The sequence below is a fragment of the Sciurus carolinensis genome, chromosome 7 (genome assembly GCF_902686445.1).
Source record: "Sciurus carolinensis chromosome 7, mSciCar1.2, whole genome shotgun sequence".
Classification (NCBI taxonomy): domain Eukaryota; kingdom Metazoa; phylum Chordata; class Mammalia; order Rodentia; family Sciuridae; genus Sciurus; species Sciurus carolinensis.
Genome location: NC_062219.1, coordinates 83,539,280 through 83,611,368, shown reverse-complemented (window position 1 = coordinate 83,611,368; position 72,089 = coordinate 83,539,280). Strand labels below are relative to the sequence as shown.

Here is a 72,089-nt window from a genome sequence, read left to right as displayed (position 1 = left end):
AACAACCACAATATTTTACCAGTTCCTCTTCTCCAGTTCCTGCCCACTTTACAGTAACTTTTAACAATGGACTTTCTTGAGAGCTACACAAAGCTCCTAATGTTGCACTTTGCAACTGTGGATTGCAACTGTGGAAAAGTTACATAAATGTCCTAGTTTCTGTAACTTTCCTGAATACAAAGAATAATGGTTGCATATTCTTTAACCTGATAATGAGACACATATAAATTGATTGCTGGTAAAACTCTTTAGATCTGCATCTCCATCAGAGAGCAGAACTCCACCCAATCCCAGCTTAATCTTCAAAATCTGTGTTTGTGAATCTTTGTTTTCCAATCCCCCTTCACCCTTGACTGAACCCAAGAGTTTGGTTGTGCTGGTCACCGCAAAAACTCTTGTAGAGTTTTCTGTCTTTCCAAGGTAGGAGTGGAGGCAACAACATTCTGAAAGAAACTACAAAGAGCATCTGAATGAAGTTAATTATATGTATATGTAAAACACATTGCCAAGGTTAGAGACACAGTAAGTCTTTACCTATGTTTTGTGCTTTCTGTATTCTCTAAATATCCTATTAGTAGTTGGTCACGGTGGCGCACACCTGTAATCCCAGCAGCTCAGGAGGCTGAGGCAGGAGGATTGAAAGTTCAAAGCCAAGCCTCAGCAAAAGTGAGGCGCTAAGCAACTCAGTGAGACCCTGTCTCTAAATAAAATACAAAATAGGGCTCAGTGGTGAAGTGCCCCAGAGTTTAATTCCTGGTACAAAAAAAAAAAAAAAAAAAAAAAAACAGTTTCTATTTGTTTGGAAAACAATGAATAAATCCTCAAAGATACTGCAAAGGAGACTATGTGAACTATACTTGTGGTTCCTGAAAAAATATGACTGTTGCTCATTTTATAATTGAAGGTAAATTAATGGAGATAGAATCCCCCATATCCATGATTTTGACAAGAAATTTAAAACTAATTTTAAAGAAGATCATTTACCTGGAAAGAATCTGATCTGTTTTGACAATAATATTTCTGGAGTTGGATAATTTTATTCCCATAGTTCCTTGTGCTCTTATCCCTTGTTGTGATGTAGCCCTAGCCATCTCCCAAATTTTAGCCCTTGGTTTCTCTAATGCTTATAAATAAGGCATTTTATTTATACATATATACATGTATGTATAATATATATTATATATTATTTAAATTTTAATTTTTCTAAGTATTAAAATACTGTTAGGCAAATATTTATTATATATAAAATAGATATATAAACTACATATCATATAGAACATAGATATAATAGATATTTGCACAATAGTAATTTAATGCTTTGAAACATTTTTTACCTCCTAAGATAAACTAGGAACCACCATTTCTCAAATCTGGTTAGTCAGACTACTATGATGTTGCTTCTCTTAAAACCCACATTTCTTTGCAAGTATGAATATGTAACAATGAATTCCACTAATATGCATAGTTATAATGCATGAACAATTTTTGGAGAATATCTTGCTAAGTGAAATAAGCCAATCCCAAAAAACCAAAGACCAAATGTTTTCCCTGATAAATGGATGATGATATATAATGGGGGTCCAGTGTGGGTGGGGAGTGAGAGAAGAATGGAGGAACTTTAGATTATGTCGAAGGAAATGAGAGGAAGGGGGATATGAAAAATGGAGGAATGAGACAGACATCACTACCCTTTGCACATGTATGATTACACGAATGGTATGAATCTACATTGTGTACAACCATAGAAATGAAAAGTTGAAAAAAAAAAAAGAAAAGAAAAGTTGTACCCCATTTGTGTACAATGAATCAAAATGCAAAAATAAAAATAAAAAAATTTAAAAATCCACAATTTCATCACATATCCCACGGTTTAGGTGAACTTTCCATCATCACAAACCAAATTTTTAGGACTCAGTATATGTATAATTTCCTCACTTAGCATCAAGTACTTCAGCAAATTATTTGTAAAACAGTACATAGAAAATTTCTTTTTTACATTGATGACTATAAAAAGTCATTTTCAAACAATTCCTTTCTTTGAATACTTTCATCATTCAGATCTCCTGATAAATGATTTGCTGGAGTTTCTGTGTGTTTTTCCTCATGAGCCGCATAATTTCATTTTGCCCCTCTTCTCTTGCTTTCAAGTCTTACCAAATCACTTTTTGAAATATTTCAGCACTATTACTTCTTCCGAACTTCCCTTATTTCTACCTGAGTTCATTCCTGACTAATTTCCCCATAACTGCTCCTTCAAGCTCCTTCAGGTTTATTTTCTTTTCTCAAACTCCCTGTATACTTCTTTCCCTCATATGAAACTTAAACATATGGTATTTCCCACAAATGGGCTCAAAGCCACTCTACTGGAATTCACTTTTTATCTGACCTCCTTTCCCACTTCCTCTTCTTTTCATGACCAGCATTTCCCTAGTTCAGGCTCCTATTACCACTTTCCTCAGCTATCTACTAATGATTTTTTTTAAACTAGTATCCTTACCAGTGACAGAAACATCTCACACTTGTTTAAGCAAATCTTGGGAATTGACTTCCAGGATCCTGAAGTTTGTGTCTTAGACCAAATAAACAGGAACATATCTGAGTCTCCAAAAATGATTGAATCCAGGATTTAAACACTATCAGAACACCTTGACTCTCTGTCAGCCCTGTTCCCCTTTTCATGTTTGCTTGCTTAATTGTCTCTTCACACGAGAAGTCTACACTTTTCACGTCTTCATAGTATACAGTATGATTTGCACATTTCTCGAGCTTTGTTGCTTTACTATGTGACTCTCTATTAGAGATTCACTGGCTCTGCTTATTGTCTACCCTTGAATTAATTAGGAATACCCAGTGGTTAGGTTAGTTTATAACGTGACTACGACAACAAGAATAATAAGTATGATGTGTTTACTAGCAGGGGAGAAGGAATGGGGACAGGTGGTCTGAGAAGGAAGGAACATTTCCAGAGGAAAAATTATGGACAGAAAACGCAATAGATCTTCAGTACATTTGTATTTACAAGTCTTTTCTAAAATCACCAACACATAATTATTAAATGAATACTGATTTTCTTCATTTTTTGTTTAGAAGTATTTATTGGCTTCAACTTGCCTTAGTAGTTCTCCACATTCTTCTAACATTTGTGTAAGTCAACTAAAATAACAGGTTCTCTCTTCCCTACACAATACTAATACATATTATCTCCTAAGTTCTGGGGATGTAGTTCAGTAATAGAATGCACCTGGGTTCAATCTCCAGTACCAAAAAAAAAAAAAAAAAAAAAAAAAAAAAAAAAAGAAGTTCAGACATATTATCCCCTAAACCTGCCCTTCTAATTCTCATCTCTCATTGAAAATTTCTCTGAAGAGGCTGAGTGGTGGGTTGAAAGGAATTCCAAGTTCAGGTTTTATCTAAAAGCAAGTTCTACTGGATTGTAGAAATAGTTAAACCAGGTTTTCCTCCAGTACAGTAGTATCTACTATAGTTATTTAATACAGTGTCTTTCAGTTTGTGTTTGTCTGATGTTTTCTCATGAGTAGATTGAGGCTATATATTTTGTGGAAGTATACCACAGAGGAGATGGGTTGGATGACCTTAGGGTTCTGTAAACATCACAATGTCATGTAGAAAATCACTATCATCTTTCCTTCTTTTATCTGTGAAAAATACAGTCATCTCCATAGATCACTGAGAAAATTTGCTGCTGCTTTTGTTGATTATAACTTTATTGTATTTACATAGTGTTCGGTGGCTTCTAAAAATGTAAGCATAATATATGGGTTTTCTTTCTGATGTTTGTTTTAGTCAGCTTTTTCACTGCTGTGACTAAAAGACCTGACAAGGACAATTTTAAGGAGGAAAAGTTTATTTGGGGGCTCACAGTTTCAGAGGTTTTAATCCATAGACAGCCAACTCCATTCCTCAGGGCTCGAGGTGAGGCAGGACATCATGGTGGAAGAGTGTGATGGGAAAGCAGCTCACATGATGATCAGGAAGCAGAGAGAGAGAGAGAGAGAGAGAGAGAGACTCCACCAGTCAGATACAAAATATATGCCCCAAAGGCATGCCCCCAATAACACCTATAATGAGTTCAACTATAATATTTTTACTAAACTATTTACTAAGTAGAAAACAATCTACATTCATACTATATGTTGTGTATTTCCACATTGCCATTCCTTAAAAAATTCACAGACTAATATTTCTCCTTTGAAATTAAGATGCATTTCTATTTAGGAACGCATAAATAAATATTATAACATGAAAATTTAAGTTTTACAGAATTGACATAGATTAGGACTATGAATTACTGACACTGAAATTTGCTCACAGTAATAATATGTTTTCTGAGATATTTATGAAAATATACTTTCTGTAATTATCTCATTTATCAAGTAGACAAGAAAACATAGTAATTAAAATGGAAAAGTATATAGAAGCTAAAAATATTTACTTCATAGAAGTAGAAAACAGAATATTGGTCACCAGAGAATAGAAAGGTAGTGGTGGGAGGTCGATAATGGGTGCTAACATACAGTTAGGAAGGAGGAAAAAGGATTAGTGCTCAACATTCCAGTGTGGTGCTTAAGCTTTAAAACCATGTATTACATATATCATAAATAATTAGAGGAGAGGAGTTGGAAGATTCCCAGCACAAAGAAATGATAAAAGTTTAAGGAAGCAGAAATGCTAATTGCACCAATTTGATCATTACACATTGTATACATATTACCTAACTATTATACCATGCCTCATAAATATGTATAATTTCATGAGTGTATATAGTTATCCATAAGGGCGGGGTTCATTTGGATGTATGCGTGAACACATATACTTAGTTTTCTTCATTTCTATTCCCAGTAATTTCTTTTTCTCTCCCCTCCTTCTCACCCAATCCCTTTTTTTATTACTCTATTATTCTTCCTTCTATTCATTTATTTTTAATAGGTGTTTTATAGTTATATATGTAATTGGGATGAATTGTGATATATTCATTCATACGCAGAGTGTAATTTAGTCAATTACTTCATTCTATAATTCTTCCTCTTTCCCTTTCCTCCTTCCCCCACCTGGTATCCCACTTGTACTCTATTGTACTTCCTTGTATTTTTCAGGACATTCCCCTTTTTTTATTCTTTTTTTTTTTTTAATCCAGCTTCCTCATATGAGAGAAAACATTCAGCCCTTGAATTTCTGAGTCTGGCATACTTCACTCAGGATGATGTTCTCCAGTTCCATCCAGTTATCAGCAAATGCCATAATTGTCTTTTTTATGGCTCCATTTGTCTATTGATGGGCATCTAGACTGGTTACCTAACTTGATTACTGTAAATTGTGCTGCCTTACATTTTAATGTGCCTGTATCACTATAGTATGCTAAATTTAGTTCTTTGGGATAAATACCAAGGAGTGGGATAACTGGGTCATGGAGTGGTTTCATTCCCAGTCTTTTAAGGAATTTTCATATTGCTTTCAAAGTGATTGGACTAATTTGCAGTCACACCAACAATATATAAGTGCATCTTTTTTCCCACATCCTTGCCAAAAATTATTGTTATTTTTATTAGTCATAATTGCCTTCCTAACTAGAATGAGATGAAATCTTAGTAGAATTTTGATTTGCATTTCGGTGATTGCTAAGAATGTTGAACATATTTTTCACATATTTGTTGACCATTTGTATTTCTTTAGGGAGAAAATATCTCTTTAGATCATTTGGTCATTTATTGAGTATTTTTTTTGTGGGATCTTTTTGTCTTTTTTTTTAAAGTTGTTTATTTATTATGGTTTTTAACCACTATGGGAAGAGTAGTTAATTGGCAAAGATTTTCTCCCATGTTGTAGGCTCTCTCTTCTTGCTCTTGTTTCCTTTTGTAAGACTCGTAAAGTTTAAGAAATAAACAAATTTTAAAGAGATATTATAAACAAAAAATATAATCTAACAATGGGAAGAATTTTAAAAATGTCTTAAATATATAGCATCTATTAAATGATTCCAGAAAATAATTCTAATTAAAAATAAAATTTAATAATTTACAACTATATTAAATTCAACTTACATATTTGCTTTTTAAATTAAAAATTGAAATTAACTTGTATGTAAATCTTTAAAAGTATCCTTTGGTTTTTTGAAAGAAAATTAGCATCCATTAGTGCAACTTGCCCGCTGAATTTATTACCCTGGTTCCCACATAGTGATTTCTATTTCCCACATTCTCTTTTTATTTTTTCTTTTTATAATACTTGTTTCTTTGTTTTGTTAAAGAACTTTATTGAGACTTAACTTATATACAAAGAATTACACACATTTAACTTGTACCTTTTGATGAACTAGGACATAGCAAAACACTTGTGGTAACTTGGATGCAATCAAGGTAACAGACAGAGGCCATAATTCCCAGTTCCCTTCTCCTCTCATTGTATTATTTCCTTTGTCTTTGTGGTAAGGACACTAAACAAGAGATTTACCTTCTTAATATTCTCTCTACATCTATGTTTTTATTATATGGGTTTCTATATAATAACCTGGAACTGAAGAAGAATATTAGTATGCCGAAATTTTATAAGAGCTGTGTATATGTCCTGTGCTTTAGGTAATAGTATTTGACCAGGGTTGATTTTAAGTTTGGGTAAATTTTTCATGGTTATACAACATGTTAATATAAATGCAAGTTGGGCAAAGTGTATGCTTGCAACTCTTCTTAAGCCTAAAATTATCTCAGAAAAACAAATCTTTTAAATTAAAATAAAATGAATCAAACACATTTATTATCCAGTTGGTGGTATAATCACATGGACAGAAAATAATACAAGTGATTTTTAAATGCTAGTTGAAAACCCCAAAATAACTGAGTGTCATATTGTTGGTTGCAGTATTTTAGTGGCTATTCTGAAATTGTTGCATTGTTAACATAAGAAAAAAAGCAAAACTTTGGAACAGTCTATCAAGCTCAGTATTCTTGAAAGTCAGGCTTTTCAGCATAGAAAAGAGAAAAGAGGAAGAAGGTAAGTAAAGAACTCTGACTGGGCATGACGGAGCTCACCTGTCATCACAGAGACTTGGGTCTGAGGTGGGAGGACTGTAAGTTCAAAGTCAGTCAGCAAAGCAGTGAGGCCCTAAGCTACTTAGTAAGACCATATCTCAAAAGAAAAAATAAAAAGGGCTGGGAATGTGACTCAGTGGATTCCCACTGGGTTCAATACCTAGTACAAGAAAAAAAAAAAAAGAAAAAAAAACCTCCTTACTCTTGAGTGTGAATTTAAAATATCAGTATGAACTCATGAATATTTTCCCACGTATTTTCCCCTTCTTTGAGTTCAATAAATCTCCAGAAACAATGACTAAATAAAGAGCCCTCCTAATACACAGACAGGGGTCTCCAAATTCTGTGCCCCTTGGAAAGGAATTAGGTCTCCTTGGGAAAATAAATAATTCTAGGTCTATCCAGCATGGGAAATGCATAAGATACACTTAGAATACATAGTCAGGCCAGACAGTAAGATGGAACAATACAAACATCAATAGGAATAATACCTTTAATGCTCTGGAGCAGAGTAACAATAGGTATGTAAGAGTGTAATTACTGGCACCTCTCTGTGAATGGTTTTCTATAGTACTATAAAGGGTAGTCCAGTAAGTTCTACAAGCTCAGCACTAGTGACTCCTCTGCCATCCAGCAAGCCTGTGGCCTCCAATGAAGTCTGCATTTCAGTTGTCTGTCTCTTCCTTGGGCATCTATCTCAGCCCTGGAGGTGGTGGGTGATGCTTTTATCTATTCTTCTTCCTGTATTTTTCAGAGTTCTAAAAGAGTTTACTTATTACTATTCAATCCCTTATTATTCCAATGCCCTTTTATAGTTAATAATGATTTGTATTAATATTTTCTTATTCAAATTGCTGTGTGTTTACTGTCTCCTGATTGGACCTCGGGATGAAGTGAATGGTAGTATGAATGGCACCAGATTGGTCATGAGTTGATAACTGTTGGGACTGGTGAGAGCCACAAATGGCTTGATTATACTCTTCTGCTTTTGTGTATATTCAGAATTATCCATAATAGAAAAAGAGCTAAAAGCAGCTTTCACATTTTTTTCTGTGATGAAAAATGAATATTTATACTGAGTCATAGAAAAAAAAAGATGTTTAAGAGTTCTACTCAAGTTTTGCCTACCAAGTGAGTTTGTTTCACATTTGCTTTTTAAAAAAGTTTAGTTTTAGCAAATATATATATATATATATATACATACATAAATATAATTCTAATATATATTACAATTATAGATAGGTAAGGCAAACCTAAATACACACATATAAGAACTGCATTATTCAGAGATCCAAGAGAAAACAAGATGTACACTCAGAGTCATTCATGGAAGGTTTAATGAAGGGAACATTTATAAAGCTATAGGCATTGTGAAGATATTTACAATAGAACTGTTGTCACCTTAGGACTGCAGATATGAGGGTAAGGAGCCGTTACTAGAAACTAGAGAACAGAGTTCTAGAGAGACTACCTCGAGAAGTCAAAGAGCACAATAGTCTGAGGTGATGCCATGGGAGGTCTCTGACTTCACTCCCTCCCTCTTTCAGGTTTATTGATGAACCTAACTGGTATCAAGGTGGCAAGAGGCTATTGATGTGGTCCACACAGAGCACTCTTCCAGGCAGAAATCAGAGTGGCATTCAGTGGAGAAGACATCTGGAGGGTCCCAGAGAAGCTAAGTCACAGAAGCACAAAGGTAAATACTCAAAAAGAACTAATAATTAATAATATTAGCTATAGAGGAAGGACTGGGGAGAGAGGAAGAATGAGAGACACTAGCTATGTTGTTGTGGATAGGAACAAACTAATAAATTAATATCCAAAGTAGCAGTGGGAGGGGACTATTATGTCAACTTGTAAGTATAGGCACTAAAATAAAAGCACAATGCTTGTCGAATAACAGGAGAACCACACACCCCAAGCCAGAAAAGATGCTGCCTATACATCTACCAGTTTGTGTGAGAATCTGTTTTCCCTTAGCCTTACAGAGTGCGCTATAAAATTTGAATTTTACTAAGCTATACGTAAAAAAAAATGTATCTTAAAGTAGACTAGTCCATTTTTCTCTCCACTAATTTAAGATATAAACTATAATCATATGCCAGATTTCTATATGTAGTTGGCTCTATTTGCGAACTTTCCATTCCATTTCCTTGGTCTGTCCTCTCATTTGTGAGCTTCATTCTACTATAATTATACAAGACTTTTGATAATTTTCTATGCCAAATAAAACTTAGTAAACCTAATCTGTTCAAATTGATTATATAAAACTTTATAAAACATTGCATCGTATTTATTTCCATATATGCCTTTAGCTTGTCCAGTTAGAAAAAGAAGCCTGTTGGGGACTTATTCACATTGGTTTAAGTTACAAAATAACTTAGGGAGAAAAAAATGACATCTTGTGATGGTTATGTCTTTGGAACATTGTTATAAATGTGTATGAATTGCAGAGATTCCCACTGCCAGAAATTTATCCTATAGATATGATGCACGGATGTGAAGTGCCATATTGTGATATTGTTTGTTATAAAATGTCAAAAAACATCATAAACAATATAAAAAGGCAAATATACAGTGGGAAAAAATGCTGTTAATTAACAAAGTGTTAAGCTCCCTAATGTATAGTGAAATTTCTATAGAATGCCAAAAAAATCCAATAGAAACCTGGGAAAAGACATGAAGCAGCAGCCCTCCTCCACACCAAATGTATTAGAGTTCTTCAGAGAAACAGAGCCTATAGGATAGATATATAAATATGTAAGAGAGATTTATTATGGGAATTGGCTCATGCTATAATTGGCTCAGGCTAAGTTCCATGATGATCTGAAATCTGGAGAACTGGGGGATTTGGTGATATAATTCAGGCTGAGTCTGAAAGCCTGAGAACCAGGGGAGCTGATGGCGTAACTCAGTCTAAGGCCAGAGGCCTGAGAACTGGGCAGAGGGCTGTGGCTGTGGTTAAGTCATCAAGTATGAAGACCCAAGAAGCTGGAACTCTGAAGGCGGGAGAAGTTGGATTGTGCTACTTCTATACTGTCCCTCAATGGACTAGATGATGCCTTCCTTCATTGGTGAGGACAAATCTATATTCAGTCTACCAGTTCAAATGTTAATCTCCTCCAGAAACACCCAGAAATCATGTTTTACAGGTTGAGTATCCTGTATCCAAAATGCTTAGGATCAGAAGTGTTTGATTTCAGATTTTGGGGTGGGGAAAATTTGAATATTTATATATATTTAATGAGGTATCTTGGGGGTGGCATCCAAATCTAACCATGAAATTTATTTATGTATCATGTATACCTTATACACATAGCCCAAAGGTAATTTTATACAATATTTTTAGTGCACCTACATTTTGACTACAATATGTCACATAAAATCAAGTGTAAAATTTTCCACCTATGGCATCATGTCAACACTAAAAACAGTTCAGACTTTGTAGCATTTTCAGATTTTGGATTTTTAAATTAGGGGTGTTCAACCTGTACTGTCTATCTGTGTATCCCTTAACCCAGTCAAGTTTAAACCAAAATCAAACAAATACAAATAGCTTTAAATTGTGTGAAAACTTACCCAAATGGACTTACAGTATAAATGTTAATTAACACTATAAAAGAGTATCAGAAACTTTGACATCAAACTCTGTTAGGCTGTGGGAAAGTGGTACATTTTTGGTGGAAAAACAAACTGCTACAAACTCTGTGGAAAGTAGTATTTAAATATGTGTAAAATTATAAATCAAATCCCTTTTGATTTAGTGATCCCACTTCTGTGGATACATCATGCAGATATATTTATATATGTGCCAGAATTATGCATATATATGTAATTTGTTAATTATAATAGAAATAAATCAGAAATAGCCCAAGTAATTAAAGTATGGTATATATTCACAATGCTATATTATGATGTTGTAGAAAGAAAGGAGGAATCGCTTTATAAGTTTACCATGATATAATAAAAACAGGTGAAATGTATAATAATTACTCCCCCCAAAATAATAAAAATCTTAGTTATAAGTCTAACAAACATGTACAGGATCCATATGCTATAAATTACAAGCTGCTGGTGATAAAACTAAAAGAAGATGCAAATCAATTTAATATGAATGATGCTCATGAACTGGAGGACTCAATTTAGTAAGATGCAACTCTCTTCAAATTGATCCATAGATTTAATGCAATTCCTGTTAAAACTTAAGGGTTTTTTCCTTGTTGTTTTGTTTTGTTATTTTGTTTTGTTTTGTTTTAGACATGAACACTCTTAGTCTAAAATTTATATGGAAAGGTAAAATGACTAAGGAGAGCTAAAACTATTTTGATAAAGAACAAAGTGTAAAGAATCAGTCTATGTACTATAATTAAACTGTAAATCCAGAGTATTCTAGACAGTGTGATATTAGCAGAGATGGATACACATATCAATGGAGCAGAACAGAGAAACCAGAAATCACTCCATAAAAATATAGCAAATTTTTTTTTTATATGCACACAAATGATTCAATAGAAAAAGGATAGTGAGACTTTTTAACAAATGGTATTTGAGCACTTTGTACATTCATAGGCAAAACAGTGAATTGGACATACAGAGGCAGAACACTAAACCTTATAAAAAATTAACCTCAATTCAGTCATGAACTTAAATATAAAGCACCAAATATGAAATTTTTAGAAAAACTGATGTGAAGAAAATATTCAGAAACTTATAAAAGATTTTAGACAATGTTACAAAAACATACCCATGAAAGAAATAATTGAAAATGAACCTAATCAAAATAAAAAAATTTTACCCTGTGAAAGCCCATATGAAAAGGATAAAAATACTCCCACTTCAGACTGGAATAAGCTATTTGTGAATCATAAAACAGAGAGATGTCTTATATCTATAATACAGAAAGAATGCTTGACCTTCAACATTAAATTATTAATGTGCAATTATTAAATGTGCAAAAGATAAGCAGACATTTTACCAAAGATGACATACAAATGGCAAATGAGCACATGCTAATACCATGAGCCATTATAAAACTTAAATTCAAAGCACAATAATATGTCACTACATCTCTATCAGAATAGCTAGAAGAAGGAGTGGCAATTCCAAATGCTGGCAGTCATTCAGTGTGGTTAGAATATAAAATAGCCCAATCACTCTAGAAAATTGTTTGGCAATTTCTCATAAAACTATATATGTATATACCATCTGACCTAGCAATTGTGCTCTGGGTACTATCACAGAATTCTGTGCACAATGTTTTTAGCTGCATTATTTATAATAGCCTAAAACTGAAAACAATCCAAATATCCTTCAACAGATGGTGGTACCAGCATGTTGTGGAATACTATGCAGCAATAAGAAAGAACTAGCTATTGATACATGCAGTCAATTGGATGAGTATTGAGGGGATTGTGTTAAGTGAAAAAGCCAGTCTCACAAGGTAATATATGATTCGATAGATAGATAGATAGATAGATAGATAGATAGATAGATAAAGTATGGATACATAGATAGATATAACATTTTTGAAATAATATAAAGTTTAGAGATGGAGAATAGATAAGTGGTTGCCAGATTTGACCAATTTTATACAGTACATGTAAAATTAATGAAATCCCTATAAAGTCTGTAGAATGTACCAATATCAATTTTTTGGTGTTGATACTGTATGACAAGGTATGCAACATGTCACCATGGAAAAAACTGAGTAAGAGGTACAAGGGACATTCTCATACTTATCTATAAGCTACTTCCTGTGAATATAAAATTATTTTAAAATAAAAGCTGACAAGCATTGTGCAGAATTGTGTGTGGTATGCTATTGTTTGTGAGAAACAGGGAGACAGGGAGAATTTCAGGGAATTTATTTTTGTCTATATAAGAACTCCAAATAGATACTAATATCAGTAGTAACCTGCATGCATGTAGTTAGGAAGAAAATGGAAAACAAGTATGGAAAAGAATATGTCTTGCATAGTTTAGTTGATTTATTTCTTATTTTAAAAATCAAGTCATTACTATTATTACAGGTGTAAAATTCATTATAATTGCCATGTATTATCCCTATCCATAAAAAAATCAATTAAAAACTAAAATAACATAACCTTGGGTTTAGGCTAAGTATTTAAATTTAAACAAGTGCTTTAACCTTGTTATTTCTCTTATTTCCTATAGATTTAGCAACAATTGACCACTGGTCAGTAACAATGACACTCAGAAAACACTACATTAGCTCACATCAATTTTATTCAGGTGTTAAAATGAGACTCTCACTTTTGGGTTTGCTATCCTGTGATTTCAGCATATGCAAAGTATAGTTCTCTTTAGACTTTGGTAAGATAAAACAATAAAGGGATCCTTTAAATGACTTCCACAAATTAGAATACAATATGACTTTAATATTTCTTGGGAAATAGACATGTACTATTTGTACATTTTCCAAAAAAGAAAACAAAAGACAAGGAAAATGCAAATGCAAAACTCAAAAGAATTTTTGAAAATACTCAAGAGAAAATGAGGGACCTTAATAAAAAATGCACAGGCAGCACAAAATTAATATAACCACATTTATTAATTCATTTAATAAAGTAAAGTGCCAGTCACCTCAGATAGAAAAGGAAATCAATAAATGCCAATGTGCATAGTGCTCTTAGGATAGAAATATCTGGGATTTTTAAAATTTTTATTTTATTTATCTGCTATAGCAAAATTAGAGTTGTGCCTTAGACCAATAAAATATTAAACATACTCAGAGACTATCTATATTCAAAACTGCAATGTTTTGCTAACATAAAAGGTATTTATTTCTCCATGCATCTAAACTTTATATATATAAGTTCATTTTAATGTAAAATGTCTATGCATTTTTTTTTTTTTTTTCATTTCTTCTTTTCAGTGTGTTTACAAAAAAAGTGATCAGGTTAGTCAAAATTTATAGGAGACAGGCACTTGCTTTAAGTAGCAATTGAAGGAAATTTAAGGGCTCTAAATTGATATGAAAAATCACTTAGAACGCCCAGGGATATGTCAGAAATTGAACAGGTTAAGTTTTACCAGGGAAAGTCAAATATCTCATTTCAATGGAAGCAACTGAATGAGAACAGAGTCCAGTGGCTCTGTAGGAATGGTACAATGAAGTGGAAAGACACTTGGGAGAGACCACTGTCACTACTAATATGTTTTCCACATTTCCGAACATTCAAAGCAATTATTGAAAGATAGAAGCTGGCCTCCCCAGAACACTCCTCCTTCAAACTGTTTTGTGCCACTTTCTCACTTCCTTCAGTTCTGTTCCACATGCCAGTGTAAGGGAGCCCTTCCTTGATGACAGCACTTACTACCAACACGGGTGTTACATTTTCTTGCTTACTGTCTGATTACCTCTTTCAGGTATTTCTGCTTCATAAGGATAAGGATTGGACAGTTTGATTCACTTCTGTATTTCCAGTATCAGGGATGAGTAGTGAAGCAGTAAGTTTCTACTTTAAGCTTCTTAATGATTCAGTAAGTAAAGGAATGCTAAGAAGAGTTGAGTTCCCCCAATGTTACCAGTCTGCTCAGTGGAAACATTTATGATTCAAACCAATGTATTTGAATTCTGACTTCTATGCTTTACCCAGCATAAAATAAAATTGTAATTACAATATCACAGAATTAGTGACCTTAACAAATTGCTATAGGAGCAAAGGAAATAGGTAACATATTTGGCCAGGGAGGGTCAAACCTCTTGGAAGATGAGTGGGCATTCCCAGTATAGCAGCAATAGGGGAAGTACTATATATTTGGAACTGGGAAATATTATCAGTTTTCACAAAACTAGGACATTTAATTTACCTGAGTACAGGGTTCAAAAGGAGGAACATCTGAGGATGGGACGTCAATGAGCATAATTATTCTGCCCACGAGTTGTTAAAAGGCTCCATGAGATAGCACCTATAAGACCATCAGCATGGTGCTTCATTAAGCAGTGAGTAAATGCTGGCACTTGTTTTAGAACAGAGGGTTTGAAATTATATATATATCCATAATTCTGAAAGAAGAAAAATGCCTCCAGGTACAAAAATAAATGCCATGTCTACCAAATAAAATTCTTTATCTGGGTACTCACGTAATAGAAATGGCATGTCATATTCAGAATCAGGGATTCCAGGCAGCATTACTTTCTGACATTCTCAGTGAGAAGCAATATTCATGACAGAGAGCTTAAGAAGTAATGAAGCGATCCAGTGTTTAATTAGAACCAGCCATGATATGAACTCCACTTGCTTAGATAGCAGGTTGATTTTACAGAGAAGAGTTTGGTTTCTTCTTCCCTTACTCATGACCTCTGTCCTTAGGGAAATGATAAGATAATTTCATTCTTAAGCACTCATTTGGGAGTGTCAATGATAAATGATCAGAAATATTGCTGCTCCTGCCACACTGCTCTTTCCTATTAGTTCTTTTTCTTCTTCTGTACTTACTTTGCTTCTCTCCTCTCAGCTCCAAGAAGCTAACTTGATATTGTAACAATAAAGCCTGTCATAATATAACTAATCTTCTGTCATCATCTTTCTCCTTTTTTTCTTGCCTATTGTTCCCCCCCCAAAAAAAAGTATTTCGTTTGGCACTTGCAGGGCAACTTCATAATTCTGCATAATTGAAAACCAGCACAAATTGATCCAATTGTGTGTAGCAACCCGAGCAAGAAAATGGTAATTTTCCCTTTCTTTGCATCTTATAATCACCTAATATGCAGCATTAATGCTGGCTATTGAATTACATAATAAACAAAAATTTCCCATCATTTAACACTGTTCAAAGACTTAATGCTGTGAGTTCACAAGAGCATAAAGGATAGGAATGTGTATTTATCTGGTGAATTCAATCAATGCAAACTTCACATCTAAATTAATTATTCAGGCACCAAAAATTGTTGTTGCTGTTACTATTATTATTGTTCTTGTATTAACACTTAAATTATTAGAAAAATATATTATCCTAATATTGTGTGGAGGTTAGACCTTTGTTGACATAGATGTGCTTAACAAAAATCCTTTTATATTCTAATTGAAACTTATCTTGTGAATGAGCAAAGAAAGACACTTAGGGTAGTTATGTTTATCACCCAAATCATAGGATGTAAGGACTTCATTGAGTAGAACAGGAGTCAGAAAGCACCATCTTTCAGGCCAGAGTAAGAACTTGTGCTGATAGGATTTTACTACCTTCGCCTCTGGATCATGAACCCTCCACCTACATGACCTGGTAGGGTCCCACCAGGCTCTCCTTCACCATAACTGCCACTGAGTGTCCAGGACTCTTGGAAGCACAGAAGAGCCAAGATGCAGAATAGCACCTACCTTTACAAGAGCAGCCTTGACCCTGACCCCAGGTTTCAGTTCCCAGCCCTCCTGACTTCCTTAGAGGGTCACATCCAGGGGATCCACCATAATCTAATTCCTTTAGAAAAGGCTTCCCTTACCCTCTGTGCAGTAGTACACCAGGCATTTCTAGAAGAAAAATGTGAGACCAATGTATGGAAATTTGTATTTAGAACATTTAAGGACAATAAGACTGCAACTGTGCAGAAAGCTTAGGAAGCGAGACTGTCCTTTTAATTTTGTTTTATGGTGCTGAGAAGTATTTGGTTTTTAAGTGTTATGACTCTCAGTTGTGACCCTTGTTACTGAAAATCTAGAATGTATTAATGCACCTTTCTCCTTGAGAAATTAATATCGTTAGTCTTTTTCCATGACTCAGCATCTTCTTGCATTTTAGAGCAGATTGGTAGTTTCTCTTTTAAGGTAATACGCCTTTCTTTCACTTTTATGCTTTTAACTAAAAAGCATAAAAATATTATAAAAGTTAAAAATATTTTAATTAGCTTGGTGAACTGATCATCTGCCTATCACAACCAAGGCCCTGGAGTCACTCAAAAAATTACCAAACATTATAATGCAAGGTAAAGCATTCATTATTCACCCATTCACACACTCATTTACTGAGCACTTACTGAAGTGTTGTGCCAAGCCCCAGAATGCATTTGTTAATAACACCAGAACGATTTAGAAAGGAAGAGCTTTCAGGATAAATTCTCCTGAGATCCCCAACATCAAATCCTAAGATACTTTGCACTCTCTGGACTGCCTATTGCGGGCCCTCAGCATCACAGGCCCCAGGTTATATGGTTGAAAGATTTCAAGGACAGTATAGAAGAGAATGTAGGTCTGGAAGAATCAGAAATGGCTTCTCAGAGGAGATGGCAAGTGAGTTGGGATGTACAAGATGAGGTGAGGGGGTTGGCATTTGACCATGTTTGTCATTAGCCCTACTAGTGGTTCTCTCCACTAATAATGTTTCATAACTCTTTGAAACAAGGGACTTGTGAACAATCTAATAAAACACATTTCCATAACACTTTAGAGTGCTTAAAAAGGGAAATGTTATATCATGTATGTTTTGCTACCATTAAAAAAAACATACTTTTGTCCAAGAAAAATGGATATAGGCTCAAAACCAGATAATTTCATATGGTCTAAAAGTCTCCTGAAGTTCACTACAGAGTTTCCAGAGATTTGTGTACACCTCAAGAAGAACCCCTGGGTTAAGTAGAACTAAGGTAGTTCTAGTGTTCTATCTACATAGTGTACAGGGACATTTGTCAATGTCCTGAAATACATTCAGGTGCCTAGTAAGGAGGAAAGGCTACTACAAACATTCAGAAAATAGGGATCAGGGATGGTGTTCAATCTCTTAAAATGCACAGAACTGTGCCAGCAAGAAAGAATTGCCTAAACAAAATGTCAGTAGTGCCAAGGTTAAGATATCCTTGTCTATACAAATCAAATTGCTCAAATACATTTTTATGAGGAAAGGTTGGCCACTTTCAAAATTGATAAAAAATGTAGAGATAGATCCATTTTAATGCAAATATATAATGTCTTTATATTATATAAAGAGGGAGATGGAAGTGGATTTCCACCTTAATATATTTTAGTTTATAATTATAGTATATTCATTGTTGTCCTTTGAGGGGAAAAATATTAAATAATGCTGTATTCAAGGTCTTATTTGGTTCTGCTTTTGATCCAAAGTAGGTCACAGGTATCATTTCATAAAGGCAGGGGTGTCTCCTTCCTTTGTGGAATGACAATAATCTGGCCAGGCCATCCGCCCTGTGGTGTTAGCCTGCAGCAGTTGCTATAGCAAATATCTGTGTTTTATGAACACCGCTGAGTAACTCAATCGGTCAAAAATGAAGAGACTTGATTAAATGCAGACTAAGTGACCTTTAAAATTATTTCTTTGCCTCTGGACAATGTTTTGAGTTATTGTGGACAAATATCTACTCGGCATGCACATGTGGCACCTGAGACTGCTTCTATAGAGGCCAGAAAAGTGTCCTGCCATGTGTCTGCAAGAGTAATCCCCTTAGATGTTACCTACTTCACAGTCACCTGAACTTGGAGAATCCATAGTGACCATTCGGTAGCACTGTAAGTGAATTATATTGCTGGGTTATTTTTCAAGCTGAATGTAAGTGACATATTGACCATCCCAAATTAGTTTTTCTCTCTCCAGACTTGAATGCTCATAGTATCTTAAACACACACACACAAAAAAACTTTTTGCATATAATGCAAGCAACTGTTGCCCTAATAAACTATCAAGGCTCTAGGTTTTGTATTTTAAAACCTCTTAAATTTCATTCTTTTCCCAAGACCCTTGCATTACTACTGTGATGAACTACTGATTTGTGCCTATCTACAAATATGTTATAGATCAAAATTAGTGCTTTCTCATCCCCTTATTTTCAAAACTCACATTATTTCAATGTTCTAGGTTCAAATAATATATAGCACAAAGAAATAAATTTCCATTAAAGTATAAATGGCTGATGGCTAGTATAATGTACTAAAACTTCAAGAAGTATTTACAGTTTAAAAAATTAAAAGGATGAATCTTTAATTATAGACATTAGACAGGAAACAGGGTAATTTTTCTAGCAGCTCTTGAATTCCAGAATTTAAGCATAAATGGGAGTATAACTAACATGAATGCACAGCTAACACTATCAGGCATTTTCCTAAAGGAAAAGGGGTTGAAAGAGAAGAAAATGAAGGATACTGTGCTGCTGCCTTGATCCAAGAATTGCCTCATGAGTCTACCCTGACCTTTTAATAATACAGTCTTCTTATCTATCTTTCAATATAAATCATATTGACCCATTTTAGAGAAAGAAAAGCCACAGAGATTAAGTAACTTGTTCCAAGTCACATGCTAAAAACTAGAGAAACCAGGATTTTAAAATAGTCTGCTGAATCCAAATGCCATGGACAGACACCTGGTATATTTTGTCTGAACAGAAGGAAGTCAGCATACAATAAACATCTTCAATGTTCTAAGTGATGCTTGGACTATGAACTGCCACATAGTAACCTGTTTAATTTTTATCGTAAACTTATGAATAAGGCATGACTTTCCCCACCTTAATACACCAGGAATTGAATGCTCACTGAGGCTAAGGTCACACCTCTAGGATTTCAACCAAGTCTGGATTTGAACCAAGTCTGAGTCTGGATTCTAATTTCAAAGTTACTAAAATTTCCATGTCGAGGTTTTTATTTTGTTTCACCTAAATTAAAGACATAGATTAATAAGTATTTTGAGCAGAATTCCTTCAAAAAAACAAAGGAGATTCCACAATTGTGTGTACACATTAGTATAATGCTTGCTCCTCAATGAAAACATATCTTTCTTTTATATGTAGTCTAAATTTTGGTTTTAGGTCAATTTTGTGAATACAGATAAGTTTCAGTCCCTGGAATTCGTTGGTTTTGTCATTTATGTGGTATTTTCGGAGTTGGGGGCCATGGGAGGTAGGGGAGAAGAAAGTAATTTAAAGCCTGGGCAAAGAGAGGTGTATTAATAAAACATAGAAGTATAAAAAAGAGGGGGGAAATCAACATTAATTAAGAAGTTTCCTCTACATAATGCAAAACAATCATACTATGTGAAAACACTTTGTTAATTTCCTGAATTTACTTTTCACTTGAAAATTCAACTTCATGTGAAAAAAGACATAGTGTCCAAGGTAGCCAAATGTTTTAGATCTATATCTGTCAGAAACTTTCCTTTAAAAGAAGCACCTTCTGATGCATTACTCATCACAGCAGAAGAACCTATATTTAATATTGCCATATTCAGCAGTTTACATGCACATTTTCACACCTGTCCTTTAAAAAAGGCCACTGGGCATGGTAATCCCATGGGTTCTTCAGGCTGTAGTCAGACAAAGAGGGGCAGGAATTTGGGAGCAGACCAAGAGGAAACCTGTGTTCCCTAGATACAACAGTGTAGTTGTGAACATATCCCTAACTTTCTATTCTACTTTAATGCCTCAGAATAGAATTTAAAAATATACTCAAAGAATAAGTGAAATAGACATAGTAATGAAGTTTCCATTCCTAGTCTGAATACAAATTACTCCACAGGGACTGTTGCTATAACTGGATGAAATTGGTGTAATACCTAATTTATGATGATTATAATAATAAAAATGGAATAATAAAAACAATACCTACTTCACAATAGTGCAATTGGGACTAACTGGGTAAGTGTGGTCATTAAATGAGTTTATGTTGCATGGAGTAAATGCTCAATCATGTTAATTCCCACTTCAACCTCCACTTCTTTGAAAAGGAAGCAGTTAAATTCCTAGCAATGCATCTTCTCTGGAATCCAACCTGAAGCATCATAATTGTAGATAGAGAATATGGAAAACTTTGAACTTGTTTGTAATGTAAAATAAAAGCCCACCAGGACGCTATTTACTTAACTTCAAACACTAAACTAGAAAGTAAAATAAAAGATCCTTTCTGAAGCAAGATTCTTTGATTCTTATTCCCAACGTAGGTTTATGAATCTCAACAGATATCTTCAGTTTCATGGGTGTATGGCTCACATGCCAAGAACTTGACAAACATTACTCATAAATAACTTAAATTACTTCCACTGAAAATTACGCATGAAATATTTTGGAATAAAAAATTAGGTAATCAGTGAAATTAAAATTTTCTTTATCACTGGTCTAAGGTCTGAAGTCTCTAAAACACAGTAAGACTAAAACAATGCATAAAAGGCCACCTCTTTCATTTTAAGTAGTTGTTTGCGTTTACAAAACATAATAATCTACATACAATATATAAATGTGTATGTACTTGTAAGAGAAAGAATTCAAGTGAGCTCATTAAGTGAAGTAGATTAGCAAGGAAGTTGAACTTTTTGCCATATGTTGACAATTATTATTTCTTCATGTTACTTGTATTCCATTTTTAATTAATTTTAATAAATGACAAAATCTTTACAAATGATGTAAGAACAAAGGGCTAAATTTGAGGGTCGTGGTTTGCTGATTTGTATTCAGAAATAAACTGTTTGTTTTAGGGTAGACTGAGGATTTAAAGCATCTGGGAGAAAGCATTTAAGGGTTTCCGAAACAACTTAAAGCTGCTGAAGCTGAGATATGAATATCATGTAAACAAGCTGAGGAAACACAACCTATTGTACATTAAAAGGCACAGTTCTCTCATCTACAAGTTTGGTATTGTTTCTGTTTTGGTCAAGATACAAACACACACACACACACACACACACACACACACATACACATGCACTCTTGCACATGTACATGGAATGACCAATGACCTATAATCAAGCCAATTGTTTCCCTGTAGATTCCTATTACCCCATGTGATCCATGAATAGGCATCATCAGCATCTCCTAAGGGTCTCATAGAAACAAGAATCTTGGGCTCCACCACAGACCTAGTAAGAATTTGCATTTTAACCAGATCTTCTGGTAATATTCCTATTAAATATTGAAAAGCAACACCTCAAAAACCTAAACCACCTTCCCATTTCATTCAAGGACCCCCTTCTCATCCACAGAGTCTGTGTGTGCTAAGTATTATGCTAATAGATAGATAGATAGGTAGATAGATAGATAGATAGATAGTCAATGTGTCTTACCCTAGCCAAGAATTAAAATTATCTAGAGAGAACTTTTCTGATAAAAGTATCAGATAATACTTCAGATAATATAATTTAACTTGCCTGAGAAAGGGTCTGACCAAAGGATTTTTTTAAGTTCTCTTGATAAATCAAGCATGCAATCAAGGTTATAAACAATTGAATTTTCATATTTAATTCCTACCTGCAAACAGAGAGATTTATATTATTATATCACAGAGGAACTTGCTCAGGATTTGCAAACATGGATTTAGAGTCAGATCTTTCTGACTTAGACTTTCTCTCGGAGGCCTTCTTGCCTACAGTGGGTTCTCAGTTGCTCACTGTGTGATGGCCTCAACATGCCACACTCTGTGGGAAAGCCAAGAGGAGCAGGGCAAATATAAGAGACTGAAGGACCTTAGACCAGGAAAAACTGTGATGGAAAGATGAAGAGCCAGGACACTGCTTCTGCTCAAAGACAGATGAGTCCAGTGCTGAATCCACTGAGATTATTCAGTGAGGAAGGGCTTGGAGAATCCCAGGGGAGCCACAGGCCCACAGACACTATCGCAAACCAGATAAAGCACGTGGGCTTAGACAGGAGAAGCAGGACTGGGCACAGCTCTCCAACCAAGTACCCTACACTTTGTGAGCTGCTCTATCGTTGCTGACCCATCACTTGACAAGGTCACCATACTGGTGAGCAAAAAATATTCTAAAACCTGGTTAACTCAATGTGGACTGACCAACCATGAGGCTGATATGTGGAACATTCCCACAGAGTCAGGGAGGATGTGAGTCATGCCTTCCTGCATCATTAAAGCAAGACGTGTAGATTTTTTAAAGTACTTATCATAAATGAATTCTTTCATCACCATCTGTTCACTTTTGGTACAGGAAATATTACAAGACCATTCTTATTATATGGATTTCCAGTTAATAGTTTTAAAAAGGTTTCTCCTATCTTTTGATATGTGCACAAATAAGTCAAAAGAAATGGGTATTTTCCTTTGCAAACTATACTTGGAATAGTGTTGAGTCACACCCTTGGTAAGCTGGCCCAATTCCAGGGACTGGGTCTCTCTTAGGGAGCACTAAAAGTCGTAGTATGATCTAATATGTGGTTGTTGACTTTGAAAGTTTGACTTAATAGTCAGATGTGTGAAATGGCACATAGAAAACTACCTATTGTGGTTAGTTAGGATGCTGAAGAGTAACAGTGATGTTACAGAGGAAGGGCAGTTATATTCCCATTTTCATTTTGCATTTTATGAGATCCTTTTGCTTGTACAAAAATCTATTTTTTGTGATATATAACATTGTGCCCACATTTTTATATGCCTGTCTTTAAAATAAATGCCCAAAATACACAGACTTGAAAGTTTGCATTCTCGGGACAAAACTGACATGTAAGTATGACTTTCTTCTGTGCAAAAAAAGAAAAAAATATATACCTGACTGTAAATGGCAAATGACAAGTGTTCCACCTTTCAACTATGGATATATCAACCTCAAAACAATGAAATTTTTGAAAAGAAAACAGCGATGAGAAAAATCATAGTGGTGAAAGATTTTTAAGTAACTACTCTTTATTTTGAAATAATTGATTTGTCTTTTAACCTCTGATGCTGCTCAATGTCACATTAATAGCCACAATGTTTTAAAATACCAAGTTAAGAAAACTGAGTTTGCAGAACTGATAAAAAAAAAAAAAACTTTAGTTTTGCTTTAGGGATCCTCCACAAGAATTTGCAGTTCTGAAAAACCTGCTATTTTTCTATCGATAATAAACCTCGTATTCCTAAACTCATGAAACTTTGTTTTCACTGAGCCTAGAGATGTTAACACCACTTGCAAAATGTCCAGGAAGAAGGATTTAGAATGTGGATTGTGAGCACCCATATCAGCTACACAGCTCGGAGGCACTCTGCCCCCTGGTGGACTCTCCCAGGGTGAGATTTGAAGAAAGTTGCCGAAGCTTCACTTCTCATGCTCTTCCCCTTTTTCTTCTAAAACTCAGGAAGGTGTCCAGGTTGAAGCCTTTTGCCACCTCCACTTACATACTCATTTGAATCAACAATTTCCTTTTATATAATTTTAAAATGCTCAGCTACCTAATCAGCCCTTCATATCTAAACTAAAAACCACTTTCATCATTATTGGTTATCATGGCTTTATGTGGATTTAAAAGTTGAAAATGAGGTGCTGAGAAAAGATGTGGATATGGCCAAGGTCTTTGGATTTTGGGAAGACATCCATAAGTCTCTAGACAAGGAAGAGGAGGGGAAAGAGAATTTAAAAGTGAATAAGATGGTATTATAGGAAACTAAATATTTGGCCATTTCTTCTTAGCCATTAGAGAAACTGTAAACCATCTCTTGTGCTCCCTTGTATCCCTTGGGTTGAATGTCACCAGCTGAGTCAGATAATTATAAAAGGCTACAAATCTCAGTCACTTCTAGTTTAGCCAAGTTCTTTCCATTCAGGCTACTTTGGTGTTTCCCAGTCCATCCTTTCCCAAAGAGCCCTGCTTTCCTATGCTACAGGTACCCTACAACCATAAAAAAAAGCATTGAGAAATAATGGATAAGAGGAAATACTATCTCTGAATTAAAAAAAAAAAGTCAGGCATCTTGATAGGGGCTTTGCATGTATAGGCACTAAGCCTTTGCAACAACTTGTGAGTAGATGATATTTTGGAAAGAGAACCATACAGTTCTAACATACTTCATTTGTAATTAAAACCTGGGACTTTCTGATTCCAAAAGCTATCCTTCTGTGTACTTTACTGGCCTTCATTTAAGTCAGTCTCTGACTCTTAGGTCTTACCCAAGTCTACTTCTAACTCAGATCTTTCTTTTCCTCACTTTGTATTTTAAGCATCATACAGTATCTTGGAATCTCACTATCTAGCCTAAAGACTACACATTCCTTCTGAAAATGCTGGTCTGGAAAACACTGTGACAGAGGATATGACTTACCCTCTTTGCAGGCATGATGTGAAAACACATTCTGTTTAATTCCTTTTAAATTCTTCACACAGAAGCACACTAAATCCCCAAGTTACCACAGCACATATCAGTCTGTCCGTGGTCTCAGTTATTATCAGTCATTTTCTCAGGAAGTTTCAACCTTCTAAATACAATCCCAGAATCCAATGAACTAACAACTATTCAATGATTTGTAGAACACAAAAAGGACTTTTATTTCATTATTTTCCCAAATTTCATTTTTAGTTGTACATTTGCTGAAAGGTGGAATACCAAAGGCAATTTTCAGTCACAGCAACTCCATTGAATACACATAATCTGAGATTTGACTGAGTGAATTATAGTCTTCTCAGGGTTTCCTGGTTAAAGAAGACAAAAACTAAGGTAATAGAGAGGAAAAGTGACAAATATTGTTCAGTAGGAAATTTGTTGAACTCAATAAACATTCATTCATGGGTGCAGTGTCCGTTTTTAAAAAGGAAACTCTAAAATTCCTAGAAATACAAGACAATATTGGTATTTTTAGATGAGTATACATTCATATATCTGTGTGAAATTTTGTGCAATTAAACAATATGGAAAATGTTGTTACCACAATCAATGAAAATATATTTTCATTTCTATGTAAGTTAAACATTTCCATCTCCCATTGTATGCTCTGCAGAAAAGCCATGTGTCTAGTTTATGAAATAAACTATGCTATAGGCAATAGTAACTGAAAAAGAGTTTAACAGTCTTAACTGCATACCACTGGGATGAATAATACACTTTGCATAATCATGTGCAATGCTGGATGATGATTCTAGATCTTTTATAACTACAAGGGTTTGCAAGCTTCTACTTGATACAGTATGCCCCAAATCCAGTCAATTCAGTCAAATAATCAAGCAATAATTAAGGTGGGTAATTTACAAAATGGCAAACAACCCCTTTGACTAAATTGACCTTGTTTTGTTAATATGAGTACACAATCATTGCAGGTGCCCTATAAAGAAATCATTTGTAAGTAGCTATTTGTTTCAATTAATTTTCCCCCCTAAGGCTCTTAGAAGTTGACTTAATTACCTCTTAGGCCCCAAGAAAACACAGCTGCATAAACAAAAGACCAACATATTAATAACACAAAAACAAATACCATGCTCTATGTACATTCCTCCATGGGAGAAATGTCACAAAAAGCAAACAAATTAACCTGGGGATCCAGCAAAAGTATAGGATTATCCAATGCCTAAAATTTTATCTTACTCCAGTGACAGGTATAATGTTGATAAACTTTCCTTTCTTACTTAGCTTCATGTGAACTTTTGAATACTGTATTTTCCAGAGTCATTACCCAAAGCAAAGGTCTGTGCATTAGGCAAGCACTGTACTTCAGTTCAACACATATATTGTCTGATGATCTGGACTGGGGAGCTTCAAGCAGAGAGTGCATCCATTTTAGAGACAACTCGCTACTGCAGATAAATCATATCAACTGCAGAAATCTCTCTGAAGAATGGGGTATGAATCTTTGGCATATTAAATACTCCATGTACACATTTTTTCCATGCAGTTGATCCTTTAGGAATACTTCTGCTTATTAAGATAATGCATTTTTTTTCACCTTTTAATGTGTGGCTTCACTCTGTAGTGGGAAGCCCTCATAATGAATTTGAAATAATTAAGTCAAAACTTGAGGGAAAAAAAGATACATTTAAAGTATTCCTAATATTATATTCATTGAGGCCAGGTCAGTAACAAATTTCTAAGGTTCAAAAGCTTTCCAGTTTCCTGATTATTTGGTAAATCTGAGGTTTGGTTCTGTATATTATAAAGAAAACAGGCTCAATTTCAGCCTCTCTAAGCTTTTCAAAATTTCTTGCATTTTATTTTCTAATAATCCTTTTTCCTATCCAACTTTAATAGCAAGAAAAATGAAACAAATTTCTTTCTCCTACCCCAATACAGTTTTTAGGGCTCTTGCTGCATTTTAAATATTTCTGGAGAAGAAAACTAGATCTCTTGATTACTGTATATGTTCGCACACGAAGGAATCACAGATGGGGAGGAGAGTGCAAATGACTATCAGAAAAATGTCTCATGCATTTTAAGATTTTTTTTACAAGTCAAAATATACATCCTCCTATTGCCCCCCTCATTCCTTAACTGTATAAGAACATTCCTATTTCATTAGTATCCTTTACATTTCATCTAGTTGGAAAAAGAATAGAGATACTTTTCTTTTCAAGGAGCAGTATATATCTAATACTAATCGGTTTAACCGACTGCATTAATAAGACATAGAGCAGCACTTCGGGCTGAGTCACCCATCATACCCTTCATTTATGGGGATTTAAATGTGTAAAATGATAAGCACATGGAAATCAGGAAGAAAAATAATCTGCAGACTTTGGCACTAGCACACAAAATATTTTGTTTGAGTTGTTAGAATTGTAGTTTGACAATTTCTAAACAAGGATTTTAAAAATTAGAAATCTGCAGAAAACAATCTTAGGTGTTTATTCTCAGTGTAACGCTCCCATCTCCCACTCCCACCCGCCTGCCCCATATAGTTTCAATTATAATAAAAATAGAGATCTTAGCATCAGAATTCTGCTGTTAACTCTTCAAGGTTCTCTGCGCCATCCAAGACACATTTAGGGTTTGAAGCACCAAATCCACAAGTTTCTCCAACCAAGTTTAAATAAACAAAAACTGAAGACTGAAGAATGCCAAAGTAACTGTTCTTAAATTAAGTTGTAACACAATGTTCTCCCCAAAACACAGGGTATTAAGTGTCTAGTTCAAGTCCTGCCAGGCTGTTTGTAGATCTGTCTCAGTCAGGCTTCAGACAACAGCTACAAGTATCACTGGCTTTAGAGGGCATCATCTGTGATACTAAAGCAGGGCAGGGATCATCTATCCATCATCAATTTTTAAAAGTTACAAACCCCTTTGTGATTGGCTGCCGCAGGATCGTGCTGAGCCCAAGGTTTGAGGGGAGGAGGAGAACCTTCTCCTCAGCAGGGAAGCTCTACATTTAGTTTGAACAGTTCTCCTTTCAGAGCTCTCTCTCAGGGCTGTCCTGGCTTCTCAGGATCCATTGCCCTTTCCCGAAAAGAGAGCCTTGTTCTGACCCAGTAACAGCGAAAGAAGATTCCACCTACCTGTGGAAAGACCCAATTTGATCCCCAAAGGCCGCTTAGGCGACCCCACTGCAATTGGCAAGTCAAGTTGTGCACTTAAAACGTATCAGTTTATGGAAGGCTTGTTTGAAATCCTCATTGGACATGGTATAGATGATGGGATTGATGAGGGAATTTAGATAGCCTAGCCACGTGAAGAAGTCAAAGATGGCCAGGTGGAACCAGCAGGCATCCTTGCAGATAGGCATCACCAGAGAGATGATGAAGAAGGGCAGCCAACACACAATAAAAGCTCCCAAAATTATCCCCAGGGTCTTGGTGGCTTTGCGCTCTCTAGCGGCCATGAGTTTCTTCTTTTCCAGCAAGGCGTCGGAGACTCGCACTTTGACTTGGTTTACATACACGGGAGACCCAGATTCGCTGGGCACATCGGGAGCCCGCGAGTTAATGGAGGTGACCGAGGACGTGGACCCAGGGGAGTCCGTTATCAGTTGGGCTCTGGTCAAGCGCTTGCCAGTCTTGTTGGGCGTCTGTTTCAAAATCCGCGAGCGGGCTTCCACGTAGATGCGGCCGTAGAGGGCGATCAGGAGCAGGGTGGGTAAGTAGAAAGCACCCACCGTGGAGTAGACCGTGTAGAGGACGTGGTCGGTGTTCACTAAGCAGTCCAACACTTCTTCCTCGGCTTTGGCCTGGCGCCAGAAGAAGGGCGGCAGAGAGATAGAGATGGAGAAGACCCACACCAGCGTGATCATGACAGCCGCCCTTTTGGGAGTCCTTTTAGCCGAATACTCCACGGCGTCCGTGATGGCCCAGTAGCGGTCCAGGGCGATGACACAGAGATGCATGATGGAAGCAGTGCAACAGGTGATGTCCGACGACAGCCAGAAGTCGCAGACCACCTGACCCAGTGTCCAGCGGCCCGTGACCGTGTACATAGTGCTGATGGGCATCACCAGGATGGAAACCAGCAGGTCGGTGACTGCCAGTGAGGCTATCAGATAGTTTGCCGGGGTGTGCAGCTTCCGGGTCCGATACACTGTGGCGATCACAAAGGCGTTGGAGAGCGTGGTGGCCAAGGTGATGAGCGCCAGCAGCACAACCAGTAGTACTTTCCAGGGTAGGGCAATGGAGTCCTGGTAAATGTAGCTCTCGGCGCTGCAGTTGTGGGAGGGAGCAGCGGAGAGGTTGGATTGGGGTACCCCGATTTGGGAGCCCGTGGGCGGCGGCTGGGCGCACTGAGCACCCGGTTCCTCCATGGCTCTCCTGGCCTCAGCTCTGGAGCGCAGCTCTTGGGCATGGAGTGGACCAGGAGGACAGTAGAAGACGGAAGGACCATGGAGACCACAGGTTGGTCTCGCCTTGCAAGTCAGTTCCGTGGGTTCCTCTGTATCTCCTCCGCCCAGGTTCCCAGCTGAAACTAGAGGTCACCGGCGTGGCAGGCAAGCAAGCGGGCGCGTCCCCTGCACTTCCAGTGCGCCTAGCGCTGCCTCTGCGTCTCTGATTGCTCCTCTCCACGCCCGGTCCTAGCCCTACTATCTAAACAACTGACCCACCCAGCCCAGCTCCGGTCTGGCTCTCTGGAGATATACAGTGGAGAGGAGAGAGGTATTGCTTGAGGATGGGGGCTTGGGTCAAGTGGGATCTCTTACCCTATTGCTCAGGGCTCAGCATCTCCTAACCTGGGCGCTCCTGGAATGCACACTCCGCCCGCAGGAGTTTCCTAGCTGTAGAGACCAAAGCTTGCAGGCCAGCCAAGAGTCTCGGTCTTGCATTCCCGACCCCCGCCCCAAGCTGGGGCACTTTGCTGCGGCGGTTGCAGCCGCCAGAGCTGGGTGGGGTGAAGTCTGGGAGCCGCGCTCCGCGGCGCCTTGCGCTGTAGCTGCCCTCCCTCTCTTTTCACGCGCTGACCAGTCGGGCGAGCTGCCCCGCGGAGACGGGGCCGCAAGAGGGGGGATTCGGGGGCTGGAGCTGTGGCTGTGGGCGTCGTGCCGCCGCTGCCACCACCACCTTGGTTTCACCAGCACCGCTGGGAGCCATGCCGCTGGGCGCACGGGTCTGGGGGACCTGGAGCCACACACCGGGAAGTGGTAGGTATCTAAGAGAGGTGGAGGGACCCGGCGAGCGCCAGCCGGGCAGAAGCGTGTGAGCGGCAGAGCAGATGGGCTCCTTTTATAGAGTCCGGGTCCGGTCCGCCCGAGCCGTGCAACTCGTGAGGCGCAGCGAGTGCGGACGCCTGCTCCACATCACCTTCCCTGTTTCTCTCTCCCTCCCTCTTTTCCTCCCGCCCAGTTCCCTTCCCGGCCAAACAAGCTCCCGCCGGGTCCTACTGCCCTCTCTCCCCTTTTCCCATTCCTTATCCCCTCTCCCCATTCCTTATCCCCTCTCCCCATTCCTTATCCCCTCTCTCGATCCTGACACTGCTAGTCTCAGTTCCGGCCAGGAATGAGAATAGGGGCGTCTTCTTCTCTGTGCGGGGTTTGAAGCTTGCCTCGAGTTTCGACACAGAGACCTAAACCCTTAGATGCGGTCACAGGCTTTGTCCTGGTGTCCCAGACTAGGTTTCCTCCTGCGCCCCCTTTCCTTCATTCCTGGATGCCGGTGCTTGGTGGAGCAAGCCCCAGTCTCCGACCTCTCCACTCTGGAATCTACTGAGCGCCACACCCAGGTTAGAAGGAGGTGCCAGTAATACATACCGCCTTAGAAGGAAACGGTCAATATGTGCGTTTTATACTTAGGGCTTCAAGTCATCCTTAACTCCTGGTAAATTAAAAACTGATTTTTCATAACTAGGTTTAGAAATTTGTGCTTGTCATTCAGTTCCTTTCCTTCAACTTTGTGAGTCAACAGCGAGGGCTAGAGGCTGTCTACAAAAATGTAAAAGTATCACAAACAGAAGCCAACTGTATGTGAAATTAAACCTTCCGCTCCACCCTCATACTCCAAGCCTCTCCGCAGTTCAGTGCTCTGGATAACTGTTCCCCTTGAGCATGTTCCTTCCCACAGCCCTCCTAGAAAGGAGGTCATCAGAATTCAAGAAAAAATGGGCTCTGGAGCTGTGGCCATCAGCATCATCAGTATGCCTCTCTGCCCTCAGAAAATACAACAGAACATAGCCATAGGCAACAGCAAGCTATAGAAGTACTTTAGATCCCATTAACAGAGCTAATACCCTGCCCTCAGTTTCCCCTCCAATCTCAACAGAAACAAATGCATTGTGGCTATACAAATGTGAAAGTTTAAAGGAAAGCACCAGAAAAGACAATTATTTTCAATCCTGAGAAATAAGTAATCCCTACTACGAATTCCTAGACCCCTAAATGTTTGACATGTCCAATATATTTAATAAAAACCACATTGTAATTGAATTTATCAGGTAAGATGCAAGCATATTTTAAAGAGAATCAGTCTCGGAGTCAAATATTATGTGATTAATCCATTGAGTTTTGGAAGAAGAATAATTGAGATCCTTTGCACAAAGGATCTTTTCTTTCTTTCTTTCTGTTTTACTCCCCCCACTTTTGGAAATGGAGTCTCACAGTGTTATCCAGGCTGACCTAGAAGGACTGAGCTCAAGAGATTCTCCCGCCTCAGCTTCTGAAGTAATTGAGACTATACACATGCATTGCTGTGCTGGCTAAGAAGAGCTTTTACCCAAGGTGACCCAGCCCAAACCCAAGTTCCCTTAATTCTTGGCTCTCTAAGCCAGGCAGGTGTCAAAACAATAAAACGTCTATTCTATGCAGGATATTTTTCTAGGCACTAGGAGTATGGATGCCAATAGGGTAGAGGCAGATCCAGGTTTCCAGCAGCTTGCATTCTAGGAGAGACTGGCAATAAACACATGAACGAGTAAATAATTTATATAATTTAAAGTAGTGTCACGCGATATGAAGAAAATAAAACATCCAGGCATTGAGAGTGTACTCCTTTAAGGAGGAAGCTCTCCTGATGTCCTCTTGACACGGGTTGGGCTGCAGTAGCTGTCCTGGTCTCTGGTGCCTGGCACTTCTCCAGTATCTTAAGCTTACCCCAATTTTCAGGGGTCCTCCCCAACCTCACATTCCATTCGTGCACAGCAGGGTCCTTACTTAATTGTTTTGCAAACTGCCGTGCTCCCTTAGAAACCAGGGAAGGAAACAAAACAAGCGCACTGAAACCACTAGGTGGGGGCGTTGGCCAGGATCGAGCGAGTATGTGGTTGCGGGTGGGTGTGTGCTAGGAAACTATTTTCCTTCTATCTTAGGGGAACTAGGAAAGACTTGAAAAACCCATTGAAGGGGTGGGAAACGGAGGTGGGGGTGGAAGGGAATGCTACCAGTTACGGGCAGCCTTTCCTTTTTTAAAATTTCTGCTTCAAGAGCTTGGGAAGGAGAAAACCACTTGTTCTCTTTGGGGTTTGCCTTTAGCGATAGGAGGACCTGTGGCATTCTCCATCCTTGCTTCTGAGTCCCAAGCCCTGAGCAGAATATGCTACTTCTGGGGAAAGTTTGATTTTAGCCTCTTCTGTTAAGAGTTGTACTAACACTGTCGCCGCAAAGAAGAAATTTTGGCAGAGTTCACTGGAGAACCACATTTCATTAACCTGGCTTCCGAATTTCACTCATTCCTTTAGCGCTTTTAAACATAAAACGTAGGTGTTCGCACATGAGAGAACATGGGTGAAACAGAGGACCCTTAAAGGCGTTCGTGCCTGCATTGCTTCTGCGGAGGACCCGCCCCTGACCACTGTCCTTGAGCCGGGTTCACGTGCCCGCTCCGCAGTACCCAGCGGCGCCAACAGGAATCTCTCAAGTTTGCAGTAAATTCCGCGGATACAGTCTCAGTAAGAGGGGTAAGGAGGAAAGGAGGCTAAAAAGGATCCAGATAGAGTACCAGAGCTCAGCAAATTTAACTGGGTGGGGCTGAGGTTGCAGCTCAGTAAGATAGAGTATCAGTTTAGCATTTATGAGGCCCTGAATTCAATTCCCAGTACGAAGGAGAAGAAAAAGGGGGGAAGAAAAAGCCATTTTGGGGGGGACATGGGGGGAAGAGAATTAAAGTGCTCAACCACGAACTGCACGAGGGTGGAGTTTCAGCAGAAGCTGAGTAAGTGTAGGATAATGGTTGAACTGCAGTGTCAGACAGGAAAGCAGATTCCGTAGAGACCTAGTTGGGGAGGGTTTGAGAAAGAATGGCCCCTCTAGGAGTCCTTTCCTAAAGAATGTGATACTGCTGCTGCTGCTGCTGGGAGATTCCAGGCAGACTAGGAAGTTTAGAGCTCCTTAACTAGATCAGAGACACTGTTAAGAGAAATCTCCCCCTCCTCCTCCTCCTCCTCATCCTCCTCCTCCTCCTCCACCTTCATAAAACCACCAGTCACACCCCACAGAACCAAGAACTTGATACAACTCCACGCTACCCAGGATGAAAAATGCAACCTCTCACCCTTCATCCCCTTAAATATTCACTTGCAAAATCTACAAGCATTCCTTAAACACAAAATGGGGGGACCTGGAAAGTTACATTTTATTAAGTCTCGCTTCCTAAATCTGTGGTGTTTTTGTTATTGCTTTGTGTTTTGTGTGATTTTTTTTTTTTTTAATTCCCACCCAGAGAAATGAGCATCAGGAGGCTAGCAGCAAGCACTGTACATAATTTTCAGGTGTGGTGGTAGCCCCATTCTAGGTTCCTTTTATATTTCCTTCACTGACTGTCTTTAAAAGTTTGATAGCAATAAAAGTACAGGTCTACCCAATGCCTTGGTTCTTACCATCCTTTGTGTCTTCTTTGATGAAAATAAGAAAGTGTTTAGACAAATGAATACACACACACACACACACACACACACATATACAAACAATTTTGGCAGACAAATTCTGAGGGTTTCCAGAATCCTTTTCCATATTCATTAACTCCCACATTAGACCTTTGAGCTAGTATTTGTGTCATGGTGCTTACATGCTGTCAGCTTTATTAAGATTTTATATATATATATAAAATTTATAATTAAAAAAATTTTTTTTTCTTTTTCTTTTGGTCCTAGGGATTGAACCCGGGGTACTTAACCTCTGAGCCACATCCCCAGCCCTTCTTATTTTTGAGACAGGGTTTCACTAAATTGGCTAGGGCCTTGCTAAGTTGCTGGGCTGGCTTTGAACTTGCAATCCTCCTGCCTCGGCTTCCAGATCACTAGGATTATAGGTGTGTCACTGCTCCCAGTTTAAGACTGTTTTAATACCTCACTTTGTAGTAATAGATACTTTGCTACTTTAAACAGACTTTAAACACAGACCTACAGCATACAGATTATTGCTGGTTCAATGCAAACTCATTTTAACCACTTAACTCACAAAAAATGTCTAAATCACACATATCCTGAATGAAGATGTATGTCTTAGAAATTTTCTAACTTAAAACTAACTAAGCTAAGCAATGTGAGTACTAGTTGTATGAAAGATGGAATGGTGAATTTTCTTCTTGGACAAAGAGTGGAATACGGCAATATTGAGAAATCTTTGCATGGAAAAACTATTCCAATGAATCCACCAAACTTATTTTAAAAAGAAAAGAAAAGAAACAAAACCTTGCTACTTTAACCTGGCAGTGTCCTTAGGTAGCTTTGTTCATGAAGTTTCTGGTGGTGAAAAGAAAAAAAACAAATAAAAAATTTGATGGTGAAGTTGCCCACTAGCCTAAGGAAAACAGAAATATAAATGCTTCTTTCTACATTGAAAATAAGAGTTTTGTTCTTATTTTCAAACCAGAAAAAAATTGCATCACTCTATGCAATTAGTTCTGGTCTTACAAAGAAAACAAGCCAAGTTGTTTTTTTTTTTTTTTTCCAATTGCTTCTATACCTGTAATTCATGAATAATAATCATTATCCTTTATTGAGCACTATGTACTAAACCATATGCTACGTGTTCCATACACATCCCTCATTTAATTCTTAAAACACTGAAAGTTGTCATTATCATCCTCATTTTCTGGATGAGGAAATTGAGACTTAGAGAATTTAAGTAACTTTTCCAATGTCAGACAGCTGGTAAGTGATAGAACCAGTTTCCAAATTCAAGTCTCTTTAATTTCATGTTCCAGCCCTTTACCAATATTCTACATGGAATCAGTCATGCAACTCAGCACTGGCAGCCATTTTAACCTACCTGCCTGTGACCCTACTTCCTCCTTCCTGTGAGATGACATCATCGCTTATAGCAATTGAAGTCTCCAGAATACTCTTTAAAGTTTTCAAATTTTTGAAGAGGGGAGGAAGAAGAGTGGTGGTGATTGTCATAAAAATCAGGTAGAAAGCTGTGCACCATAAAATGGAAACTAAAATAAACCCTTACCCAAGAATATTTTTCCTTAATTACTGTCAGGGTATGTTTTAAGTTTTTTCTGTTTCATCTTCAATTTTTTTTTCATTTCCATCTTCCTTCATCTCTGTATCTTCATCTTTAACATTTCACCCACAGCTGCCATGAACACAAATATATACCCTGAATTCATTAATTACTTAATGATTTTAAATTGTGGGGTTGGGATGTGTTAAATATTTTAACATTCCCTGTTTTCCACATTTAACCATATTAGCTTGAATATTAATCAGAAAAAAACCTAGGAAACTTGAATTGATTTTCTCCCCCCCCCCATATATTGAATTTAATTGATTTTTTTTCTCCTATGGATCAGCCAATTGACCAAAGTAAAAAAGACCTATTCCTATACATAAAATAATTAAAACAAAGTTATTTAAAGGGTATCGTATCAACCAGAAAATAGTAATTCAACATGTTCATCTACTAAGAATAATATAAAAACCAAGAATGTAAACAAAAATAAGTCTAGATGTTAGTGTACTAGAACTTATGTTTTGTACATAAGAGTTCCTCTTAGCCTTATTCAGATCTTAATTCCACTTACTTTATATAGGTTGTAATGTATTTGGTTATGTGGTTCCCAAGGTCCTGAAAATTAGAAGCATCACATTAGAAATGGATAACAAAGTACATCAGATAAGAATGAATGTAGCAAGATGTCATATCTGTCAACAGTATTGTAAAACAAGGAGGGAAATCAAAGGAAAACTTTAAAAAGTCTGTATTAATACATTTAATAACATAACTTTTTGTGACTAGTGATGGAAAATAATTTAATCATACCTAAAAAAAAAAAAAAAAAAGAAGGATCTATTTCATGGAGAGTGGGGCATTGCAAAATCCAAAAAGAATTGAACCACCAGCTTGCAGCTGAGCCTTAGGGAAAGCCAGCACTCAAGTATCACCCCCAAGATCATCCTCTTTCTCTGTTGGTTGCAGTCTGAATGGTGGCTTCTTTCATCCATTTCACTGTAGACAACATAGGAAACTAAATTGTTGAAAGCACAACTGTTAGCACCTTTAGAGTTTACATCATACAGTTTCAATCATATTTCAGAAACAAATTTGAATCAGTTCCAAGTTTGGAAAATCTAAGAAATGAGTTTTGCTTTGGAGTAAAATGTAGGAAATCATGAAAGATCAACATTGCCAAAGTAACAACTGAAAAATCATATTTTAAAATTTTTGAAAAGTTGTAGAAACAAGAAGAATTAGACAAACTAAAATTCCTGGGAAGGGGAAAAGCATTTCCTATATGAGCTAATGATTGCTTTATTTCCTTGAGGTATTTTCTGATCCTGGGCAAAAGTGTGAATCAGACACAGCCCAGGGAGAGAGGAATTCTACCTTGGGAAAGTGAAACAAGCCAAAATTTCCCAGATCGCTGGAGACAGTGTGTCACATGGACATTCATTATGTATTGCGGCAAAACAGAAGACCAGGGGAAGGGTAAGAAAATTCTGACATGCAAATTAAATCTCCCACAGTCTTGGAGTGCTTAGAAGAAAAAGTTCCTCTGGAGGTCAGGAACCTTTGTTAAATATATCACTGTTCTTCCCTTCCAGCAATTTGTGAGATTTTGAAGCTCAGTGGGACAGTATAGAAGAGGAAAGCTCTGAAAGGAGAAAAGAATCTATCTGCAGTATTTCAGGGCTGAGGAGACAGAGAACTTCCAGGCTCTCAACCAAAAGCAAGACCCAAAGAACAGAATGAATCATAGATAGGACTGAGCATAATTACAAATCAGCCTTGACTCAGCTTGGTATATGACTGACTGGTTGATAAAATCAGTTCTTCATGCATTCTGCCTAACACAGGACGGGGGAACACTGTTCGGACAAAATATTATCATCTGACACCTCTACACTCCTTTTATATACAATATCTGATTACAATAAAAGGCATGGTATATGCATATCGTCAATAAGAATGTGACTAATAATAAAAATTCTAGACAATGGAAGTAAATTCATATTAAAGTTAGCAGGAAAGGAATTTAAAATAACTACTATTATATGCTAAGGAAAATAAAGAAAAATAAATTAACTGAATAAGAAAGCCGATTCCAACCATAAATAGGAATCTTTAAAAACAAAGTCAATAGACACTCTAGAAATACACGTGCAGCATCTACTAAATACTCACTGGATGGAGAATTAGCTCACTGGACACAGTAGAGGACAGGGTTAGTGACCTCACAAAAGCCAAAGAAAATGTCTAAACTGAAGCAAAGAGTACAATGTGGAAAGAAAAGAACAGAGTATAAGAGTAAGTTAAAAAATATAAAATTCATGTACAGAGGAAAGGCATGAGAGAATGGGAAAGAAAATGCTTGAAGAGATAATTTCCAAGAATTTCCAGAAATAGTGAGTACATCAAACAAACATGGCATGGAAGAAGCTCAAAGAACTCCAGCCAGAATAAATAAGAAGAAAGCCACATAATAACCACACTGGTAACAAATCAATGACAAAGAAAAAATTTAATAAAATTCCCAGAAAAAAAAAAACAACACATATTCCTTTCAAAGGAGCACTAATACAGCTGAGATTGACATATTAACAGAAACTGTTAAAGTCAGAAGATAATGTAAGTAACATCTTGTATGTAAGTTAAAAATAGAAAACTGTCAACATAGAATTCTATGCCTATGAGTTAATGTCCTCCAAAACTGGAAATGAAATACAGATGTTTTCAGCTAAAGAAAAGGCAAGAGAGCTGTGCACAGTAGGACAGGGGTCAAAGAAATAATAAAGGGAGTCTTTTAGGCAAATCAAAGTGATTCCAAGTGACATGCAGCCTGGAAACAGAATGAAGAGCATGGAAGAGTAAAACAAATAGAACAAATAATGTTTTCCAGGATTCTAACAAATGTGGAGAGGTAAAATGCATAAACCCAAAGACACAAAGAGCTTCTATCCAAAATAAAGAGAAATAAACCGAGTGAACTATGTAAAATTCTTGTATCATTCAAAAAGAGGTAGAGATATTTAAGTTCAACAGAAAGACATAAGAATCTTAATACCATCTCTTCAAATTATATAAAACAAAATTTGATGGGCCAAAAGGAGTACTAGACAAGGTTACAATCAACTGTAGAATTGATGAGATGATATAAACAGACAAAAATATTAATGAAGATATTAAATACTTGAATAATATTCTTAATTTCAATTAAATGACATAGAAACATTCTATTTTAACAACCATAATATAGACATTGTTTTCAAGGGAACATAGAGCACTTACAAGCAGAATATATGCCAAACACAAAACAAGTCTCAAGTTACTAAAACAGATGGTTCACCAAAGAAGAATAGATGACATATAAGCATATTAAACAATGTCAGTGTCATCAGCTATCAGGTAAATGCAAATTAAATCACAATGAGATACACTCTACACCAATTAGAATGCCTTAAAAAATATTGGTAATCCCAAGTGCAGACAAAGAGCTACTGGAACTCTTGGTGGGAATGCAAAATGGCACAACCACTTTGGAAAAGAGTTAGTGGAATTATTATAAAATAAAATGTACATCTATGATCCAGCAATTCGTTTTCAAGTTATCTATCCAATGAAAAAGAAATTTATGTTCATACCAAAAACTTCATACAAATATTTATAGTAGTTCTACTCATAATTACCAAAATTTAGAAACATCATAGATGGCTTTTCAATGAATGAATGAAAAACAAACTGCATCCAGGAAACAGAATACAACTCAACAGGAAAAAAGAATGAGCTATTGATTCACCCAACATCAGGGATGAAACTTAAATGCATTTAAATGAAAGAAGGCAAATTCGAATTTATACAACTTCATTTATGTGACACTCAGGAAAAAGTGAGATATAGACAGGAAGAGATTTGCCAGTTTGCCACTGGTTGGGGTAGGAAGGTGATATACATTAGCCCTATCAGTGAATGGATCTAAAAAGTGTATGTATACATATCTAGAGCCACAGATATATATAAAACCAGGTTATGAAAGAAAAGACAGAAGTCAGACTGTGACAAATCAATCTAACTCTATTACAGATGAATTAGATAACCACACAGAAGATGGGGGAGAAAGCTGTTGACCTATATAACTTTAAAAAACAATGCCCTGACTTAATAATGCTAGATTAAGAACGGCAGAGAACCACGTACAGGCAAAAACTTCAGTTGATAAATTTGTTTCTCTTGGGGGAATTCAGTAGGAAAGAACAAAGTACTTAATTCACATATCAAGAGTGACCAAATAAGTAAAGATATGGTAGATAATCAGAGTCAAATTTCCCATCAGAGAAAGTTAAAAACAAACAAACAAACAAAAAAAAAAAAAAAAAAAAAAGGAAGGGTAGAATGCAGTCTGTGGTGTTTGATTGGAGTCCTAGTTTTCAATATGAATTTGTGTTTTTTTTAAATGTATAGATAGACTAGACAGAGAGACTTAGAAATAAATGTAGCACTAGATGTGAATACATACACATTTTGGTTCTATCCACTGAGAGGACTACTAGGCAGTGACAGTAGTCATCAATATAGGTTGGTCCCCAGATTTTGATTTCTGTAGCATCGATGGCAGGAAGTATTCAAACCTTGAGATCTCGTATTATAAAATCAAAATGAAGTTTCCATTGCTATTGTTTGTGAAGCACAAAAATACATCACCAGCTATGCCAACTATAATTTAGAGATAATATGAATACCTTGCCTTAATTAGATTCCTTGTAAATGTTCAGTGAATGAGTCAGTGTTATCTTTCTCTACCTCTTCTATACAGAACTCGGAGAACTTATTCCATGGAAAGAAAAGACAGACTGAGAACAGTTTTATGGTAACATTTTCCCAGAACAAAATATACTTTTAGCCCATGAACTCATGAGCAAGAAAACAATGATTGGCAGGACATGATGACCATATAAAACTTCCCATGTTTATTTTTTTAAATCACATTCTTGCATGTGCATGCCTGCAATGCCAATGACTCACAAGGTTGCAGTAGGAGGATTGCAACTTTGAGGCCATTCTGAACAACTTAGTGAAATCCTGTCTCAAAACAAAAAATAAAAAGGGCTGGAGATATAGCTCAGTGATAAAACTCCCCTGGGTTCAATCACCAGTACAACAAAATAAATAAGATTTTATTTCCTTATTCAATTGAGAATCCAATTGTTACTACTGATTTTGGGTCTTCAGATTTGCAATTATTTAATTATACAGACAATTAAATGATCCTTTATTTGTATGTGCCATTACATGCTAGTTAGCACTGTTATGTAACCAAGTTCTGATTTTTAGATTTGACTATATTTTCTAGTGAGATTTTGCTATTGATGGAGTTATTAAAGTGATTATGTGCTTAGTGTCTCATCTTTAAGGGCAGTTGTTTATGGTTCTGCCACCAAAGGGAAGTTTTTTTTTATATTTTGGTGCTTACTCTAACCATCTTAATTTATTTGGATCTAAAATCAATTTACCTCTGAACTGCAAAAAATAAATAAACAAGAACATATTTTTCTATTTTATGCAATTACTCCATGTGCTTTGGGAAAACACAGTATTTTTAAATAAGGCTAAGTTTCCATGTGTTTAATGCCAGCATACTTTAGAGTCATGGCATATCGTGATGTGCTCCATGATTTGCCAGTGCCCAAACCTCTCTCCTTCCCTTGCCACATTTGAGTACAAAGCTGTGTTCTATCAGCTCTTTATAAAATGTTCCCAGCCTTCCTCCTGTGGATTTACACAGGCTGATTGCTAACACGTGGGTTATAAAAATATCTAAATGCTTATTCCTTATCAGCACTTCTTATACAGTAAAGATTATTTGGTTGGATAATGCCCTTAGATGTGTCTTCCTTCCTTCCTTCCTTCCTTCCTTCCTTCCTTCCTTCCTCCCTCCCTCCCTCCCTCCCTCCCTCCTTCCTTCCTTCCTTCCTTCCTTCCTTCCTTCCTTCCTTCCTTCCTTCCTTCCCTCTTTCTTCTTTTTCTCTATAATCATGAATGAAAAATTTTAAAATGATTTTTATTAGTAGAACATTTTACATTTTTGTCTAATTTCTGGTCTAAATTCAGCTTCCTACCTTGAATTAGACTATATTTTTATCATGTCTTGATCCAGTTTGGATCTTGAATGTCCCCCAAAGGCCCATATGTTAAAGAACTGATCCCCAGGGCATTGCTTTGGGAAGTGGTAGAAACTTTAGGATATGGGGCCTTGCGGGAAGTGCTCAGGTTATTGAGGACTTACTTTCAATGGGGAATGTGGAACTCCAGTTTCCTCCTCCTTCTCTCTTTTTGCCTCCCGGTCATGTGGTAAGCAGTTTGCTCTGCCACACGCTCCCTACCATCTGATACCCCTGTGAGAAGTTCAAAGCAATGGATACACTTGCTCTAGGGCTGGAATCTCTAAAATCATGAGATAAAATAAATATTTTCTCTTTAAAAGTTAATTATCTCAGGAATTTTGTTATAGTAACAGAAAGTTGACTGACACACTCTTTATGTCCTAATGGTGAGAATTTTTTTTTTCCTGAATGTTTTTTATGGCATTTTGGTACTGTCGTTGCATTTGCATTTGTGCATGAATGTTTGTGTTAAAGTCTTTGTTTTACTAATAAAGATTTATAGATTAAGAATTCCTGATGTGATAGTTATTAAGCTTATACTAAGATCAAGCTATAACTTAAAATGATAGTTATTAAGTTTACATTAAGATCAAGCTATACCTGTTTGATTTACAGCAGAATATCTAATGACACGTTTTTATTTTAAACATTTGGGGTGGAACTTTTTATATAATTCAGTGCTCAGTGGGGCTCTAGAAGGTCTGATTCCACATCGCCACCTGAGGACTGAGGGACCACTAACTGGTGGCAAACCCCTTTTTTACACAGCTATATCCATTTCACTTATAATTTGGGGAACTCTCTGGGTTTATATCCTCATCTATTGGTTAATCTTCTAGCAGTCATGGATGTTAGACGTTTCCATGTCTGCTGTCAAAAATCTCAGATTCAGCGGAGCACGGTGACATGTAATCCCAGGCACTCTGGAAGCTGAGGCAGGAGGATCTTGAGTTCAAAACCAGCCTCAGCAAAAGCGAGTCATTAAGCAACTCAGTGAAACCCTGTCTCTACATAAAATACGAATTAGAGCTGCGGATGTGGCTCAGGGGTCGAGTGCTCCTGAGTTCAATCCCTGGTACCACTCTTCTACCCCTCTACCTGCCAAAAAATCTCAGATTCATTCTTGATTCAGGAAAGAGTCCCAACAAATCAGAACAGACAATCCTATTAGAGCAGGGTCGTGGAGATCCACTGCTGCACAGCTGGGAGACTCCAGGAGGACCTAGAGGAAGGGTCTGAGTAGCTGTGTTATTAAAGAGGACCTGACTGAGTGTGCTAATGTGAGAACTACCATCTGATGTGTAAGCCTATCATATGTCATCTAATTTATGAAGACATCAATGTCATACCACTGAAAAACTATTCAATTGTCAAAATCTTTCCTTATTATTAAATTTTTTATTACTACATTGAAAGGGATTTTTGACATATAAAAATAAATATTTTTTCCTAGGGCAATATTCTAACAGCTTTTACTTGAAATACACACAAACATGTGCAACAAGTGGCAACCACATCAAAACTTCCTTTAGTAATTACAGAATACAGTCCTATTTCAGAAAAGTTCAAATGTAGAAAAAATGTTCATCTTAGACTTAATCAAATATGGTAAGTTCAATACTTTACTAGTTCATCTGGCAGGTCTGCTGATTATCGGCTCTGCCTGCATACTCATTATAGTTGGTGTTTTTATAGTCCACTTTGTGTGGATATATCAATATTTCTCAATGATTAAAAGTGTATATTCTACTTATAGATATCTAAAACATATAAATGATATTATAATCATCTTAGAAATTTGACAAAGATTAAAATTTTATTTTTTATCTGACAGAAGCCAGAATGAATAGCACAAATCAAGAGAAGTTCAAATAAATTTCATGAGTCTAATTCTGATCATGTGACTATATGTGAGTAAGTGGGGAAACATCCTAACTGAAGCCAATTAAGATACTATAGCATAACAAAAACCAGTGTTATAAAAAAGAGGAATTCAATATACAGAGTAAGATGCAAAAATAGAAAATGTGAGAATTGCTAAATACATTCAGAAAAATATATGAAGAATTATTTAATATGTCAGAGTCCTAAAGAGATTTTTTTAGTGAAGAAAGAATAAGTTTACTTACTGAAAGTGCTTACAAATTTCAGGCCAATTAATAAGAAAAGACATACATGTTAAATAGTCTATGTTGTTTCATTTTCAGCATAATTTTTTTTAAAATCTTAAAAAAATCAATGCCGATAACACTAGACAGGTTGCCTTCAACAAGCTCAGCTCCTCTTGCATCAGTACTTCCTCCCCCAAAATAATGGAGAAACGTTTACAGAGTTTGAAAAGAATCCAAGATATAAAACTAGATTTCTGTACCTTGAAAATTTGATTCACACATAAGAAAACAACAAAGACAATCTTAGATGTGCAAGAAGCTGTATTTTTTTTTTTAAATCCAAGTTTTATTAAACTGATAAGTTTGGAAGGAAATGTGCCAACATGTTCACCACTGATATTATGGGGGTAGAGAGATTACAAATAATTGTCATTTCATTCTCTTTTGAATTGTTATTTTCATTTGAAATTAAGTATGTATTGCTTTTATTTTCATAAATAGAAAATAAAACTTTTATTTTTAGAAGCTTTTAATTAGGCATCTTATCACAATGCAGAAACTAACACTACATGGTTCTAAACTTCATATTTACTTAATATGCATAATGAGCATATTCACAAGGGAAAAAAATTAGTTCAAATTCAGCAGTTACTGAAATCGAACTCTAACTCTTAAAGTTCATTGAAGGTAAGACCTGCATGCCAAAATATAACTTTTGCACTATTTAAATAAAGGGATCTTATATATGGATTGTGCTGAAGTATCTGATTTGTAAGTTTTTTAACTGTTGCAAGGAAGTTTCCTTCATATCTGGAAATTATAGCAAGCACATGAACACAGTCTGAGCAAAATTAAATTTGGTTTCTCCTCAACTTGAAATGCAAACCAAAATGACAATGTATGTGGGAAGCCAACCTTATCTAGCAGAATCAGATGAGATTGAGCCATGGGACACTGACTTCCAGGAACTAGCAGTCATGGAAGTATGTGGCACTGGGTGGGAGTGGTTCCCTGTCTAATGTCCCTGAGAAAATGACTTCCCTAAGTCCACCCCATCCTGTTCATCACAGAAGAAGCCCCTCCTCTTCTGGGCCCCTTTACCCGTGTGTCTATAAATAAAAGAGTTGGGCTACTCTATGTTGTTAGAGACCAGAGCTGGTATGACCAGACCTGTCACACCCCCTCTCATTTAAAAGGAGTATTGGCTCTTGTGTGTTTATTGATTAGATAAGTTTATGGGTAATTGACTGATTTACAGCCAATATCATCCTCCAGCAGTTAACCCTTTTCTCCTCTATGTGGGATATGGCTGAGAGACCCCCACAAATGTATTTTTTAGCCTTTTAAAGAATATATATTTCAGCATGCATAAATGTGTGAAATCCTGACTGTAACCTGATTTAAATGTTAATCTTTGGTGATTTTTATTTTACACCTATGGCTTTATAATACCTTTTCAAAAAACTATAGTTAGCAGTAATAACATATCTCCTATGCTCAGCCTAGAAATAGTACAGTCAGGCTTTAGGACTTTAGGGACCAGCAGTATATATTTCAGAATGTGTGTGGTTGACTAAACTGCTAAGTATTATTAACCATGTCAAATAAAGTAACATTAATTTTTTAAAATGATTAGTAATTTCTGAACTTAGATCTTTAAAAACACAGCTAAAAGGTATAATGAAGTAGTTATTTAAGGACTAATACCTAGAATGTTCCTCCTTCAATAAAATTTCTATTTGAATTTTGTCAACATTTTCCCTCTCCATTTATGAAGATATACATTCAAGACTGTCTTGGCAGATATTTTCTCTTTGTTTTTGGTTAAACAAGTATATTAAGGACCTGCACACAGCCAAGATATGTAAAAGGCCTCATTGTAGACTGAGGGAATTCTTGAACTTGTCTCTAAACTATAAGAGAAAAAAATGCATGACATCTGCTCTAATTATAAGTTTGAATTAGCATCAATATATCAATTTTCCCCTAAGAGATACCACCATAAGCTATTTATTACTTTCTATCAGGAAAAAAAAAAAATCCCTGTGAAAAACCAAGACATGAACTGAAATCTTAGAAATGTGTGTGAAGGGAACCCGATAGTATTATTCATCAGCTGGAACCTTAGCTTTATCTAGACACCACTCAAGAATACTATCAACTGGGATTTTCTTCTTCGGACTGAAAAAGAAAAAGATAAATGTGAATACCAAGTACTTCCTCAGACTTCAATTCAAAGCTTTGCCTATAATTAAATCTATCAAAAAATAGGAAAAAAAAGTATTTTTAATAAAGAGCTAAGAATTATCTATTTTTGAGATTTTATTAAGGTTTTTTTTTTTCATTTGGCATAAAATCCAAGAGAATATTTGAGAATATTGCTTTGTTTTTGGCACATCCAAATATCTAAATCAATATATTCAGTATGTTCTTTGTCTTGTTATCAAAATATAGTTCAAAAATAACACATGTATAAGTATTTTAAACTTCTCAAAAAAATTCTATTCAAAATGTTCCGGTCAAAAATCAGTTTTGAAAAATTATCAGTTGGGGATTTCTACACTGGGACATCTTTGGCTAGGTGTGGCATCTGTCCTTTACAATAGCAATCATTTTAGTCTTCTCCAACAAGCACACCCTGTTAATTGGTATTAGAAGAGTGTTCAGTGTCAGGAAAACAGGAGGAATGATTCCTAGCAAGACTGAATTGGTCACCATTTGGTTGATAGATAATACTTTATCAATGCTACTCATCCATAACTCTTTTGACTTCTAGTAAATACATGAGATATCTGCAGTGGGTAGTGATTAAATAGCTGCTAGTAAGGTCTTCATTTTTTAAGAATCTCTAGCACCATTCTCTTGGGTTTGAGGAGATTTCCATCCTCTATAAAAACTTATTTTTACTTATGTTACATTAAAGTGATCATGAGAAGGACTTAACATATTCAAATTCTGTTTTATAAAACAATGTGCTGTTTATAAGAAGAACAAAAACATGTATGTCAGATCATTTAGCTAAAATAAAACATACATTTAATGTATTTTCAATTCAGATTCAAGATGCTGAATTGAAAGTAAGGGTAAAAATTTTAAAGTTTGCTAGTTAGGCTATTTTTTTTATGGAAATCTGATGGAAATTCATAGCCATCATATGCCAGGTAGAATATGCAAATATTATCTATTTTTCTTGCTCTTGGAAATATATATGCTCATGCTTTCTGGGGGGAAAACATTCCCTGTCAAGAAACTGCTCAATTTACATGAAGAACGTTCTTTACCCGCCCCTTTGGTTCACCACAATGCACACTGCACTGCCTCCTTTATTAAGAACCTTACCTGAAATTTAAAAAAAAAAAAAAAAGTTTAGAATGAAAACAATTGTGCTTTTCTCTCTCATCTTTTACATATTGGGTTTAAAGGCTATCCTTGATCTTGTCTTCTTGAACTATCAATAAAATTGTTAGCCAGTTGTTTTTTTTTATTAAAAAAAAACTTTATTTCTACTCAGTATGGCTTTGTTTTTGCAAATCAGTCACTATGGTTTTAAATTGGTGTGAATGTGGTTCTTTGGAATTCACCAGAGCTATTAACAACAAAAACATGAATCGGAGGTGAGTACTTTGCTTAGTAATCAAATTTTCAAGAAGCCTTTGCATGTGATAAATAACCGGCTCTTAACCACCACTTTTTCTCTTCACTAGAGGCTGTTTCATTTTTATTCCTTCTACTAAGCCGTATACAGATTTTTCAATGCTCCATATAAATGTATTTTCTCATAATTTAGATTTTATCTTGAAAAAATATGATTTAGGAGAATAATTTTACTTATACTGTTTTGATACTTTTCTCTGCCTATCCATGAGGACTACATTAAGAAAGACAATCCCACATGCTATCACCAAGATTCAGTCTTCTTGAACTGGGTCACCATTTGCTAAGGGTTTCAGATCTCTGAGATGATTTCTAAGCCTATTATCAACACTGACAGTCTTATGCCATGAATTTTACACATGCCTAATACATAAAGTTGGAATACTTGCTAATGATGCAGAAAAGTTAATAATCCATACCTGTGAAAAGAACAGTCTCCACCGAAGAATCAGTAGTCTCTTTCATCACTAATGTCCATTATTCTTTGCTCAAAGTACAGAATTAGAAAATTAAAAATTAGAATTATATTTGCAACTTCTTGCTAAGACAATTTATTTAAGAAAATCTTGATGATCAACCAATAAAAAATATTTACTACTTGTACTGAGAGTTCAACAAAATGACATCAATAGCTATGGCAGTCAAGCCTCATGTTCTCCCTGAAGCTGTGGAACACCCCTGAACATGCTAATGCTCTTCATCTCTAGGAAATCTCTGCTTGCCAATGATGTGTTCTAATTGCTGTCTAGCACTAGTCTAAACAGAGGGCTTTCTTTAAAGCAGACATTTGAATTTCCTTCAATCTTGGGTCACATAGTAACAGCCTTTTGACTTCTCTGGAAGTCGCTCTCTTTCTTCTTTCTCCTTTCTCCTTTTCCCTATGCCACCTTTCCAAGAAATAAACTGCAGTGCTCTTATGGTTATCTTCTATGTTTTCAGACACTATATTTTTATTACATAAGCAATAATGCCAACAGGATCAATTTGGTCTTTCTCCTACCATCTTCAACTTAATTCATCCAGTGAGTTTTTTTTTTTGTTTTGTTTTGTTTTTTTCAATCATAGTTTATGCCACCAAGACACAGACAAGTCAAGCACAGTACCTGGCAGACATGATCTTGTTGGATGCTGGGCATAAGATGATTGCAGCTGTAGGATAAGCACCTAAACACATGGGTATAACCATCTAAAAGTAGGAACTCTTATTTTGTTCACTGTTGTATCCTTGTCATAGTTTCCTAAAGTTGTCATAAATTTAAAACAAACTTGGTGACTTACGACAACAGAATTTTTATTTTTCGTGACAGTTCTGGAGGCCAGCATTCTGAAATCCAGATTCTGAGAGGGCCATACTACTGCAGGTTCTAGGATGGAATTGTTTCTTGCTCCTTCCATATTCAAGTGGTCCAGATATTCCTTGAAGCATAATTCCAATGTCACATGGACATCTTTTCTATGTGTGTCTGTGTGTTCTCTTCTTATAAAGAAACTAGTCATTGGATATGAGGTCCGTGCTATTCAAACATGACCTTCTCTTAACCAATTACATTACAAAGACACAATTTCCAAATAAGATCACATTCTATAGTTTCATATAGACAAGAATTTGGGGGATACTATTTTTAACCAACTGCTATCAGAATACTTAGAATTCATGTTCAGTATAGAGTACATAGTAATATTTAATATTTAATAAATATTTGTTCAATAAATGAATGGATTCCTGAAGAAATGAAATTAATAATGGACATTGAGAGATCACATTTACAAAGCACTGACTCTAATCTGAATTCATCCAGAAAAGGCTTTCAGGAGGATATCACTTCCAAGCTAATGTCTTTAAGTCTACTTGAAAGTAAGATAAAGGGAGAAACAAGGAAATGAGGACAAAAGGAAAGAGTGTATCAGACCGAGTAGATGGTAAACACAAAGGCTCCATGCAGGGCATTCAAAGAGTTGCAACCAGGTTAGTGTGCCTGGAGCATGCTCTGACGACGTGGAGGTGGCGAGGCCTCACCAAGAGTGGTCTTGTAGTGTTCTGTCACAACTGGCACTAACTTGGTCTGGTGCTCCACAGAGGTTCACATCTTTCACATCTTCCTCCCCACTTCTTCACATTCGCCTCCCTCCTTCTTTTCTTCCTTTTCTTTCATCTCCTCCTCTCCTTCTCTCCCTTCATCTTTGCCTCAGATACTAGACACTTGAGTCAAGTATTTCTATAGGCTGCTGCACCCCAGGTATTCCTTAGTTAATGCACCCACACACATCAAAAGTTCCCACCAGATTTGCCACTTTTCTGAGTCAAATATCTGTTCTCAAGAAAATCAACTCTAGAAACATATAACTGATGTTCTTTCTATTTCATTCAAAATGGTATACTCTGAAAGTCAGAAGTGTTCACTGGCTATTTGTCATGATAGCATGTTAGCTTATTATGGATGTAATCACATAAGACATATTTAAAGGTGGTCCTGATGGGATGGAAAAATATGTGGAGGGATGAAGGCTGAAAGGCAGCCCCTGGGGGGACAAATATAAAAATGTTAATTTCTTGTTTATCTGAGTCCTCAACATATGCTCTCTAGAAAACCTTGTTTTTATCAAGTTCTTTAATTTTTTTTATTTGTTCTTTTTAGTTATCCATGACAGTAGAGTATATGTTGACATATTTATACATACATGGAATATATCTTATTCTGATTAGGCTCCCAGTTTTGTGGTTGTACATGATGTGGAGATTCACTGTGTGTATTCATCTACGTACATAGGAAAGCTAACTCAGATTCACTTCACTGTTTTCCTATTCCTGTCCCCCTCCCTTCCCTTTATCCCCCTTTGTCTAATCCACTGAACTTCTATTCTTTCCCCCACCCCTTGTTGTGTGTTAGCATCCATGTATCACAGAGAACATTTGATCTTTGGTTTTGGGGGATTGACTTATTTTACTTAGCATAATAATAGTCTCCAGATTCATCCACTTTCCAGCAAATGTCAAAAAGTCATTCTTTTTTAATGGTGAATAATATTCCATTGTGTATATATAACACATTTTCTTTATCCATTCATCTGTTGAAGGGCACCTAGGTTGGTTCCATAGCTTAGCTATTGTGAATTGCACTGCTACAAATATTGATATGGCTATGTCACTGCAGTATCCTGATTATAAGTCTTTTGGGTATATACTGAGGAGTGGGATAATTGGTCAAATGGTGGTTCCATTCCAAGTTTTATAGAAAACCTCTTTAAAAACTGTTGGCTTAGTGAAACTGGTGCATGAGATGATTTTTAAAAAAAATTCAGCATGATTGTAGAACTACATCAAATAGGTAGGCTAACCCACCACCTTCTTTTCTGCCAGCTGCAAGGTGACCAGATGGTTGAGATTCTGCAGTCGCATCTCTTTCATACTACAGCACTTTGTGTTTCTTCTTGCTACATCCCTTATGTTTATCCCTCAGGTCTCAGCAGAGTAGATAAGAACTGTCAAATATGCCCTCTTAGAATTTCCATGGACATATGAAGTAATACAGAGGTCAGAGGAGCACATGGGCTCAAGAACTACAATAAGTGTAAGACTCCAAGCTAAGTCCTTGTCCCAGAGCTGTGGAACAGTGGCCCCCACAGGCTGGAGCATGGTGATGGGGGTGAGTGTGGACAGTGGCCAGGGAGCCTGCTATGCCAGCTTGAGTCTGAAGTGCAGCAAGCCAGGGCCAAGGTGAGCCAGGACACATCAACCTGTCCTGCCATGATGGCAAGGCTTGGTCCGGCCTGACCAAGTATAGAAACCTACTCCACACAGTGCTGCAGCCAGAATCCCAGCATCTGTGATCCACCAACCTAAACCTGCTTCCCAATCAAACATGAGAAAATAGAATTGAAGCAGACCTGAGTGGAATCTGAAACTCAAAGGTTAACCAACAGCATTGGTACTCCTCCAGATCTTGATTAGCGTAAGTTTGAACCAATAACATTGACCCAAGTGCTGTATAAACCCATAGACTAGCATAGTCAGACAGTAACCTGCCAAATGGTTCCTCTTGGCTCTGCAAGATTTCTGTTTTTATTCTCCACATTTAAATCTTATTTCTTTCACCCTTGCCTTCTGTTATCCCATGGATTCCATTCTTCAGATTTGTTCTACAAGAACCTGGAAAACAGTTGGTGGTGAGCTGCTAGAGTCTATCGCAACACTGGAGGGCATAGTCCACATTAACAGCTGCAATGTTGAGCTGCCACAGGCCACTCAATGGTAGGGGAAGAGAACTGGGCTTTGGCAGCTGTGATCCCTGAACTGATGCAGTAGCATTCGCTACTGTGATTAACTACTAACACTAAAACAGGTTTTCTTGGAGAGCTTGCAGAGGCTGGAAGGTTACATGGACTCTGCCCACCACAGAAGTAATGAATCAATTTCATTTCAAACTCCAGTTTCATCTTTTGGCACCCAATGGGGCTGATTGGAAGGTGAGTGAAATGGACCAACAGAATCTTCACTTACTTCCTTCGGGAGTTTATATTCCTTCTACAAAATCTATATTTGTCCAAATACTGGGCACCTGTCAGCTAGTTAAAGGTGTTTAGCAAGGCTGCAGGGCTAAAGGCTTACTGGAGAAGCTTGCTCAATCCCCTTCATCTCTGATGGAGGAATGTTGACCCAGCTCTGCTTCAGCTTCTCTCCATGGAACATGAACCAGGTTGAGAGATTAGTTCAAACATCCACTTCTTTCTTTCACTTTCAGACTGACTTGGCTGGATGGTAGAAAGTGTTCTCACCTGATGTGTCTTGGATCCTGAGATGACGTCTTCATCTGATCAGAGGTCTCTGGGGTAGAGACAACCCACTAATCCCCAGAGTATGAGCCAAGCAGGCTCTGTCTGTCTGTTCCTCTACTAATAAAACTTTTCTCTCATGTGGGCCACAAAACTCATGAAGACTTAGGTTTCTTATGCCTCTTTGAATTCCAGTTGTTCACTAGAATCCATGCATAGGGTTATTGGGAAATTTCAAGTCCTTGAGTGCCTTTTAGAACCCAAACACTATTCTTGCCCCTAGTGTGCTCCCACTCACAAGAGGTTTCCATTTCCTGGATTTCCAATCCTGCCAGTTTCCCTAGAAAGAACCCCAGGGATCTCATAATTATAATTGCCCTAAGACAATTTGTCCTTTCCCCACTACCTACCAGGTTAACTAGGAAAGGAGAGTTCATCATCTACTCTTCTCCTCTGGGACTCAGATTTTGGTACCGTTGCAGTAGAGACATTATCCCTGGTCCTATAAAATATATTCCCTTTTACAACAAGTAGAACAGGACTTTTGGGGCTCTAATTATGAGTATTATGACAAATATAGACATCAGGAAAGGCTAAGAACTTGTACAGAGCACAAGACCCTGGGGAACATGACTCTTTCTTAGTATAGTAACTGAGCCCCTCCCAACACACAACCCCCTCTACAGTGCCTCCATAATTGGGGGTAAATGCAGTACAGAAAAACCAGGTTTCTCCTTTTAAGAGGGAAATGACACAAAGAAAAGGCATTTTGGGTCATGTGTAGGTAAAAGAGCTAATCCAACCAGCCCAAATCTTAATCCAGCCTCAATACATGGTTGCTCACATTTTGAGGCTCATGGGAGATAAAGGAAACTTTGAATACTTCTCACTGGTAAAAGTGACTAACCTAACCAGCAGGCCTCAAGTGGTGGCTGACAATGGCTTCGAGATCCATAGGTTATTGAGGGATGCCTTAATCTGGTTCAGACCATGAAGGGATACCTTCTTCCCCTTGTCTTTCAGAGGGGTAACACTCCATCTGGTACAAGCACTCACATACTGGGGTTCCTTTGACCCTCAAGACCTAGGAAGAAATGCCTAACATTTTTCAGTCCAACCCAAATACCAGTTGGAATACAGGGAGAGATGGCCCCTGAAAAAATCACAAATTATGACTCCTTCTTACAGCTAGACTTTCATAAGTCATTGCCCAAACTGGCTCAAGACCAAAGAAAAAAGTGTCACCTTTAAATCCAAACCACTTTAGACCTTGTACTCTGGGATTCTACTCAGTAAGTTTCTACCTAAATGCTACAGGAAGAAGGAAACAAAGAGAAAGGGCTGACTCTGACCTGAAAGTGTACTGTGGTCTGATGAAGATCTTCTATGTGCTCCTTTCCTAGAGTTATTACGGCTGTTTCATATTTTTCCCCTCAGTGGAGGGGGCGGTGGAGAAACCTCTATCTTTTTTGAGTCAGTTTTTCTGAATTTGCCTTTTATCCTGCATTCCTAAATTAATATATTTTCCCCAATTAGTCTTGCTTCATCTAATGGGAGAGTTTTAGCCGTGTTTTTCTTTTTCCTCCTGTCTTTCATTAATAGGCCAATTTTTCAAGGGTTTAATCAAATACACTGGAAAAAGAAAGATCTCCCTTACAGAGTTCTAAGGAGATAAATAAACATTGGCAATGCTAGGAGTAAATCTGACCCCCATGGAGAAAAAGTGGCCCCCTGAAACCATTGATTTCAGGGCCCACCGTGGCTGACAGACTTTACTCCTAACATCTCCAATTGCACAGGTCATATGTTGAAGTCATAATGTAAAAAATCTGTGACAGGCTCTCTTTTAATTTCTAAAGGATTATATCTGATAGATGGTTGTGAAATCTCTTTTGTGTCTTATCCGAGAAGACCTAATATCTGCTAAAAAGCTGCCAAACTTGCTTTTTGTCTGTTTTATGTATATTTGTGCATACTTGTGTATCATACATTATAACTACATACACACTTACATCTATATATCATTTACATGGTACCAGAATTGGCTTATAGATAAAAATGAGTGTACATAAATTTTTTTAAAAATGGATCAAAAGCCTTTTAATTTGCATAACTTAAATAAAATGTTAACAAAAAGGTCAATTTAAATTGGTAAAAGCAAAGATGTCTTTGAAATTACTAACACATCTTTTCTAGGTGGTCAGCCAGTCAATGCAGTGTTAGTTTCTATATAAAATATTTAAAGTACCATGTCCATTGCTTTAAAGGATTTTTCTCTGACAAGAATAACTGGCTAAAAGTTAACTAGGCTTATCTGAGTTCTTGGTTTTCATGATTAATGTAAAGTTCTTAGCTAAACATTTCTTCATAAATGTGTGTTAAAAAGAGACATTTAATGCTTATCAAGATAATTTCTTGTGTTTCTATATATTAGGAAAACTAAATGTTAAAAATTAGAGTTCTTTTGTGTTTTAAGTTCTTTTAAACCATTACTCCATAACTGGTTAAATAAGCAACTGTTATTTTAGGTTATTACAATAGAGTTGACACCCTAGGTACATGTGATTTGAGATATGTGAACCAACAGAAGTAGGGATTGAGTTTCATCTCAAAATCCAGTTTCAAATGCAGGGCAAATTTATGAGATCTACAGACCCCTTGTTTCAGCTGACTGTGCGAAGACGTGAGCGTGGCAGCTGTGGGGAGTGGAGCTAGCTGGGAATCAGAAGCAGATATTCTATTCAAACATAGAGCTATTCCTTTGTTCGGTCTGTTTTATTACCACCCTTGCTTTCAGGTCATTGGTTCTACTGAATCTACAAAGTGAGGTATTTACTATGTCTGCTCCTGGATAAGTCTCCCAGTGTGCAGGTCTCCCATTAAGCTGCATCTCCAGGACTTCCTTGCTTCCCAGAAGGCTGAATTCTTTACACTCATTCATTTAGTCCTCAGTCAGAAAACAGAAATTAACTCTAGTTATGAACCTTCTACACATCAGGCACTAGACCCTTTTCATTGGTAATTAGGGAAACAACATAACAAGCTATTATCACCTTTCTAAAAATAAGATTTGAAAGGTTACACAGTTAGTAAGAAGCAAGGCAGAGATCCAGCACAGATATGTCATACTCCAAAGCCTGACATTTTATGCTTTATCTAATTTCATATATATTTAGTTATTTTGTTAACTGCTCTGTGGCTACAAATGTCTAAAACTTGGATCAGTAATTGAAGATTTCAGAGAAACCAACAAGCAGTCAGAAGACCCTAGCTTTATTCTTTATTTTAATTATTTATTCACTTACTTATTTTTGTAGTTCTGGAGATTAAACCCAGTGTCTACTGCATGAAGCAAACTCTCTACCACTGAACTACATCAGCAACCCTATTCCTGACTTTACAAGCAACTTTGAAAATCTCATTATACCATCCTACAGAGGCAGCTTCCCTCAGCTACTTGGTAATATGGTCAACCCTCAATTGCTAACAAAAATTTGACTAATCTTAGGGTAGATCCTGAAAAAAGGATCAAGAGTAGATACATCTGTTTTTACTACATGATATTTACAAGTATAAAATGGAATTTATATTATCCTAAAAGTTTTACTTCAAAAAATTAAAACAATAACTTCAAAGTAGAGATTTTTTTTTCTCTAGAACTAAAGAGACATAAAAAATTTAAACAAAAAATATGATTGTATTGTTTTTCCCTTGTCTCACATACTGGAAAATAAATCCCCTGAATAATTGAGAGTTGACTATTAAAATCCACACCATCTTTCAACTCCTAGAAGTAAAGTGAGGTGTAAATAAATGATTTATGAAAAGCACAATGAACTAATTAGTAAAAGGGATGTATTGTACATTTTCTTATTAGTATTAATTAAAGACTGTGGACTAAAATGTATTGATGGAAAAATATGGAGTCAGAGTAAGACAGCATCTAAGTTCTGCTAGTCATCACTTCCCACAAACATTTCAAGTTGAGCAGATATTCATGTATCACGCTACCAGCACAAGAGCTAAACAAGTAAGTTTGCTGTATTCACATGATGTTTTTGTAAGCTTCTTGGTAACCACAAAGCAAAATGCTGTAATATGCAAACAAAAAATAAATAAGAAGTTAAAACACATTACTGGAGTAATTCACTTAACTATCAAGGAAGACTATAAAGGAGGGAGAAAGGAAGGAATGAACTACAACAAAACTAAAAACAAGTTGCATAAAGGTTATAATATGACCTTACTTGTCAGTAGTTTCCTTGAGTATAAATTGTTATGGTTTGGAAATGTCTGCCAAAGTTTCAGGTGTTGAAGGATTGGTCCCCAGTGCAGCAATGTTCAGAGATGTGACTTTTTGGAAGTGATTGGATCATTAGGGCTCTGACTTCATCACTAAGTGAATCCACTGATAGATTAATAATTTCATGATATTAGTGGGAGGTGGTGAAAACTTTAGGAGGTAGGGCCTCATTGGAAGTAGGAGGTTACTAGGGGCATACTCTGGCAAGAGTACTTCTTATTCCCAGCCTCTCTCCATCTCTCTCTGTCCTTCCTGTTCACCATAAGTTGAGCAGCCCTTCATTATAATGCTCTACCTCACAAAGGCTCACAGTGATGGAGCCAGACCATAATGGACTGAAACCTTTGAGATAATGAGCCAAAATAAATCTTTCCTGTGTAAGTTGCTTTCTCAGGTACTTTTTTTCACAGTGATGCAAAGTTGACTAACACAGAAAATGTATTAAATTCTCCAATTGAAAGACATAGAATGACTGAATGAATTTAAAAACAAAATAAAACAATACCCAACTGTCTGTTCCTTACAAGAAATTTGCTTAACCTCTAAGAACATATGTTAACTGAAAGTGAATGGATGGAATAAGATATTCCATTGCCAAGAGAAGTCAAAAGAAAGCAAGAGTAGCCATACCAATCAGATAAAATACACTTTAAATAAAAGCCAGTAAAAATAAATGAGGCCATTATATATATATTAAAGGGACCATTTCAGCAAGAGAAAATAAAATTTCTAAATATTTATGTGCCCAGTAGCAGGGCACTCGAATATATATAGTATGTATTCATAGATCGAAAGAGAGAGAGAGAGATTATAATACAATAATAGTTGGGAAATTTAACACCACACTTTCAGGAATTAACAGATCATCCAAGGAAGAAAATTAGCATGGAAACATCAATGTTCAGTTGAACCCTCGACCAAACAGACCTAACAGACATCTATAGAACATTTCATCCAATAGATACCAAATACACATTTTTTTCTCATCAGCACATGGAATTTTCTCCAGGATAGATTCATGTGATAGGTCACAAAATAAGTCTGAACATGTTTAGATATTAAATTAATGTTGAGCATCTTTTCTGAAACCATGATGCAATAAAGCTAGAAATCAATAGAAAGAAACATATTGGAAAGAATAATGAACTTAAGCACAGTAAATGATCTCAATGAAAGTGACAAAACATAATGAGAAAACTGAAGTGGACACAAAAATGTGGAAAGATATCTGATGTTCATAGATTAGAAGAATCAAAATTGTTAAAATATCCATACTACTAAAAGTGATTTTCACATTCAATTCAGTGTATATAAAAATATCAATGTGTTCCACAGAACTAGAAAACACAATTCTGGAATTTATATAGAACCACAAAACATCCCCAAATAACCAAAGTCATTGTTAAGCAAAAAGAACAGCAGGAGGCAATATATTATCTGACTTCAAAATAAGCTACAAACTATAATAATCAAAACAACATAGCATTCATATTAGAAACAGACCCATTGTCAATGGAATCTGGACCAAATCCCATGCATCTATATCCAACTGATTTTGGACAATGGTGCTAAGAACAGGCATCAGAGACAGTTGTTTCAATAAATGATGTTGGGGAAATTGGATAAACATATGTATGTAGTTATACATGAAGGTAGACACCTACTGCTTTAGTCAACTTTTTTGCCACTATGACCAGAAGACCTGACAAGAACAATTAGAGGAGGAAAAGTTTGTTTGGAGGCTCACATTTATGGAGGTCTCAGTTCATAGATGACCAATTCTGTTGTTCTGGGCTTGAGGTGAGAACATCGCAGTGGAAGGATATGGTGGATGAAAGTTGCTCAGGACATGGGTACAGGAAGCATAAATAGAGAAAAAGAGAGAGAGAGGGAGAGAGAGAGAGAGAGAGAGAGAAAGAGAGAGAGAGAGGAGAGAGAGGAGAGAAGGTGCTCCACTCACCAAGAACAAAATATATACCCAAAATGAACACCCCATAATGACCCACTTCCTCTAACCACAGCATACCTGCCTGCAGTTACCACCTAGTTAATCTCTATCAGTGAATTAATGCACTGTTAAGGTTCTCATAACCCAATCATTTCACCTTCTAAACTTCCTTGCATGGTCTCACATGTGAGATTTTGGGAGACACCTAAAATCTAAACCATATCTCTGACTTCCCTCCCATTCCAAAGATCAAGTCAAAAATGAATTAAAACTACAATGTGAGACTTAAAACAATGGAAATACTAGAAGAAAACACAGGTAAAATGCTTCTGGACTTTGGAATAACCAAGGATTTTTTTTTTTTTTCAACAAGGTCACAAAAGCCCATGAAATGAAAGCAAAAATAAACAAATAGGATTATATTTTAAAAGCTTCTTCATGGCAAAGGAAACACTAAAGAGGGCCCAGAGACAACTAAAGAAAGGGAGAATATATTTGCAAACTATACATCTGACAAGGGGTACCTATTCAGAATATTTAAGTTCAAAATCTCAATAGCACAAAACAAAACAAAATCACAAAAACAAATAGCCCAATTTTTAAAAAGAGAAACAGATCTAAACAGACATTTCTCAAAACACACAAATGGCCAATATGACATTGTATGTTCATCATCATGAATCATCAGGGAAACACAAATCAAAACCATATTGAGATAACACCACAGTGCAGTAAGAACATCTAATATCATAAAGACTAAAAACAAATAAGTTTCAGTTATGTATGACAGACTTGAAACCAAACCCTGGGTCTAGCAGAATGATGTTGAACAATTACTTTCCCTGGTTGTCTTGAAAATACCTACTATGTCAAAAGACTATTGGGGGAATTGAGTGAGGTAACAAATTTAAACAGCTTAACAAGTGCCTTAACAAGTGAGTAAGCATTTACTAGTGAAAATATTGAGAAAAGGGGACCTTGCCCACTGTAGGTAGGAATGTAAATGATTATAGCCACCATGAAATACAGAATGGAGATGCCTCAAAAAAAAATTAGAAATAGAACTACCATGGGATCCAGTAGAGATCCAAAGAAAATGAAATCAATATATCAGAGACTTCCATGTCCATTACAGTACTCTTCACAAGAGCCAAGAAGTCAAAAAAAAAAAAAAACTTACCAGTTCATCAGGTGATCCATGGATGAAGGAAATACACTACATATACCCAATGTAACACTATTTAGCCATAAAAAGAATGAAATCCTGTCATTTGTGACAATGTGGCTCCATCTGTAAATCATTACATTTAAAATAAGTCAAACACATAAAGTCAAGTACCTCATGTTCTCACTCATATGTGGATTCTAAAAAATTGATCTCATAGAAGTTGAGAGTAGAACAGGAGTGACCAGAGGCTGGGGATAGTAGTAGGGACAGGACAGGAAAAACTGATCAGTAGGAACTAAGTTACAGTCAGACAGAAATCAGTAGCTCTGGAGTACTATTTCACAGCATGGTGACTAGAGATAAAAATTACATGGTGTATTTTTGAAAAGCTAGAAGAAAGGATTTAGAAAATTTTCACTATAAGAAATGATGCTACTTGAGAGGATAAATATATTAAAGTTGATCTAAACATTATGAAGCATTACATGGCATGCCATTGCTATGTGCAGCATTTGTTTTCTCGTATCAGTTAAATTTTTAAAAAATTAATGAAAAATATAACATGTCCACATCTCAACCTACTGCTTATAACATCAAAGATCAGAGACATAACATACAAAAATTAAGGAGACAATATCCCATTTGCTAGGCACTTAAGGATAACCATTTTGCTCAATTTTCCATTAATATGGCATAAAACTATCCAGAAACCAAGCAATACCTTTAGCATTTGTTTTAATAATGGAGCAGAACATTTAAAGTACTTTTTAAAAAATTGGCCTAGTTTTCAGCAGGATTATTTTTATATTTGTGAATTTGTTTATCAAATATGAACATGTGTCTCCTCCATTGGGTGGTCAATTAAACTTAGAGATGTGCTCTATTTCTGACAAAGCTGAAGATGTTTTCAATATTGTTCTCTTGTTTGAGCAAGTTATCTCAAGAACATGGTAATTTTTTTAGTAGTAACTAATACTTCTAACTATAGTACAAAATTTAGCTTTCTGCTGAACTACTAAATTAAAGCTTTTGTTAATTATTATTGACCTTTACAAACCTTTCCCCTTATTTGTGATGGCAACGGAGACTTTTGTTTTTTTCTTATGTGCAGATGGAAAAGTTTCAGTTATGTACGACAGACTTGAAACCAAACCCTGGGTCTAGCAGAATGATGTTGAACAATTACTTTCCCTGGTTGTCTTGAAAATACCTACTATGTCAAAAGACTATTGGGGGAATTGAGTGAGGTAACAAATTTAAACAGCTTAACAAGTGCCTTAACAAGTGAGTAAGCATTTACCAAACATGATTCTTCTTTGCTTTCTCCAGCTGGGCTACCCCATGTCTCTCTGTGTAACCTGCACTGTGGTAAGGAGTCTGGGCAACCCTTCTAGTTATTCCTCTTCTCTTTTACCCTTCGCTGGTTCTCTAAATATGAAATGAGACTTGGTCTGTTCAAGGTTTTTCATATTCTCAATAAGAAATCAGTTTTCATTAAGACTATTTTATGTGCCACTTTCCAATAATGTGTGAGGTTAACATTTTCTACTTCTATCATTACAAGATTTGTGATCCATTCAAGTCCATTTATTTGACTTAGCCTCTCAGACATTTCCTCAATCTTCCTGTCCACCCAGTAGTGAGGATTGATGGTGCCTCCTGAGTGTGGGGCTCCCTGGCCCTCTCTGATCTTGCAGCTTTCTTAGGAAGCACTCTGTCTTTTTGACCAGAAGAATTTTGATATTAGGGTGAAAAAAGTCTAGCTGGGAAATAAAAAAATCACCCTTTACTCACTTTAAAGGAAGTACATTTTGGAGAGCTTTTTGGTTTTCCTTTTTAAGTTTTTCAGATGTTCTGGTTTATACATAAGAATATTATTTTTCAAATTCAATAGGAGAAGGAAGAATGTGAGGCGACTTGTTACAAACTTTAATGAGTCTGTTGCTTATGTTTAATCTTGTATTAAGACTTAGGATACCACTACAAGATTACTCTGTTTTAAATTCTTTCTTCAGCATTCATTCAATATTATTGATCCTCATATCTTGTACTTAAGAGCATGCCAATGGACACCTGCTTAAATCCCCAAAGATCTAATGAGGTATAATAAGGAGGGTGTTTCCTTACAGAGATACAGGCTTCCTAGAAATAGTTGGCACTGTGGACATTAAGCTCTGGGGTGTGGTAGTGTTGATAGACCCAGATGTGTAACCAAGTCACAACCTCTCCAAACAGTTCCACAGCAGGCAATTAGTAAGAATGACTTTTCTTCTTTTTACTACAAGGAAACTATCTATTGAAAATATGAATGTGTAAGTTCTGCTGATGAGGTAAGGTTTAAGATGTCAGAGGCAGTTCTTTCAGTACCTAATATCAACTAAGCCTTTTTCCAACATCTAGTCTAATGTGTTATATGTTTATTTATATTTAATCAGTCTTCAGACATCCATTCAACAGCTAGTTTTCTGATAGTGCTGCAGCTAAACTTGAAACACCATTTTTTTCTTTCCTACTTATACATAATCTGTTGTTTTCCCAAAATACTCGCTACATCTTGTCTGTTTCCTGCTACCTTTATTGTATGTTTTCTAACATCATTCTTATCATTCACACATTAAAAAGACCTCCATTTTATAACACTAGAGTACTTGCCCCTTGAATTCAGATTTCTTCACTACTGTCATTTTTGTCCAAAGTTAGCATATACAAATAATAAATACATAAATAAGTTGTTATGAAAAATTTTGATTTTCATGGTTTCCCTTTTCTAAAATGAGTGAACTTAAAGAAACAAATACTGGAATTGTCGGTATACTTTTAAAATCAAACATGTACATCTTTGTTTCTGATTTCAATTTGTAAAATACACTGATATACTTGGGTTCATTATTTAGATGTTCAGATTCAACCAGGTGTATTTAGCATCTTAGTTGACAGATGAACTCTTAACTACATGAGGCATGTTAAGTCCTTAAATACAAAATCTTAATTGTCAGAAAAGAATGGGAGAAAATAATCTTCTAACAAAAACATATTTGCTTTTGTTTTCCCCTAGTAAAAGATGAATGAGCCAATGGAGAGTGAATATCCTTATTCCACAGACTGGATGAAAGTTACAGTCACGTTCCAGCAGAATCCTCTACCCCAGGGAATGCACCTGAGCCATTTCTAATCTCTTTGATAAATGCTGCTGCAGTTCAAGTTTCAGAATCAATTGGAGAAAAATTTGAAGTGGGGCTTCTCCCAAAGTAGTGGCAGGTCTGTTCTAGACAGGCATACATAGTAAATCAGAGTTTTCACATTTCATTGCCTGGAACTAACTCAAACTGTCAGTATGTGGCCAGGTATAAATGGTTCAGTAAAGATGGAGGATAGTAAACAGCCTGAGCTTCAGTATTAGATACTAGAAAATAACTTGAAGATCAAGCTTTTTAGGAAGTAATCAACTAAGAAAAATCAAAGCTAATGCCAATATTAAGATTATGATGCCAAGTACACAGGATGCAATATTAAAATGGAGCCAAATAGTCATTAGTTTGCATAAAGAATAATTATAAAGGAAATATCATTTATTAATTTGATAAAAATAGTTGCTGGGTATATGTGAGTAACCAAGGATTTAATTTATATATAAAAATAGTAAAGTGACAACTGCCTAAGGGATGATAGTTTCCCAAACACAGAAACTTTCTGGGAAAAGTCTCTGAAAGCACAAGGACTTCAGTCTTAAGCTCATCCTAATAAGATGAAATCTGAAAATATCCTTTTATATACACCAACAAAACAAGGAAAGGTAGCCAACTTTAAATTTGTAATTAGAATCAAAGGAGGCAATATGGCAATTCTAAAATTCTAAAATCTGAAATGCTTCAAAATCTGAAATATTTTGAGTTCCTACATGTTGCCATAAATGGAAAATTCCACACCTGACCCCATCCAGTGGGTTGCATCAAAACATACACTCACTAAAAAATATTGTATAAAATGATCTTTAGGCTAAACATATGAAGAATACATGAATCATCAATAAATTTTGTGTTTACACTTGAATTCCATTTACAAGACATTTCATTGTGCATATGCAAATATTCCAAAATTTTTTCAAAATTGCAAATCCAAAACACTTCTGGTACCAAGCATTTCAGACAGAATGTATATTACCAAGAGTCCTTACTTACAACTTCTTACTGCACTCACCCTGTTGAATGCTACAATCAATTATGAACAGTATTTCTCATTGAATTTGTTGAGTTACTCTTACCACACTTGATTTACATTTTTTTCTATGAACTCTACCTCTTTATCTCATCTACATAGCCCCCTCATTCCACCTTTGTAAAGTACTTCCTGATTAGTGAAAAGTCAAGCATCTGTCCTTCTGCCTCTATCTTTTCTGATCCCTATTCCAAATTTATTTTTGAACACAGTTTAGCTTAGATTCAGGAGCCTTTACATGTGATCCAACTTCCTTTCGATCTTCCTTCAGTTATTTTAAATCAAACTGAATAATCCCAGAATTTTATTTGTAGATCCTCCAAAATATATTTCCAGCTCCATTCTTAAAAACAAACAGGTGAAATACCATTCTTATACTTAAAATTTAAAATAATCACTTAACCAGTCCATGTTATATTTCCTTGATTGTGGAAATATAACACAGGTGTGGTTATATATTTCCTAGGTGTGGTTTTATATTTCATTGGTTGAATGGGGAGCTGCAGTTCATATGTAAAACTCACACATTGTCAGTGACTATAATGGACATTCCTGAAACTTGTGCTTTCTTTTACAATAACATCTTTTTACTTGTTATATATTTCTATTCATTCCTCAAGATCTCTGAACTTTTAAATGCTTTTTCTAAAATATCCTTAAATGTGTTCTATTATCCAAGTTCTTGAAATATCCACTCTCACTTGTTAGGCCTGCTGCTATAGAAGATCCCCTAAAGCTGGTGAGTTAAAGACCTTGTCCCCAGTGTGTTGCTATTGCTATTGGGAAGTGATAGAAGTTATAATAAGTGGGGCCTAGTGGGAGGTCTTCAGATCACTGGGCCAAGTCCTTGAGGAGGGCTGTTGACCTCAGCCCTTCCTCTGTCTCTCTTTTGTGTGCAGTTTTGCTAGGCTCTGCAGCAACCATGTGCTGCCTTGCCAAAGCAATGGAGCCATTTTATCAATTGTCTCACTTCCTCACAGGATTATGAATCTTTGGAAGTCACCAACACAGATTCAATTATCATGGTATCCCTTACTGTGGGGTCAGTGGGAATGAATAGTGAACACAGATTTCAGGGCTCAATAAGTATTTGCTGAATTGAAATGGATAAAAGTCTTCTTCAGTTACCAAAAAAAAAAAAAAAAAAAAAAACCCAAAGAAATAAAAGAATGAAAATTTTCTTGAAAATACAAAGACAATACATTTTAATGAACAAAATTGAAATAGGCACTTTTTTTAATCTTACTGATTCCTACAGAAATTAAGAACAAGGGTTTTCAGTAGAAATCACCTTGTTTCTAGTCTTTCAATTCTCAAAAGATGAGTTAAATGCTCTTTTTATGTTGGCAGTTTCCAAATCTATAACTAAAATACCACTATAGTTGTGATGAATGCTTTGATTCCATTTTTAAAAATTAGTTTATGTAGTTTCTAAAGTCACTATGCCCAGAGGCTTTATATTGAAAGATGCAATTTAAAAGTAAAACAAAACACTTACAAATAAACTAATAAACCTACACCACTGTGTAAGAGGAGACAGACTAATCAAGAATCTGCATCGCAGCCCCTGCTGGTACAAATGTGTATAAAAGAGGAAAATGTTTTGAATTAGAAGGCAGAGAAACACAACAGTTGATATTTGAAGTGTATAAGCATGATTTGACTACCCCAGGGTGCTGACATCTATCACCCAGTCTACTCAATAGGATCCTATTTGATTCACTCGAAAAAATTAGACCCTTCCTCCAGCCCTGGCACAGTGATAAAGGATTCCAAAAATAATGGAAATAAAATGAAAAGTGAAGATCACATTTTTGGGGGGATAATACATAAGTTACATGCCAGTTCCTGAAGATTGGCTTCCAATTCTCCATGTTGAAAAGTATCCTGGAGCCCATTTCCAGAGTCAGTGGGAGAAAATACCATGGAAAGGTCAGTGGTAGGGGTGAGGGTAATAGCACACAAGTCAGCTATTAGCGAAGATCCGGGATCCTTTGGTGGCACGTTGTAGGCACATTCAGCTCAAGGCCCTCAGTTCTCAATTCCCACTGTGAAATTTCTATACATGCATGCATCACATTGGGTCCAGGAACAACTAGGCAGTGGTATAGTAATCCATGAGAATGAGGTCTCAAATAATTTCATCTTCATCTATGTCTATAGTTTATGTCTATGCCTTCCCACTAGAAACCCTGACATAAAGTGGATGACTACTTATTACCCCAAATGGGACCTCCATACAAACCTTCAACACCTTTAAAAGAATAACTAAAAAATGTCAAAAAATTTGCATCACAGATCTTAGGTAAGATACTTTTTTCATAGGTATTTCTGTCTTTCAACAACTGATACCCATACCAGTTTAATCTTGGAGTTATAAATAATTGTAATTTTTATACTTATTTTGATACACTCCCAAATTTTACTCCTCCAAAGTGTTTCTACTAACCTGCAAGAATAAACCTTTTGTCTCACTCAATGGGCCTCACTAGACTTTATACAACTATATAAAGTTGTTTACAGTCACACCACCCAACACAATCTGAACACTCAAAGAGATTAATATTATAACTGTGGGTAAATTATTCTTTCATTAAAATCTTTTTTATTCTTTTCATTTTCAAATATTTCATTAAGTGAAAATTCTTTTGACTTGTAATGAGGCTGAATCTGATAGATGGTATATATACCCACAAATTCAAAGTCAGTTACATATTTGGTAAAGTAATAATGAAAATATTCTTCTAAAGAATATGAGACTTTATCAAGTAAATTATTTTAAGATCAAATGGGCCTAGCCTATATAGAAATTGCAAACACATAAAGCAAAAGCAATCACTAATGATTGAAAAAGAAGCCTACACACTGATTGTTTTGCAAACTTGAAAGTTGTTATAATAAATATAGCCTTATTTATTAACAATTAAATTTTCGACTTACACAGTACTAGGGAAAAATTAATCAGATTTTGTTACGTTTGTTGTTACAGGAAGAGTAGTGAAAACACATTTTATATAACCAATTCATATACCTTGTTTCCTATTTCATTGGCACCCAGGAGACAAAGCACTAATTAGTAATATGTACCTTCCTGGGAGGCAATATGTTGAAGTCAATGATTAATTACATTTGGGAACAAATTGCAAAACACTTCATTGCTTTCATTTTTATCAAATAATGGATATTGAAAAGATGGTACATCAACATCCATTTAAAACTAAGTATCCAGGAAAGAATTCTGTGTGAAAAATATAAGCATACATTATTGACTCTTCTCAAAAACAAAATGAATTGGGCTAAAATAGAGAAAACAATAGAATGTATAAAACACTACTGCTAATTTTATTTGGAAAAAAGTTGATAATGTTCATTGAAACTCCATGTCCCCAAGGAATAGCTCTGTGATTGTCACATTGACTATATATTTGTTATGTATCTTTGGACAAACCAGTTACATTCTTGTATCTAATTACATTGATTTGGGCATTATTTTTCACCAGGATTCTGAAGTACCAAAAACTCTAAAGAATTACTTACCTGAGTAGTACTCAAGAGCATGCCTCTCTCTCTTGTTCCAAAATTCTCTATTTGGATCTATGCAAAGAGCCTCCAGCATGCTCAACATAAAAATTGACAATTTATTGTTTAACATCACTCATACTCCTCATGAGCTGTTTATTGAAACTGAGCCCTGACACAGCTGTATACATCCTGCTCCCTATTCACATTTAAATGTTCAAACTACCAAATGACATGCCCACTTTACAGACCATGGATGGACTAGAAAAGTAACATCAGCACCCAGGAGCAGAGGCAGGAGAAGAATTTACCACTGACATTTATCACACTGCTGGTGTGGTAGTGTTCTTGAAAAGCATGCCGTTACTACTTTTGGTATCGTGTTTGTGTTTTCATTATTGCTTGCACCTGGTGTGGACTACTCCCACTTCTGCCCTGCCGCCTTGGTCTGCCACTTTCAGCATCTGTGTCCCAGAAGCAGCATTCTCATTCTCCACATAAACATAACACATTAGGTCTTAACTCTAACTACTGGAGGAAAAGTGGTTTGTTCAGGGCCAGGGAACATGAGAAAGGCAAAAGCTTATATAAAAGTGCATTCTCGAGATCACTGCGGTGGCAACAGAGGCTCGTTGAGAAGTATACAGAAGGCCTCCCAGAATTGTTGACCCAAATGCTAAGAACTGCAGGACTTACCCTCTAGATTCTGTACTAACTTGGGGATGCTTACCTTAGAACACTGAGAGATAAATCTAAGAGATTTATTTTTCTTTCCCCTCTTTTTTTTTTTTTTTTTTTTAACATTTAGTGGTGGTTATACTAGTAGTAGTTTGCCATTTTTATCCACATAGCTCAAACCAGACCTGGGTGAGGGACTGTGATGTAAGACACCACCTGTCAGAGATTACTTTGATTGGTCAGTATTTGTAATGCCTTATAGTTTTAAAGTGCTTTCTCAAATTTACTTACATTTTCACAGTGACAATGTGGAGTTGATATTTTTAATTATCATTATTTTTATTATCATTATCACCATTATTATACTTTGGAGATGAGAAATGCTTGCCTCAAACAACACAATTAATAATCAGGAGAGCAAAAAGAGCAAAAATTTGAACTCAATTGTAGTGCCTTTTCTCCATTATTTGTGTTTTCTTCTTCTTTTTTTTTTTTTTTTCTCATTAAACTTTTGTTTTAATGGGTCTCAAAATTCTGTGACAGATTTTTGGTCAAGTTGTTTCCATTAAAAAGTACTGATTTTAAAAACTAATAACTTAAAACTGCCACACACACAAAAAAAAACAAATGGTCCACAAAACATTCTCCTTTCCTTCTGAAGGTTTTATGATGCATTGTTATCATTAACCAGTCTTTTACTATTAAACTTAAATGGCCAATTGAGACAAACAGTTCTGAGACTGTTCTTCCACCACTGATTAAGACTGGGGTGGCAGGTGTTAGGGGTAATATTCATTTAGCCTTCTGAGCTTTCTGGGCAAACTTGGTGACCTTGCCAGCTCCAGCAGTCTTCTTGTCCACTGCTTTGATGACACCCACAGCAACTGTCTGCCTCATATCACGAACAGCAAAACGACCCAGAGGAGGATAGTCAGAGAAGCTCTCGACACACATAGGCTTTCCTGGAACCATATCAACGATGGCAGCATCACCAGACTTCAAGAATTTAGGACCATCTTCCAGCTTCTTACCAGAACGGCGATCAATCTTTTCTTTCAGCTCAGCAAACTTGCAAGCAATGTGAGCTGTGTGACAATCCAGTACAGGGGCATAGCCAGCACTGATTTGGCCTGGATGGTTCAGGATAATCACCTGAGCAGTGAAACCAGCTGCTTCCATTGGTGGGTCGTTTTTGCTGTCACCAGCAACATTGCCACGACGAACATCTTTGACAGACACGTTCTTGACATTGAAGCCCACATTATCTCCAGGAAGAGCTTCACTCAGAGCTTCATGGTGCATTTCAACAGACTTTACTTCAGTTGTGACACTGACTGGAGCAAAGGTGACCACCATGCCAGGCTTGAGAACTCCAGTCTCCACTTGGCCCACAGGGACAGTACCAATATCACCAATTTTGTAGACATCCTGGAGGGGCAGACGCAAAGGCTTGTCAGTTGGACGAGTTGGTGGCAAGATGCAATCTAAAGCTTCAAGCAGTGTGGTTCCACTGGCACTGCCATCTTTACGGGTGACTTTCCATCCCTTGAACCAAGGCATATTAGCACTTGGCTCCAACATGTTGTCACCATTCCAACCAGAAATTGGCACAAATGCTACTGTGTCAAGGTTGTAGCCAATTTTCTTAATGTAGGTACTGACTTCCTTAACGATTTCCTCGTATCTCTTCTGACTGTAGGGTGGCTCAGTGGAATCCATTTTGTTAACACCGACAAATAGTTGTTTCACACCCAGTGTGTAAGCCAGAAGGGCATGCTCACGGGTCTGCCCATTCTTGGAGATACCAGCTTCAAATTCACCAACACCAGCAGCAACAATCAGGACAGCACAGTCAGCCTGAGATGTGCCTGTAATCATATTTTTGATGAAGTCTCTGTGTCCTGGGGCATCAATGATAGTCACATAATACTTGCTGGTCTCAAATTTCCACTGGGAGATGTCAATGGTGATACCACGCTCATGCTCAGCTTTCAGTTTATCCAAGACCCAGGCATACTTGAATGAGCTCTTTCCCATCTCAGCAGCTTCCTTCTCAAATTTTTCAATGGTTCTTTTGTCGATCCCACCACACTTGTAGATCAGATGACCAGTAGTGGTAAACTTGCCCGAATCTACCTGTCCGATGACAACGATGTTGATATGAGTCTTTTCCTTTCCCATTTTGGCTTTGATTTAGCGGTGGTTTTCACGACACCTATGTTCTGGCGGCAAACCCGTTGCGAAAAAGAAAAGCTTGTGTTTTCTTCTTTAAAAGAAATAATAAACATATTATATCTACCTTTTTTAATACTTACCACTTACATGCATGTGATTTGAATATATATATAACTATAACTATATATATATATATATATATATACATATATATATATTAAGTTTGAAGAAATGAGGGCACAATTGATTTCTGGGTATTAATTATAAAAATAAAATAAGCCTCATGATGTGAGCCCAATCCATGCTAAACTATTCAAGTGATTTAATTTGTTATGGTCTGTGTACAGCCCGCAAAGGACAAGATGATAGCCAGCCTCCAAGTATTAGCCTGTAATAGATTATTCACTCTTAAACAAGTTATCTGCCATGTGGTGAGACAGACACATCAGCCATTCTATGGATAAATTCTCATGGCAAGGACTGAGGCCTCTAGCCAACAACCAGCACTAACTCGATGGAAAAGCGAGTGAAACAGCTTGGAAATGACTCCTCTCAGCCCATTGAAGCTTCAGATGACTTCAGCTTCATGAGGAATCCTGCACCAGAACCCCAGCAGAGTCACTCTTAGTTTTCTGATCTACAGGAACTGGGAGACAGTAAATATGAACTGTTCTTTCATGGCTAAGTTTTTAATTTGTTATGTAGCCATGAAAAGCCAAATTAGACAAAAATTTGAATATAGTAGTTCTGCACTATGTCTTTGTGCTGTATTCTTAGAACTGACAGATAGAAGTGATATTCACAATGAATTCTGAATTCTGTTTTCTAAGATCCATGCTGTGAATCTCTTTCAGGTGAAAGTTCCTAATGAAGAAGTATATTGATTGCTATAATAATTAAACAGACCTTTCTTGTATACAGAATGAATTTGCTCTATATAAATGCCAGTCTAGAAAGCTTTACTCTATAACAAATAGAGTTATCACAGGCTCTGATAATCTGTATTTCCTTGACTTCCTATGTCACCCCAATTAAAACAGAGCACTTAAATCAGAATTTGAGTGTTCTAGAATTGCAGCTGATATAGTTTCAAGGTGACTGTCAGCTAATCAAAATGATTAGATTTTTCAATCCAAAGTAAATTACCTGGAGATGTATAGCTATTATATGTACTATTAAATGACAGTGTGGGGAATTATCACATTTATGAAAGTGATTCATGTAAATAAAAATGTGCAGTAATTAATATGTGAGGCATTTTAAAATTAAACAACTTTAAGAATAAAAAATAAATTGTCTATACTAGGTAAAATTAAGGGAATCAACAGAATTGTGATATAATGTGTTGAGGAAATCACACTTAGAATAATACTAACACATAGTATCTATGGAATATCTTATTGCTAGCCTACAATTTGAGATACACATATTATCAGAGTTAACCTTTACAATTGTATTTTAATTATTCTCCTATCACTAAATCATTCACAGCAATTTATGAATATCCCCATAATATCATTTAAAAACAATAAACCGAAGACCCTCTTTTGAGCACGTACTGCTATCTACTGCTTTACTTCTCAACTTACCCTTATACCAAATTCCTAGAAAACTATCTCTATGTTTTATTCAAACACATCACCTCAATTTTTATTTTTTGGACACGATTGACAAAGGGTTTCACCTCTATCTCCTTACCAGAATTGCTCTTGTCAAATCATTAATGACACCTAATTGCCAAAATCTTTAAATCAATTCTTAATAATCATCTTACTGCTCTATCAACAATATTTAAATAAGTTAGTCCCTCTCTTCTCCTTGGAACTCTTCATTCACTCGGTTTTAGGCTGCTCACTCTGCTTCACTGTCCTCCTCAGGATGGTCCTCTTTCTCACTCTTCTTAACTGGGTCTTCCACAT

At 36.4% G+C, this 72,089-nt stretch overlaps 2 protein-coding genes across 2 annotated transcripts; both read right to left on the bottom strand.

Moving 5' to 3' along the window:
* Positions 1-25,240: 25,240 nt before the first annotated feature.
* Htr1b (5-hydroxytryptamine receptor 1B) lies at positions 25,241-30,456 on the bottom strand. Its single transcript, XM_047557109.1, has one exon. It carries the CDS (start codon positions 29,406-29,408, stop codon positions 28,236-28,238), a length of 1,173 nt encoding a protein of 390 aa, XP_047413065.1. The 5' UTR covers positions 29,409-30,456; the 3' UTR covers positions 25,241-28,235.
* A 38,207-nt stretch (positions 30,457-68,663) lies between these two features.
* LOC124988570 (elongation factor 1-alpha 1-like) lies at positions 68,664-70,191 on the bottom strand. The gene has a single exon (XM_047558160.1). It carries the CDS (start codon positions 70,174-70,176, stop codon positions 68,788-68,790), a length of 1,389 nt encoding a protein of 462 aa, XP_047414116.1. The 5' UTR covers positions 70,177-70,191; the 3' UTR covers positions 68,664-68,787.
* Positions 70,192-72,089: the final 1,898 nt, after the last annotated feature.

Excerpts from the sequence above, each read along its gene's own strand:
- LOC124988570 (XM_047558160.1), bottom strand. The coding sequence starts at position 70,176 with ATGGGAAAGGAAAAGACTCATATCAACATCGTTGTCATCGGACAGGTA.
- Htr1b (XM_047557109.1), bottom strand. The coding sequence starts at position 29,408 with ATGGAGGAACCGGGTGCTCAGTGCGCCCAGCCGCCGCCCACGGGCTCC.